Source organism: Polypterus senegalus, chromosome 11 (genome assembly GCF_016835505.1).
Source record: "Polypterus senegalus isolate Bchr_013 chromosome 11, ASM1683550v1, whole genome shotgun sequence".
Taxonomy (NCBI): Eukaryota; Metazoa; Chordata; class Cladistia; order Polypteriformes; family Polypteridae; genus Polypterus; species Polypterus senegalus.
The window spans coordinates 98,434,242-98,506,330 of NC_053164.1; the positions used below are offsets into that span (position 1 = coordinate 98,434,242).

The 72,089-nt window shown below is 41.1% G+C and overlaps 1 long non-coding RNA gene across 1 annotated transcript; it reads right to left on the minus strand.

The window, feature by feature from the left end:
• Positions 1 to 4,732: 4,732 nt before the first annotated feature.
• On the minus strand, positions 4,733 to 39,603 carry LOC120539357. The gene is made up of 3 exons (XR_005635591.1): positions 39,301 to 39,603; positions 38,976 to 39,143; positions 4,733 to 5,683 (listed from the first exon to the last, which is right to left on the minus strand). It is a non-coding gene; the product is annotated as an uncharacterized LOC120539357 (long non-coding RNA).
• Positions 39,604 to 72,089: the final 32,486 nt, after the last annotated feature.

Genomic DNA, 72,089 nt, shown 5'->3' on the forward strand with positions numbered 1-72,089 from the left:
ATATGTTACATATTACTTTGATGTGCAAGTAAGATTTTCACTCTGCTCAGTACACGTGGCAATACTACTACTAATAATACTACTAAAACAAAGATCTTTTAGAATAATCCATTGTACTACTATTACAGTGCTACTATTCAGATGACCCCACTACACTGCTTACCATGTAATGAATGAGTGAATGTGGATGTTTGAGTGGTGCTCCATTCTGGACTGCTTCTCCTTTGCTCTACCTTCTGATGAAAATGGTTTAAGCAAAAAGTATTTTATGATATTGCTTATTATCGAAGGTGCTATAAAAAATTAAAAGTGCTTTTATGAATGTAAAATATGAAATGAATGACTGTCATATCAGTTTCACATTTAACACTGCATTTATGTGCAGTGAGACTAAGTAGTCTTCATCCTTTATTGTGATTCTGACTACGGCAAAATTGTTTACAATAAAGTTCATAATTTTACAACCAAAACATGGAATTGTATAAGATAAGACATCAGTTCATCTATGTATTTCATGAACCCACTTATACTTATACAGGGCACACTTACTTAAGTCAAAGACACTAACAAACTAACTGGCATGACGTTGGGATCTGGGAGGAAAACTGGAGAAAATTTCATGCAGTCATGTAGAAATCATACAAACAGCACATGCTGTGGATTTAACCCAGTCCCTTGGAAGTATTAGGCTGCATTTAACACTTCTGTGCCACCCTTACTAAATGATTTCATACTTTTAAACAAAGTACATTGAAGTATAGAAAAATTCACTGGGACTCCACTTAGAAACAGATACTGCACTTATTATTATATATTTATTCATGTGGCTTGCAAGCTTAGCAAATATTACAATTGTTTCCATCCATTTTTTACAATTGGAAGTGGGTTAAGTGACTTGCTCAGGCAAACATTGAAATGCCAGACTTGTGGTTTAAACTGCAGAGTCGTAGTCATTATACCAGATTGACTCACTTTTTGAATTCTGGGAGGTCATCCTACAAATGTCCATTAATCAGTACAGTTATCTACCTCTATGAATTGTTATGCAAACTTCACAATAGTTCATAAAGTCTGGGGATATTCTGAAAATATGTGAATGGAGTAAAAAAATATTTAATAGCATATGCTCTAGTAGAGTTCTAACAATGACAGTTCCAAGTCTCTGTATCCTTTTCAAGGGCTATGGCCTGTCCTATACATAATGAAGAGTCGAGCTCCTCCTTGTTTGGCTGCAGGAAGGGAACTCTCTGTTCTTGTTCATGTCATTACGGAGCTGGTCCTGAATATTCCAGTATTACATAGGACATCTCCAATACCCACATTGGTGTAGCCACTCCATTATGACTTCCCGTCCATGACAGAGGAAACACTCTCTGTGCTGGGTAGTTGTTATGGTTCAAGCCAGTGTTTTATCCCTTGCTTAAGTGTTCTGTTTGTTTTATCTTTTTGTTGTCTTTCAGATATTGTTTTGAAAATACTATTGATTTTGTTTCTGTTTTCTTTTTATGTTCTATGATTTGATTAATGCTGTGCAATGGATTGGTGCTCTGTCCAGATGTTGTTTCTACCTTGTACCCGGTGATTGCTGTGATAAGTCTCAGCTGCTCCACAATAGTAATGATAATTTTGTACTTAATTTAGTTTTTTGATGCCTTGTCCTTTAAATTATGTTTCTTGTGTCTCATAAGTCAAACCAAAGGGCCACCTAATACTTCACCTGAGAAATCGCCACTGTTATTTAAGGAGAAGAACTTGATGAAATGGCTGCTTCTGGAGTGAAGATTCCTCCTGTCTTTTCATTGTAATTTTGTTCTGATTTGCATTACTTCTTTTATTTTTACTCTCGTTTCATTTGTCAAGGTAATGGTTCTGGTTTTTCATTTATTGGATTTGTTTGCTTGAGTTTTGCCAAGGGCAAACCTACTTTGTTTCCCTTTGCTCCAAAGGAATTTTGTTTAGTTTTGTTGGATCAGGTGTTCTTTTTTCATGTTTTTTCCCCCCTCTCCCTAAAATATTTTAAAAGCCTTTTCCCTAGTTTTGGATCTGTGTAGGCCTTAAGCCTGCCCTTTGGGTTTGGGGCCAGGCTGCCTGAGGTGGTGAGGCCTACTCTTTTCATCCCTGATATGTCTGGTGGGCAGATGAGATTTGGAGTAACCAGAAGAAGGATGTGAAAGCAGAAATGGGTGAAAACTGGGAGATTAAACAAAAATGTGCATCAAGGCCAAAAACAAGGTGCAAAATTCTAATTTAAAGGCAAAGTGAAAGTTTGATGTATGAGAGGATGAAGTAAAAACGTTTTTAGCAAGAGATTAAATATTTTTTTTTTTTATCTGCAGTTTAGATAAGGATGGATTGCATCATAATACCCAGATCACAACCTCCAAGCACATATCCATAACATCCATTGCGTTTTCTAACTGCAGATGCCCAACTAAGTGGCAAATTTGCACAAAACAAAATTTCGACATAAATGAACTAAAAAATAATTTGCAACCCAAAAATGTCTGGAATACATAAATCAAAATCCATAAATGTGAAGAGGGGCTGTAAAAAGCCCCAAAAACTGTACTGGATTACAACAATTGCCAATTGCCAGAAAAAAAATCAAAAAAGGGAATAATTCCCAAAAATTCCTGACTATGGTGCAGGTCTTGTGTTTGTTTTTTGTGGGCTGCTAGGATCACAACACTTGTGCTCCTCCACATATGACGGGTTTTCCCTGTGCTTCAAGCCTAGATGTCACTGGAAGGCTGAATGATTTAATGCAAAAACAACAAAAAAAAGCACAAGAACATTAAGGAGTTACCATTAAAAGCATTCCTCCATAAAAAAGCTAATTGCTGATAATACTTTTGTATTTTGCCATGTTGGCAAAGATTAGAGGACGTTAATCAGAATACATAGCATTGTGATAAATTAGTGAACCAGAAACTATAGTCAAGAGTGAGTAATCAGTATCCAGGAATTATTAACCAGCCTAATTTTTTTTTAAGTATTTTGTTTACAGTGTTTCTTTTTTTAAGTAACATACAGAACTATTTACTGCCATCCTTCTGTTTTAAATTACATGGCATTCTACATATATTATCAATTAAGGCAGCAATGTCAGAAAATAACCCCAATGCCATTAGTGCACCCTATAACCTTGTAAACCTATGGGTGATAGTAAATACACAGAATGACATCATGAGCAAAGTGGCTGTAAATAAAACTAATGTTCAAAGAAACAAAACATGGAAATATTATCTAGAAGGAACAAAATACATTTAACGCTAAGAAAAGCCTGATGTGAGGGAACATGACACCTTCACAGTGACCTGACCAGGAATTGAACTCAGGGACTAACTGCTGTGGTGCCACCATGCTGTCTCTACAAATAATCAGTGTCTCATTAACTAAATAGATTGCAAAGCCTAACTAATTGCTTCTGACAAAATAGAAAATAGAATAATAAACACATACTTAGCTCAAATATTTGATACTCTCGGAAAAAACAAAGGACTAAAAATTGCCTACAGCTCCTGTAGAATACAGTAAACAAAAATCTTCAAGTGTTTTTAACATCCTAAATAATATGCATCTGTTTGCAATAATTAATCACATCACATTAGGTTTCATAAAGTCAGCTTAGCCTACCTCATTGCTGTTTTTTTACTTTTTCTGACAGGGAAAGTATTGTAATCATCCAAAAATTTGACCTAGAGATTTTGATGAATCTCAACATTTTAGACCTCCCTGAGTCCGATTTACTTTCTTGTAGAGAAAGTATTGTAATCTTCCAAAAATTCAAGTTTTAGACCTCTCCGAGTCTGAAAATACCATTTTGGAATTATGTCTGTGTGTGTGTGTATGTGAACACGATAACTTGAGTATATACTTTAGATCAACCAAATTTGAAATACAAGTATTAGGTACAAAACTTTCTAGCAACTTTTGAGCTATTTCTGCTAACTGGAAGTGGTACTTTTTTTATTAATGCAGCTGCAGAGTCTGATTTATTCAACTTTTCTTTTATAATAGTTGCTCTATATACAATATATATATTGTGGAACCAACCCGGACACAGACAGGCGGACATGTTGTTTTTCACTACCACACGTTTTATTTACACAAACTATTTACAGATATGGTCACTCAGACCCAGTCCATTAGTGCACAAAACCCCAAACACTCTCAGTCCTGGCCACAAATGCCTTTCTTCGGGCCGCCTCCACACCTCTCCTGTGCTTCGTCCTTCCGCCTCCCAACTCCAGCCCTAAATGAATGGAGACGGCCCCTTTTATATGGTACCCGGATGAGCACCAGGTGTTCCCGGCATTCCTCCCTTGGTCACGCCCCAGCGTGGCGGAAGTGCCGGCTGTCCTCCCGGCAGCTCCCCGGGTGTCTCCCAAAGTTTTCCCCTCAGCACTTCCTGGTGTGGCGGAAGTGCTGGGGCAACAGGTCCCCAAGGCATTGGGGCGCCTCCTGGTGGTGACCACGGGCCCCTACAGGGTAGGGCTTCCATGCCCTCAACCAGTGGCCCCCAAAGCAACCAGGAAGGTGGCCCCCACATGATCCAGGGTGGGCTTTGACCCTCTTCCGGTCCCTCACAGCGTCCCGGCCGGGTCGTTGCCCCTGGCATCCCTGACAATATATATATACGTATATATATATATATATATATATTATTTGATTTGTTTTTGATGGTTCTTTAATGTACATAATATAAAAATATAATCATTGTCTTGCGGTTTACTCCTCAAATATCCATCCCCATATCGATACAAGAAAGTCTAGGGGAGACCACTTCCAATTTTTCTTGAAGTACTAGGCTCTCCTTTAGTCTCTTCCACCTACTTCATAAGCTGTAAGCTAAGCCTGGACAGAAATAAGCCTCTACAGAAAATTAGTGGTTGGTCCAAATTAAAAGATGCCATATGTTAATTTGGCCTTAAAAAATCAGTTGTGACGTTTTCAAAAGCAGCTATTATAAACTAATCTACTGTGTGTTATCCTAAATTATTAATTTATTTTATCAATTAATGATTAAACTATTAGTATTAATTATCTTTGATTTTTTCAGATGGCAGAAGGGCTGGCATGGTGCAGTGGAAAGTGCTGCTGCCTCACAGCTCCAGGGGACTAAGTTTTAGTTTGGGAAGTCCCATCCAGGCTAGGTTGCTTCCTTGAGCACATTATTGTTGCGATGGGCCCTGGCTTCCTGCAATTATGCAACAGGATTAAGCAGCTTCAGAAAATAGTTGGATGGATAGGTAGGTAGCACAATTTAGGTTTCGATTTTAATTACAAAAACAACATTCTCAGATTGTCCTAGGAATTTAATAATTCATTGTAAAAGGAAGAGAAACCTAGTCATATCAAGGATTATTATGTGATTTTTACAAGATTTTTGCCAACATTTCAAGTTCAAACATATGCGTGTGTAAGCTGTTGTAGAATAAATAGAAGTTGAACAAAATAAAGAGCTGGGGAGTCACTCCATATGTTATCACAAAGGACTGATACTGGTCTGATGCACTGCAAAACAACAAGACAATGAGGAAATGAATTAATCAGGTTTTATATTATGGTGGCAGGAAGTGTGAGGCCATCAGGGTGGGACGGACGTGAGGTCATCAAGGTGGGACGGAAGTAAGGTCATCAGGAAAGTGAGGTCATCTGGATGGGACGGTAGTGAGGTCACCTGGAAAGGGACAAAAGTGAGGAAAATTTACTTAGTCCTCTGTGGTTCGGTAGAGAGAAAGAGAGAAGGCATTAATATTCATTACTAACCCTTGTTCTGGTGTTTTCACGCCCTGAATTGGACCCTTTGGCTGTCCCCTAATTACACGTGTGAGACAGTGTCAACTTACATGGCATCACTTCTGAGCTAAGTGTTGTGAAAAACAGAGCTGTGATCCAGATTGGAAACCCAATTTAATGTCAAAGTAGAAGTCTGTAAACTGTACAAATGAAAGAATCTTAAGGACTGTCAAGTCCAATGCAAAGAAAAGGCTTCTTAGCTAGGAAAAATGAGCTTCTTGACTAGATCACCTAGAGTACTAACTTTTCTCTTAGGTTCTTTTCTCACAGTGGGAGATAGGAAGAAATGTCAAAAACAGCTTGGCACATATTACCTGTTACATCTTACCAGTTTTACTAACTGATCTGTACCTTGCATATGCATATTTAAACCTAGGGACCCCTCCAGCTGATGGTTTGTTCAACTGGAGCTGTCTTTACTTTCCACCCAGTTTACCACCAATAGTGGGTTTCACAAAGACATCCACTTGTGCCTTTAAGGGATTATAGTTAAACAAGGCATTGGCTTTCTGTGATGTTAGTAACAGTGGGACAGAGGCACTGGATTTAAGCTTTAACTTAAAGATTGTATTAATTTGCATTAAAACCATTACCACCAAGTATATAATTTTACAAAGAATCATAAAACTGTGGTGTGTTGTCTCCATGCAGTAACAAGATGCTGATGACTATCTACTTCCCATTTCTTTTGCTGTAGTTTTCGTGTTATCAAGCTAAACAAAGATATAGTGAAAAAGCTCTTTGGAAAAGTGCCAGTGACAGGGCTTGTGGAGGGCAGTCTGGGACTCCACTGAAAGTGTCTTCAGCATCAACTCCCTTCCTTTCTTACCCAAAATGAGCATATACCCCTGAACACCTGCCATACTAGTTTCAATCTCAACAGGGCATGCTGACATTTTCTTTTGCAGTTTTCTCACAGCACAGAAAATGTTATAGGAATCTACTGTATATCACCTAAACTCAAGGCTGTCTTTTTGAGATTCAAAATTAATCAAGCAAAAAAAAGAAACTTTAGGTCCCCCAGCATGCACTGTACTTCTGTTCAGTACGATAAGACTTGATATTAAAAGGCTAATTACTTTAACAGTTTAAAGTATCATTTTTCTCTTCAGCTGGTTCTTATGTGAATGCTGACTTCTGGTGCTTGGTTTCTCTCTGTTCTTCCCTCCGGCCCTTACCTGATGAGAACCTTTAGAACACTCCCTAGTTACACATGCCTGACTGGGTGTCATGTCATTTCCTAACCGGCTTAATCCAGACCAGGTGCACAGGTTGGGGGTGATCGGAGCCTATTCCAGCTAGCATATGCTGCAAGGTAGGAACAAACTCTGGACAGAGCTCCAGTCTATCACAAGGTCAACAGACCCACACACCAGATCCAATTTAGGATTGCTGATTCACCTAGCCTAGATGTCTTTGGAGAGTGGGAGAAAACTGGCGCATCACAGACACGGGGAGAAGATGCAAACTTCAAGTGAGATTGAGAATGTTATGATTTTAGTTTTGTAATTAATCTATACTAATAAAAGGCAAAGCCCTCACTCACTCACTCACTCACTCACTCACTCACTCACTCATCACTAATTCTCCAAGTTCCCGTGTAGGTAGAAGGCTGAAATTTGGCAGGCTCATTCCTTACAGCTTACTTACAAAAGTTAAGCAGGTTTCATTTCGAAATTCTACACGTAACGGTCATAATGGTCGATAACGTCCGCCATGTTGAACTTTCTTATTTATGGCCCCATCTTCATGAAATTTGGTAGGCGGCTTCCCTGCGCTAACCAAAACCGATGTACGTACTTATTTCAGTGGTATGACGCCATTGTCGGCCACCATATTGAATTTTCCAACATCACCAATTTTCAAACTTCCCGTGTAGGTAGAAGGCTGACCCCATCTTCACGAAATTTGGTAGGTGGCTTCCCGGCGCTAGCCAAAACCGATGTAATGCATACTTATTTCGGTGGTATGACGCCTTCGGCCGCCATATTGAATTTTCCACACGTCACTAATTCTCCAACTTCCCGTGTATGTAGAAGGCTGAAATTTGGCAGGCCCATTCCTTACAGTTTACTTACAAAAGTTAAGCAGGTTTCATTTCGAAATTCTAAGCGTAACGGTCATAACGGTCAACAACGTCCGCCATATTGAACTTTCTTATTCATGGCCCCATCTTCACGAAATTTGGTAGGCGGCTTCCCTGCGCTAACCAAAACCGATGTATGCATACTTATTTCGGTGGTATGACGCCATTGTCGGCCACCATATTGAATTTTACAAACGTCACTAATTCTCCAACTGCCCGTGTAGGTAGAAGGCTGAAATTTGGCAGGCCCATTCCTTACAGCTTACTTACAAAAGTTAAGCAGGTTTCATTTCGAAATTCTACACGTAATGGTCATAACGGTCAACAACGTCCGCCATGTTGAACTTTCTTATTTATGGCCCCATCTTCTCGAAATTTGGTAGGCGGCTTCCCTCCACTAACTGAAACCAATGTACGTACTTATTTTGGTAGTATGATGCCACTGTCGGCCGCCATATTGAACTTTTCAACAGTCTTTGTTACTTATGGGCCCATCTTCAAGAAATTCTATCGATCAAAGAACTGTCACTTACCGAGTGGTTTCCATGCCCGGAGATACCACCTACCTTTTCCATTCTCTTTGTTACATATTGCACGGCCATATCAGGCTCACTCTTGATATCCGGAGGAACATTCTGTCTTATGTATTGAATGACTGGGACAGGTTCAAGGTGTGGACTGATGACGGTACAGGAGATAATTATACTACACAGGAGCACTATAAGAGTGAAATGCTTAAGCCCTTCACCTATGGTTCTGCATGTGAGTTGATGGCTGCCGCTGAATTGTCCGGTTGTCGCTTTCAAGTGTACCGAAATGGCCAAATATTTTACACTTTTCGACAACCGCCAATGCCTCTTAAACATCTTAGATTCACAGGTGACGATTTCAGTATTGGACACTTTGATGTTTATGAATGTTTAAACTCTCAAATGCTGGATGTGATTTTATCGATGAAACCGGTTGTGTGCTTACAACGCTTGACAGATGCCAAATGTCACTTCAACACAACAAATCCTGCAAATACCGTCGTAATTGAAACAAACCATGAAACTCAAACCGATTATGACAGCAGCAATCCAAGCGTGAGATTTGAGACAAGATTACTGTTCACATGGCCAACTGTAAGTTACATGCTCAAGAGTAAGCTCAGCACACAGCTTGGTCATGTTACAACCGGAGGGCCGAACTGACAACATGGTATACAAAGAGATACTTAACAAATAATTATTGGCATATTGTCCCACAGTTTAAAAAGGTTTAATTTTCTTCTTAATAAAAATTTGAATGCAGTACTTCACCGCTGCGAAGCGCGGGTATTTTGCTAGTTATTAAATATGTTGCTACTTATTTTCAGTGAAATTTAAAAATTCACTGGGGAAACTGAATTCTTCAGGAACCCTGGTAGGATTTATCTTCACGATTTTAGGCTACTTTATCATCTTGTTTTCAAGTAATGATGAGGTTTGTAGTTAAACATCATCTTTGATGGTCATTTAGTGAATCTCAGGCACCATAAAGGACATATGACACCTACTCAGGAATCTCCCTTAGTGCTTACTAAAGTTGCTTATGCAGCAGGTTCTGCGTACACTAAATTTTAAATAGAAAAAAGTTTGTAAAGCTATGTCTACCCTCTGTGACCTGGAATTAGAATTAGGTCGCTATTCCTCTTGTGTGTTGTAAAAGATAAGTAAAGGAAGTTGGCATTTAGAAGGGCATCTGGCCATAAAAACTTTGTCTCAAACTTTGTCTTTGTACAATACTTGAGGGAGGCTACTGGCCAACCTGGATAAACCTGCAAAATGGCCGTTTAACGGTAATTTCCTATCGATCCTGACCATATTCTGTCGAGTTCTTTTCACCTGTGAAACTTTATCTATTTATTTATTAGATTTACTGAAGTCGTTATCCACTTCTGACTCCTGATGACCCAGTAGACAGTGTGCCAAGCATCTCTCTCTGCTATGTTGACTTTCATTTTTTGATATACAAAGCAGTATCTCTTGTAAAACATCACTTTTTTGTTTTGTTTTACCTTTGACTTTTCCAAGCCTTAAGATGTTCTATAGCAAGCCAACTACTCTCAATGAAATGGTCGAGTTTCATCTTGATTACATAGGATTTTGGTGAGTTTGCAGGTTTGATTTGATGTAAAACAGGGTGATTTATTTGCCTGTTTTACTCCATGGTACTGTACATGCAGTAGACTACACAAACACTACCACTTCATTGCTTTGATTTTCCTCAAGTCTGATTTGACTTTTGCTTTTCATCTCACACTGTTCTATTTCTATAGGTAAAAACAATTCTTGGTCCAGAGTAAATTAATCTTCACCTTGTCTGTTATGTTCTATTTTCCAGAATCAGTTGTTAGTATCTACATTCTTTATCTAACATGGACCTTTGAATTTAGAAAAATGAACTCTTAAATCAGTCACAACTGTGAACTGGGCAAACATGAACACAGATAATGGATTGATTGATGGTTCTCTTTAAGCATATTTGCTTCTTGTTTATGTATCCTGACTTTCATGATGAAGTCACTGAAAATAATTTTGATGTTTATTTTGCCAAGTATTTAAACTTTATCCTTCTGTCATCATCAAAAAATCATCCTCACTTTCATCTCTTATAGTCGAGTTATGGGTGTTTTGACAAGTCATCTCTTTCTGTCTCTTCCTCCCTCCTCTCATAGCTGTTCTGTACTCGAGTCACAAACATGGAATGTGAGGCCTTCAAAATGGGTAACAAACAAGGCCAGGATCCTAAAAAACCTTAAAAAAATGTTTTAAACCTTTCAATGTTTATAGTGACGTGATCCCAATAACAAATTTTTAACCAGTCAAAATGTAATTCAAAGGTCACAACATCTAAGAACATGTCACTGACTACGCGGGACCTGTTCTAATGAAGGGAGGACAAATAGCAGCAATCATAAATAAGCAAGATGGCAGCAAAAACAGCACAAGTAATTTAAACACAATAAAAGTAAGCTTCAAATCAGAAAACAAATATTAAATTTGAACTCTAGGACCGAGAAACCTCCCAAAAGGAATGCTAGAACTCAAGAAAAGACACGAAAAAGCACACAACTAATAAATAAATTAATCCCGTCTCAACAATTGGGATCTGACTGTTCCAGAAATATACTAAAATACCTTACAAGGGAAATGGTGACCATAAACTACTGGGCAAAGGGCAAAGCTGAATCTTTTTAAATGAAGAAATTTATTAACAAAATAAAAAAATTAACATAATGTTCCAAAAGTGAAATGGAATTTGCCAAGAAAGGCAACCGAAGGTGAACTAGTTACAGCACACGACTCTAAGGCCAAATCTGGAAAAAAAGAAATCACAAAAACAAAAATATAAAGAGGCAGCAACACTCACTAAACATCGTTAAAATTCAATAGTACATTGCAGGGTTTCTCTTTCTGACAGCAATATAAAGCCTGAGGATGAATCATCAGCTGTGATGTCAAGGAGGCCCACCTCCTGTGGCTCCACCAAGGAATGGCAACATATTTAAAATGCCAGAGCAGAAATAACAAATCCATCCATCCATTATGTAACCCTCTATATCCTAACTACAGGGTCACGGGGGTCTGCTGGAGCCAATCCCAGGCAAAACAGGGCGCAAGGCAGGAAACAAACCCTGGGCAGGGTGCCAGCCCACCGCAGAGAAATAACAAATAATTATTAAAAATAACAGAAATAACATAGAAAAATGTTTGAAATATTGAAAACATATTTTTGATTAATTCATTATGCGCTAAATTAAAACATATTTTTTCAAAAAAACACATTTTTAGTTGTCACTTAGAGTATTTTTTTAAATTGCTTTCTCACTATGATTAAATAGCAATGTTTTATTTTATTGATTATTTTCTCTAATTTAGTATTTTCTAATATAAAAGTCTATGTTTTAGCCAAACAGACATATTTTTCTATTATACGGTCAGAATATAGCAGAATTGAACATGGTGATATCAGGTATGTCTAATAGAGAAGAAAAGTTTGCATTCTATTTCAAGAAAGATGGATCCTTGGTTTACTGCACTGACATAAGTGGCCTAGTGCCAAAACCTAGCAGAGATCACAATACAGAAGAATAGAGACTGTTTGTTAGACTCATCTAAAACAGAACGAATTAATTATTTCTTCATACTGTAGCTATAATAAATAAACTTCAATTCCTGCTGCTCATTCCATGCATTTGAAAGAAACCTATGAAAATTTTGAAGATCTTCAAGAAAATGAACTACAATTAACACTGTTGGCTGTGGGGACCTGAAAGTTCTGTGTATCTTACTGGTCAGCAGTCAAGGCACTGAAAATTCCCACAATTTTCTGGAATTGGTGAGGTATATGGCCGGCAGGTTATCCAGGCCAATACCCCCAGGCCGCCAGATGGAGCCCTCCCTGCAACATGGAGGTGCCCCGAATTCCAGCAGGGCCTCATGGACCTTGGAGTTTTAATGCACAGCCCTGCTGGATACCATGGAAGCCGCCAGGGGACACTGCAGGGAGGCCCAGGGACTTCTATTTACCTTATAGATCTGGAAGTACTTCCCAGTCGAGAGGACAGAGGAAATGACATACTTCCAGGCTGAAGAAAAGGAGTTTTCCCAAACCCGGAAGTGTCATAAAGTCACATGGACTGATGGACAGAAACACTTGAGGTCAAGAAGTATAAAAGGACTGTGGGAGATCCCAGCAGTGAGCCAAGTTGGGAAGAAGGGTGACTGAGCTGCTGGGAGGTGTGGAGGATTGTATTGTGTATTTGATTATTGATTTATTATTGTTAATTAATAGAGAATAGTGAAGGTGGAGGTGCTTTGTTCACATTATTATTGTAATAAAACCATTATTTAGACTTTTATCTGGTGTCTGGCATCTGGTCTGAGGGTTCAAGGGGACGACAGTGCCCCCTATTTGTTACAGTGGACAGCAAAGCAAAGAATTGACATTTGGATTTGAAGGAATGGATAGCTAGGAAAAAGATACATCTTGGTTCCAAAAACATCATCAGACCTAGCTTGGTGGATCCAGTTAATGTGCTGCCACCATTGCTTTATATTAAGTTTGTTTTAGTGAAGCAGATTGTCAAAACATGGCAGAGTGGTGGCTCTAAGGCTAGGGATCTGCACTGGCAATCAGAAGGCTGCCGGTTCGAATCCTGTAAATGCCAAAAGGGACTCTGCTCTGTTGGGCCCTTGAGCAAGGCCCTTAACCTACAATTGCTGAGCGCTTTGAGTAGTGAGAAAAGCGCTATATAAGTGCAAAGAATTATTATTAAAACTCCATCAAAAGATGGAGTCTGTCTTATGTATCTGTGCCCAAAGTCTTTAGGCTTGTCTGAGGCTAAATTGAAAGATCACATTTTTGTTGGACCTGATATTAGAAAATTGATTTCTGATGCAGAATTTGATGTGTGTACGGTGTGAGGTGTGATTGATGACCTAGAACAAGACGCTTGGATATCATTCAAAGAACAAAGTTGTTAGGTAACAATAAAGATCCAAGTTATAAAGAAATTGCGAAAAATGTAATAGCTAAGTTTAAGGTTTCGGGTTGCGGCATTAATCTCAAAGTTCTCTTTTTGGATTTGCATTTGAAATTTTTCTCAGAAGATCTTGGAGCATTGAATGAAGAGTAAGGTGAAGTATTCCATCAGGATATCAAGGACGTACAAAGAAGTTGCCAGGAATGTTGGGATGTCAGTATAATGACTACTTTTGGATGATTCATCTGGATGCGTTTCAGCGTTTCTCAACCTTTAAGTATTTGTGACCCGAGTTTTCATAACAGTTTTAATCATGTCCCCCTAACGTTTTTTTTGAAACCCTAATAAAATTTATTCCTATATTTTTTGCTGCCGATACACCGCTACAAGTTTTATTATACCTACTTAACTCTTATTGACATTTATTCAACTCTATATTTATTTTTCTAGTATCAGAATGTAGTTTAAGTTAATTTGTTTTGGTTTCAATAGATGTATTTTTCACATTTTCGATTCTTGTTTTCTTTTTTTCACATCTTCATGCCCCCTTTTTTGTTGCAGGTTGAGAAGTGCCGGTTTACATATAATGGGCCACCAAATTAAGTTTTGGGCCAAACAAAATAAGAAGTGACAAAAGCTAGACAAGTTATATGTTAGTCAAAGAATGTGTATGTTAAACTATATTAGACTGACTAAATATTTTCATTTAAAATTGATCCAGAACAATATTGTATAAATGAATAAAATATGTCATTTGTTAAATTTTAATTAAATTTCCTTAAAATTTTGTACTTAAATGTGATATGATGAAAACATTCTAAATATATTTTTATTGTGTTTGTAAATGCAAAGAAAAATAACTATTCACAATTAAGACAATTTTTAATGAGCTTAATTTTTCTGACATCTGTAATAATTCAAAATGACCAAAAACAACAGTAAAACAAAAAATGTATACACGCCACGGAAAATTCCCTAGAAGCAGAAGCCCATCAACACTGAGCACATCTCAGTAAGACATAATGACCAGCCTCAATGTGCATGACACAACCTGCAAATCCAATCTAGGCAGTTTGTTCACTCTGTCAGTTTTTTCCAAGATGATAAAAAATATTGATCCTTCTCAGGTTGTAGGCCTTCTTGGTGAAGAACTTCAATTTAAACATACACATATGTGTCTTGAATGTATAATTTGGGTTCAAAAGGGTTTAGATATGACTAGAACCCACTTAAGTTGCAGAAAGAGATATTTATGGTCAAGAGGAGGCAAACAGAGCAATCATCGCCTTGACAGCAGAGCTTTGATCAATTAGTGGCTTTTGCAGGAGGACCTCTACTCTCAGTTGTCACAGTTTAATACAGATTAGTGAAGTAATTCTCCTAATTAGCCTTAGGAAGGGCAGGGTTATTTTTTCTATAAAGTCATTGTACTAGGGTACTTTAATTATAAATTCAATGAAAAAGTAATTAGATAAACAGTTTGGTATATTTATTGTTAGGGCTGCCATTTATTTCCATGGATGCTATTTTGACATGCCAGACTTTCTGCTGTGGCTTACGCTGCTTAGAGTACAGATTAGACAATGTTTCTTTCTCTCTCACTGTATATATACAGGTCAAATTCCATTACAATGAAGTGACAGGGACCTAAATAATATTTTTTTGTAATGAAAATTTCATAGTAATGAGATTCTGTATTTGTTGCTATAGTGCTTTCTTTAACTTGTGTCCAGGCGTTCCATGCAATCATTTCAATAGCTTCTTTCACATTAATTTTCATCTTCTCCTGTCTACAAGTTATACTGACAAGAATTTTTCTCAGCATTTCCTTGCAATAATACACTTTCAGGGTGCAAATAATGCCCAGATCCAATGGTTGAAGCACTACTGTGCAATTGGGTGGGAGGAACTTAATGTGAACATTATCTAAATGTGGAAGCATAATATGGGCAGCACAGTTATCAATCAGAAGCAGAATCTTCCTTTTCTTCTTCTTCATATTATGAGGTTTCTGAACTCTTTTGGGGACCCCCCCTTCTTCTTCATATTGTGAGGTTTCTGAACTCTTTTGGGGACCCCCCCAATGGGACAACATGCCAAAGTGTGTCCCAAAGTGCGATTGCCACATCTGTGGAAGTTTGCTTGTCCATTGCCAGGGTAATCACAGGCTCACAGTGCTGCAGCGTAGCGCTGCAGAAGCAAATCTGAGCTGATCGCAGTCGCGCTATAAGCGTCTGTTGTCCATGGGTAATGCAAGGAACATTATAAATGCAGAAAACAGTATTACTTGGCCACCTACCTGGCCATGATCCTGCCTGATTGCTGTGACTGTGTATAAGAGAGTGGTAGATCCCGCTACAATAAACAACCATGCTGTTTTTGTTTCAAGCTGAATAAATCTTGTTTTGCTAAAGTACTGAGACTCAACCTTGTGTTTTGGGGTGCAAGACAGTGACTCCCACATCACAATATCCTTGTGAAGTTGTTGCAGCCAGTTTCCCAAAATGTCTTGATTCATCCAAGCTTGCTGATTTGCTTTATACTCTCAGGGACGGAATGTAACATGCTTAAAACACTGAGGATTGGTTGACTGTCCAGTGATGAGAGGAATAACTTTATGGCTGCCAGTTGAATTGCCACAAGGTAGGGCCATCGACCTTTGTTTAGACTTTTTTCCTCCTTGGCATGGATCACTTTTCAGTGCTAAAGTGTGATGCAATAGATTTCAGTCTCATCAGCATTGTAGATGTCTTGAGGCTCATATGCTGAAATGATTTTCCTGATTTCACCTACACACCATTTGTTTGCTTTTTCAATTGGAACTGCAGATTCTTCTCCACAGATTGATTTGGCTACAATTCCAAAATGATCCCGTAAGTGAATTAGCCAACCCCAGCTGACAGTAAAATCTTCGTAGCCCAAGTAGATAGACAGTGACTTTGATTTTTCTTGAATGAGTGGCCCACTAATAGGAATGTTTCTTGAAAAAACATCACTAAACCACATAAAAACTGCTTGTTTTACGTCTTCAAAAGTATCAGTTCGCATAAATTTGCGCTGAGGCCCAAGGTTTGCAACCCGAGATTTTTCTTCTTTTCTTGCTTGGTCATTTATGAAAGTTGACAGTGTTGATGGCACATTTCCAAATTCACTGGCAACATTTTTTTTCTTTTTGCCAAAATTAAGAGTCGCAAAAATTTGAAGTTGTTTTTCTAATATGAACTGTTGTCATTTTTTTAGGCCTGCCAATTCTATAGGAAGGTGACAATGAGTTAAATTCCAATGGATGTTTTTCAAATGTTAATGAGCAATAAGCAAAAGGTATCACTGAAAACCACAAGAAACAAACACAGCAAAAAAACAGTATGAGGAAAGTTCGAAAAAAGAGAAAAATTGACACTGTTTCTGTTTAGGGATCGTTGTGCACAACTGAGCTGCAACCACAGAACTAACTGCTCTGTGGATGATTCATTTTCTTGACTGCTTGGTGGATGATTCATTCAGGCATTTCATGGTCTTTTGCGAACTTTGTTGTAAAGAAAGTATCTTGCGAATGTATTTCGTAGTAATGAGATTTTTATAGACTGTCGGGACCATAAAAATATTTAGGTGTAATGAAAATTTTATTGCAACGATATTCGTTGTAACGGGATTTGACCTGTATATTGCAGCCTCCTGGCTGGGGTGAAGCCCAGAGGGAAAGTGATTGTTGGGTCGATTGAGGAGGGCGGAGATTGGGGCAGAGGACTGACACCGGGGATATGATTCACAGTAAAGGAAAGAAAAGGGGTGGCACCCTGAACAGAGGGATGATTTGAGAAACAGCTAAGAAGGTGTAGAGGAATGGGGAGTGGGAGTTGAGCTGGGTACTGTATGTGAGGGGGGTTACAGATGCGGAACTGGAGGGGTTTTTTTTTGTTTGGTCCATTGATGGTGTCTCTCAGGGCCATAGCAATGAGAGATTCATAGATAATTGTAAATAGTTTTAAGTTCAAAGTCGTTCATTTTGGTTTTACATTTGTGTATTTATTTTTACTGTACAAGTAAACTGTTCTGCAATTCCTGCTTTGTCCCGCTGTGTTTCTTCCTTTTCGAACCTGTCATGGTGATGTCGCTACACTATATATATAATATGTACAATATATTATAGATACTATATATATATATATATATATATATAAATATATCTAGCGTGACACATGAATCACTATCATGCACCCGAAGGAAGACAATGAGTCCAAAGGCTTCAAGAAAACCATCTTTACTCCAATTAAAACTGGAACAGTCAGGGCTTTTATACAAATGGGACCTAAAACTTTAATACACATCGACACAGCAAACAAGCAGTGATGGGGCCAAGTCAGTGGCATGGTTAGACTATTCCCTGCATCAGCTATCATTAACAGAATTTTGGCACACAGCGCAGCTAGGGGTTGTTGGGGTCTCAAAAATCTCAATATATATAATTGTTATAAATAAGCTTTTAATGCAGGGCTACTTAAGGATAGTATGTAGGTTGCAATTGGAGTTCATTGTTAGTCAGACTTCTTGGCTCCCTGTTTCTACACTTAATCTGTGGATTTGAAATTATCCAGAGGTATGGAATTCAGTAAAGTGTATTTAATAACTTTCAGACTAGTTGGCCCTCAGGTTGTTTTTAATCTCTAGGGGATTAATTTTTATTTTGATACTGTATTATTGTTTCTGTAAATAGGTATGGTGGCACCGCACTGAGGTCCCACATTTTCTGGACTTAGTCACTGTCTGAATTATACTTTCGTTCACATGTCTTTGTGGACTTTTTGACTGGTTTCTACAGTGGTGTGAAAAACTATTTGCCCCCTTCCTGATTTCTTATTCTTTTGCATGTGTGTCACACAAAATGTTTCTGATCATCAAACACATTTAACCATTAGTCAAATATAACACAAGTAAACACAAAATGCAGTTTTTAAATGATGGTTTTTATTATTTAGGGAGAAAAAATCCAAACCTACATGGCCCTGTGTGAAAAAGTAATTGCCCCCTTGTTAAAAAATAACCTAACTGTGGTGTATCACACCTGAGTTCAATTTCCGTAGCCACCCCCAGGCCTGATTACTGTCACACCTGTTTCAATCAAGAAATCACTTAAATAGGAGCTGCCTGACACAGAGAAGTAGACCAAAAGCACCTCAAAAGCTAGACATCATGCCAAGATCCAAAGAAATTCAGGAACAAATGAGAACAGAAGTAATTGAGATCTATCAGTCTGGTAAAGGTTATAAAGCCATTTCTAAAGTTTTGGGACTCCAGCGAACCACAGTGAGAGCCATTATCCACAAATGGCAAAACCATGGAACAGTGGTGAACCTTCCCAGGAGTGGCCGGCCGACCAAAATTACCCCAAGAGCGCAGAGACGACTCATCCGAGAGGTCACAAAAGACCCCAGGACAACGTCTAAAGAACTGCAGGCCTCACTTGCCTCAATTAAGGTCAGTGTTCACGACTCCACCATAAGAAAGAGACTGGGCAAAACGGCCTGCATGGCAGATTTCCAAGACGCAAACCACTGTTAAGCAAAAAGAACATTAGGGCTCGTCTCAATTTTGCTAAGAAACGTCTCAATGATTGCCAAGACTTTTGGGAAAATACCCTGTGGACTGATGAGACAAAAGTTGAACTTTTTGGAAGGCAAATGTCCCGTTACATCTGGCGACACAGCATTTCAGAAAAAAAACATCATACCAACAGTACAATATGGTGGTGGTATTGTGATGGTCTGGGGTTGTTTTGCTGCTTCAGGACCTGGAAGGCTTGCTGTGATAGATGGAACTATGAATTCTACTGTCTACCAAAAAATCCTGAAGGAGAATGTCCGGCCATCTGTTCGTCAACTCAAGCTGAAGCGATCTTGGGTGCTGCAACAGGACAATGACCCAAAACACACCAGCAAATCCACCTCTGAATGGCTGAAGAAAAACAAAATGAAGACTTTGGAGTGGCCTAGTCACAGTCCTGACCTGAATCCAATTGAGATGCTATGGCATGACCTTAAAAAGGCGGTTCATGCTAGAAAACCCTCAAATAAAGCTGAATTACAACAATTCTGCAAAGATGAACGGGCCAAAATTCCTCCAGAGTGCTGGAAAAGACTCATTGCAAGTTATCGCAAACGCTTGATTGCAGTTATTGCTGCTAAGGGTGGCCCAACCAGTTATTAGGTTCAGGGGCAATTACTTTTTCACACAGGGCCATGTAGGTTTGGATTTTTTTTCTCCCTGAATAATAAAAACCATCATTTAAAAACTGCATTTTGTATTTACTTGTGTTATATTTGACTAATGGTTACATGTGTTTGATGATCAGAAACATTTTGTGTGACAAACATGCAAAAGAATAAGAAATCAGGAAGGGGGCAAATAGTTTTTCACACCACTGTATGTAGGATAGAGGGGGACTCTAAATTGGCTTAGGGTATCAAAGACAGATTAATTTATTGCAAAGTAAATTTCATGTACAAACATTTTCTGTACTTAAATATTAGACAAAACAAAACAAAGCCAGACTGTGAGTCAGCTACTCTTTCTGAAGTCAGATATCAGAAAAACATGAAATCTGATTGAGTAAGTTCAAAGCTATTCTATATTAAACTCTAATTTAAAAAGAAACCTATAAAGAAAGCCAGGCCACACATGCAGTTGTGCTGCAAACAATACGCTGAACAGCTGGGCCATAACAAAATATGCCATCATACCATGTAGTACACAGCGCAGTTCACTGCCATCTTAGGTCATCAGAGGCTTCTGAACCTGCAGCTCTCTGCAGTCAAGACCCTCTCTTTAGCTTATGGAAGGAATGCCTGCCAATTCAGAGCAGTGTGGCATTGACAGCAATCATGTCTAGTGCCAGGGAGAACATGATTTGTTGCAGCATTTTTGGCAATTAATTCAATGAGCTTGGCGACATGCTCATCAATCCGACCACATTGGGCTGCTTGCCAGCTTGTACACTGAGCGCTTCAGCCATCAGCAGGCATCCACAAAGTGCCGATGCTTCCTGCTGGTTCAGGGCATAACTGATTAGAAAACTGTGCCACGTATGGGAATGTTTCTTTACATGAAATTTTTTAAAATGAACTTTTTATTATATATGGATATAGATATTTAACAATGAAAAGGAATGATAAAATGATAAAATTTGTAAAAAAATAAGATCAACACAGTAATGAAAAAATCTGAGTGAAACATATATACTGTATGTATATATATATATATTGTGAAAGCCGGCCCGGGCACAGACGGACAGCATATTTCCCCCAACACACGTTTATTTACCCTATATACAAAGTCTTTTTCCTTGACTCACAAAACCCCAGTGCCTCCAGCACCGATTCCCCCAAGTTCAGGCCACACAGTTCCTTTGCCTTTCTCCTGGCCGTCTCCAGTCCTTCCGCTAGCTCCGTCCTCTTCCACCCGACATCCACTCTGACTGAAGGGAGGCGGCCCCTTATATAGTACTCCCGGATGAGCACCAGGTGTTTCCGGCATTCCTTCCTTGGCCACGCCCCAGCAAGGTGGAAGTGCCGGCTGTCCTCCCGGCAGCTCTCCGGGCGTCACGTAAAGTCTTCCCACCAGCACTTCCTGGTGTGGCGGAAGTGCTGGGCTCCAGGGTTCCTCAGGCACCTCCAAGCCCTGTACCTGAGGCCCCCAACATAACCAGGATGGACGCCCCCTCGCGGTCTGGAGGAGGCACAAACCCTTCTCTGGTCCTCCTGGGCGTCCCGGCCGGGGACCACAATATATATATATATATATATATATACACACAGATAGTCCCCAGGTTACTTACATCTGACCTACGACTTATGAACAGGGCCGCAGCTGCGACGCATGTACCTCAGTAGCTGCTGTTCCGTCATCTTCAGCCTGGGGACGCTGCAAGCGGTGGATGGAGGGGGGGGCAATTTCGCTGCTCGCGCAGTGTGGTGTCCCTTGGGTGGCTTCCGGCGGCAAGCGTGACCCGTGGTTCATAGTCACCGGGGCCACAGCTATCGCTCGTGTGCAGGACGGAGGCTTGATGGGGTGGATCACTGCCCGCCTACTATGCCGCCACAGCTACTGCTCCTGACTGAACGCAGGCTGGATGGAGCAGCAGAGGGGGGCGTTTCACTGCCCGCCCATTAGACACAGCTGCCAAGTTTGTTCTCAGTGGGCAGCTGGTAATGCTGCAAGCAGTGACCCGGTTGTGGCGGAATGGAGGCCATTGAGAGTGAACGGGGTGGCGGGGGATAGCATTGTAATGTGCCTCGGATGGCTGCCTGTTGAATGGGGCGGTGGTGGGCGATTCACTGCCCGCCTTTGGCCACACCCTGTTCGTTCTCAGTGGGCGGACGCTGCAGGCAGCATACTGTAGTAGAGGTGACTGCGTGGTTGGCGAGTAATGAACCCCCCTCGCCGCCCCCATTCATTCTCAATAGCAAGCCTGCTTGTACTGTTATGCACATAGCAGGAAGTTGCCTCTCGTTCAGTACACCAGAAGTGTTGACGACAACGCATAGCATTTATTAAAATAACTAGCAAAATACCCGCGCTTCGCAGCGGAGAAGTAGTGTGTTAAAGAAGTTATGAAAAAGAAAAGGAAACATTTTAAAAATAATGTAACATGATTGTCAATGTAATTGTTTTGTCACTGTTATGAGTGTTGCTGTCAAAAATATATATGCACACACACACATATAAACATATATATATAAACATATACATACATGAATACACACACACATATACTGTACATATATACATACATACCAATAAATATACATATATACACACATACCCATACATACTATATATATACACATACATACATACATACACACACACATATATATATAGCAAAATACCCGCGCTTTGCAGTGGAGAAGTAGTGTGTTAAAGAAGTAATGAAAAAGAAAAGGAAACATTTTGAAAATAACGTAACATGATTGTCAATGTAATCAATGTAATTGTTTTGTCACTGTTATCTATATCTATATAGATATATATAGACTTTGTGGTCGTGTCGTTGGACTTATATATAAAAATAACGTAACATGATTAACATGATGAATAATGTAATATGACTTGTGGCCATATGTCTTGGACACTCGAGTTAAAAGAGGGGCGGAGCTGTCAACTGATCACCACCTGGTGGTAAGTTGGCTTCGATAGTGGGGGAAGATGCCGGTCAGACCTGGTAGGCCCAAACATGTTGTGAGGGTCTGCTGGGAACGGCTGGCAGAGTACCCTGTCAGAAGTAGCTTCAACTCCCACCTTCGGCAGAACTTCGACCACGTCCCGAGGGAGGTGGGGGACATTGAGTCTGAATGGGCCATGTTCTGTGCCTCTATTGTTGAGGCGGCTGACCGGAGCTGTGGCCGTAAGGTGGTGGACACCGGCGGTGAGGGATGCCGTCAAGCTGAAGAAGGAGTCCTATAGGACCTTTTTGTCCTGTGGGTCTCTGGAGGCAGCTGATAGGTACCGACAGGCCAAGCAGAATGCGGCTTCAGTTGTTGCTGAGGCAAAAACCCAGGCATGGGAGGAGTTTGGGAGGCCATGGAGAACGACTTTGGACGGCTTCGAGGAGATTCTGGTCCACCGTCCGCGCCTCAGGAGGGGAAGCAGTGCAGTGTCAACACCGTATATGGTGGGGATGGTGCGCTGCTGACCTCGACTGGGACGTTGGGTCGGTGGGGGAGTACTTCAAGACCTCCTCAATCCCACTAACATGCCTTCCAATGAGGAAGCAGAGCCTGGGGACTCTGAGGTGGGCTCTCCCATCTCTGGGACTGAAGTCACCGAGGTGGTCAAAAAACTCCTTGGTGGCAGGGCCCCGGGGGTGGATGAGATACGCCCGGAGTTCCTTAAGGCTCTGGATGTTGTAGGACTGTCTTGGTTGACACGCCTCTGCAACATCGCATGGACATCGGGGACAGTGCCTCTGGATTGGCAGACCGGGGTGGTGGTCCCCCTCTTTAAAAAGGGGGACCGGAGGGTGTGTTCCAACTATAGAGGGATCACACTCCTCAGCCTCCCTGGAAAAGTCTATTCGGGGGTTCTGGAGAGGAGGGTCCATTGGATAGTCGAACCTCGGATTCAGGAGGAACAGTGTGGTTTTCGCCCTGGGCGGAACAGTGGACCAGCTCTACACCCTTAGCAGAGTCCTGGAGGGTGCATGGGAGTTTGCCCAACCAGTCTACATGTGTTTTGTGGACTTGGAAAAGGCGTTCGACCGTGTCCCTCGGGGAATCCTGTGGGGGGTGCTCCGGGAGTATGGGGTTGTTCGGTCCCTGTACAACCGGTGTCAGAGCTTGGTCCGCATTGCCGGCAATAAGTCGAGCCCGTTCCAGTGAGAGTTGGACTCCGCCAGGGCTGCCCTTTGTCACCGATTCTGTTCATAACTTTTATGGACAGAATTTCTAGGCGCAGCCAGGGTGTTGAAGGGGTCCGGTTTGGTGGACTCAGGATTGGGTCACTGCTTTTGCAGATGATGTTGTCCTGTTTGCTTCATCAGGCCGTGATCTTCAGCTCTCTGGAGCGGTTTCAGCTGAGTGTGAAGCGGCTGGGATGAGAATCAGCACCTCCAAATCCGAGACCATGGTCCTCAGCCGTAAAAGGGTGGAGTGCCCCTCAGGGTTGGGGAGAGATCCTGCCCCAAGTGGAGGAGTTCAAGTATCTCGGGTCTTGTTCACGAGTGAGGGAAGAATGGATCGTGAGATTGACAGGCGGATCGGTGCGGCATCCGCAGTGATGCAGGCTCTGCATCGGTCTGTCGTGGTGAAAAAAGAGCTGAGCCGTAAGGCAAAGCTCTCAATTTACCAGTCGATCTATGTTCCTACCCTCACCTATGGTCATGAGCTATGGGTAGTGAACGAAAGAATGAAATGCGAATACAAGCGGCTGAAATGAGTTTCCTCCGCAGGGTGTCTGGGCTTTCTCTTAAAGATAGGGTGAGGAGCTCAGTCATCCGGGAGGGGCTCAGAGTAGAGCCGCTGCTCCTCCACATCAAGAGGAGTCAGATGAGGTGGCTCGGGCATGTGATCAGGATGCCTCCTGGACGCCTCCCTGGTGAGGTGTTCCGGGCACATCCAACCGGGAGGAGGCCCCGGGGAAGACCCAGGACACGCTGGAGGGACTATGTCTCCCGGCTGGCCTGGGAACACCTTGGGATTCTCCCGGAAGAACTGGAAGAAGTGGCCGGAGAGAGGGAAGTCTGGGCTTCTCTGCTTAAGCTGCTACCCCGCGACCCGACCTCGGATAAGCGGAAGAGGATGGATGGATGGATAGACTTTATGTATTCCAGCACTGACTTTATATATTCAAGTTTTGACTTTATATATTCAGAGACAAGTTTTGACTTTATATATACCGACGCTGACTTTATATATTCAAGTTTTGACTTTATATATTCGGGAATAACTTTATATATAAAAGTTTTGACTTTATATAGTTAAATTTAGTTATCATTAAATCACCATAAAAATTTAAAGACTAAATTCAACTTACATTCCTAACAAAGATATTTCTGGCGACTAAATAGAACCCACTTGTATCCAGATTCGAGATATTGAGCTGTCGCCTGTCTGCCTGAATAAGTCACCCTCGCTTCGCTCTTACTTTTTTACCGTTCATTTAATCATGGCTAGTGGCGGAAAAATTATAAAATGGGAGGATTACACTGAGTATGGCTTTACCAAAACAATTATTGATGGCGAATCGATTATTCATAAAGCTTCAACTGGTGATTTGTTTTTCTGTGTTAACCTCATATTTTTTCATACTTCTTCTCAAACCAAGGGGGTGCGAGGGTAAAATGAATTGGGAAGCGCTGATCAATGTAATCGGTGTACCAGGAAATCATGCATTGACAGAAGTTCCCCTTTGTTTGTATTGCAAAGTGTGATTAAATGCGTGATTTTTTAACGCGTTATGGAGCACATGCATTGAAGCTTCTCAGCTGTGCTTATGCTAAGAAAAGGAAACATTTTAAAAATAACGTAACATGATTGTCAATGTAACCTTTTGTAAGTAGTGCCTGGAGGATTCAGTGTGGAGAAACTGTAGAGACAGCGTGTGTATTAACTTGTGGATTTTTCTGTGAGTATTTGGTGGCAGCGTCACAAACTCGCTTCCTTAACACTGCGTTAGTAGTGATGGGTCGTTCTTGAATGATTCGTTCATTTTGAATGAATCTTTAATGTGACTCGAGAACAACGAGTCGTCTCGTGGAGTGATTCGTTGAGTCACGCATGCGCATTTGCGCACCTTTCTATAGTTTCTGTATTGGAATTGATTTACCTGTTTCGAGTCTTCGGGTTTTTCGAGTCGTTCGTTCATCACGTGACAGCCCCATAAGCTTAACCAACTCAGTCTGAGCCGAAACAGAATTGATTAGTTCATCTCTCGAGTCTTCGGGTTCGAGTCGTTCGTTCATCACATGACAGCCACATAAACTTAACCTATGCAGTCTGAGCCGGAAAGAGAATTGAACGAAATGACTCAAAAAATGATTTGTTCATTTTGCTGAACGAGACTCAAAGGTCCGAGTCGGTAAAATGATCCGAACTTCCCATCATTATGTGTTAGCTGCGGAGTTCAGCTCAGAGCGAAATGAGGTGAATGGGAGGGGAGATGATGACGTGACTCCCCCACCCGCCTTAACTGTCAATCCCCCACAAACACAGTCTCTCGGAATTTGCATAAGCACCGCCCTTTACCTGCAATTTTAACTTAGTTACAAAGTGATCAAAACTCTCGTTTATATCCTGCGTCCTCTCATTAAACTTGTATCCTGCATTACCCGTGGGCAGGACAAATGCCAGCGGCAGCCTGTCTATGAACTTAATTTAAACTTTAGGTTTACACCGTGCTTTGTTTCCGAAGTAGCAGCACTCATGAATATGGTTGTATATGTCACTCGCTCGCTTATTATTGTTTCGCTGCCTTCTCAATTATATAATGCATGTTTTTTTCAGCGCTTTTTGGAGCTCTTCCTGGTTTTCTACGTACTGCGTTGACAGTCAGTTCATGTGATTACGTGGGAGGCGTGATGATGTCACACGAAACTCCGCCCCCCACGGCTTTCAAGCTCAACTGCATTACAGTATATGGAGAAATATACCTTCCAGTTACGACCATTACGCATAGAATTTCGAAATGAAACCTGCCCAACTTTTGTAAGGAAGCTGTAAGGAATGAGCCTGCCAAATTTCAGCCTTCTACCTACACGGGAATTTGGAGAATTAGTGATGAGTCAGTGAGTGAGTGAGTGAGTCAGTGAGTGAGTCAGTCAGTCAGTGAGGGCTTTGCCTTTTATTAGTATAGATATATATATATATATTGTCGCAGGTGGCTGGGTGTGGTCACCAATCAGCCACCTACTTAAGGAGCCGCCGCCCAGCAATCAAGGCTGGAGTCAGGTGAGGAGGAAGACAAGGTCGAGGCAGAGGAGGCGAGGAGAGGCCCCGTGTGTTGTGTGTGACAAGGAAGTGGCTAGTGAGAGCCTGGACTTGTGAAGGCAGTGGCTATTGAGAGCCTAGACTTTGGGGGGGTTTGGTAGTGATGCACTTGACTTTGTATATAATTGTGTAAATAAACGTGGGTGATGGAGCAAATGGTGTCTGCCTGTGTGTGTCCGGGCCGCTATCTTTCACAGTGGTGTAGCCGGCAGGATACTCCACCTGGGTCGAGGTGGGGACCTGCATTTCAGAAATATTCTGTGAAAGGCCCGGCGCAACAGGGGAGCCCACCCACGTGCCGCAAAGGCGGCGTGCACCCAACCCCGCAGCAGCGAAGTGCTGTATGGATCATTGGGGGTCTATTGAAGGACTTTGTCATTAAAGGTCGGCTCACTGACGCGGAGCCCAGCAAGGGGACTGCCGAGAAGGTGAGACTGGAGCTGTGGAAGCCACAGCAGCCACGATGCTGCCCGCAGAGACGCTCTCCAAGGAGAGAGGAGAGCGTGAAGACCAACCAAAAGTCCCTCAATGCAGGCACGGGATTGGACAGCGTGTCCTGTTCTCTCGCCAGCGATTGGGCAAAGGCGAGAGCAGGGAATGTCTGTCCCGTGCAACCAGGAAACCCAAGTTGGCCGCAGGGAAAGGCCCATAGAGAGCAGTCCGTCAGTGGAACCACACACAAGGTAAGCCCACCGCCGGCTGCTTCTCTCCTTGGCGGCTGTGTTACAGGAGCTGCAAGAAGAACTGCGCCTTGTGCTGTTGCCGCCGGCTGAGCAATGTGCCCTCCGGGTGGAGAAGCTGGACTCAGGAAGGATGGCAGTGGCGTCGAGTCGAGCGCCGCAGGCGGGAAAGTATCGGAGCACTGCAGGAGTTCCTGGACGGAGAGGTACAGCGGGGAAGGTAGGTGAGACCGACCCCGTAAAGCTCCGGACGCCAGCGGGGCCGGGTCTGCGCTCTTACAATGAGCAGATCCAAGCCACCGCGGCGTCCCACAGTAGGTGGAGGAAGCGGCTTGGGGAAGCCAGTTCCTCCGACAAGGGAGGACGTGTCGCTGGGTGCGTGCATCCCGCGAAGGGCCGGCCTCTGCGGAGGCAGAGGAAAACCCCACAGCATGGGATGTGGACTTACCTCATGGGGAAGCTGAAAGAGGGAGCAACAGAGGGCCGATCGGAGCGGAGAACATTGGCCCAGCTGAGAGGATGAGCCGAGGGGCTGCGTCAGGGCAACGCCCCCGCCCCTTGTTTTTCTTTTTTATTTACAGGCTCGGGCCCTACCCTGCAATGTGTTGGCTTGGCGCCGAGGCATCTTCGTCCTCGCGGAATGGTCCGCTGGTACCGGGAAGTCCCAGCTAGCGGGGGAGTACTGTCGCAGGTGGCTGGGTGTGGTCACCAATCAGCCACCTACTTAAGGAGCCGCCGCCCTGCCATCAAGGCTGGAGTCGGGTGAGGAGGAAGACAAGGTCGAGGCAGAGGAGGCGAGGAGAGGCCCTGTGTGTTGTGTGTGACAAGGAAGTGGCTAGTGAGAGCCTGGACTTGTGAAGGCAGTAGCTATTGAGAGCCTAGACTTTTGGGGGGTTTGGTGGCGATGCACTTGACTTTGTATATAATTGTGTAAATAAACGCGGGTGATGGAGCAAATGGTGTCCGCCTGTGTGTGTCCGGGCCGCTATCTTTCACAATATATATATATATATATATATATATATATAGATATAGATATAGATATAACTGACTGTTGTTTGTGTGTATACATAAAGTCAAAACTTGAATATATAAAGTCATTCCCAAATATATAAAGTCAAAACCTGAGTATATAAAGAATATTTCTAAATGTATAAAGTAAGTGCTGGAATATATAAAGTCAAAACTTAAATATATAAAGTCAGCGGAATATATAAAGTCAGCGCTGGAATATATAAAGTCAAATCTTGAATATATAAAGTCAGCGTGGAATATATAAAGTAAGCGCTGCAATATATAAAGTCAGCGTCGGAATATACAAAGTCAGCGCTAGAATATCCATCCATTTCCCAACCCGTTGAATCCGACCACAGGGTCACGGGGGTCTGCTGGAGCCAATCCCAGCCAACACTGGGCGCAAGGCAGGAACTAATACTGGGCAGGGTACATGCATCATTTTCAAAACATTAACCGAACAGTGTTTTTTTAATTTATTTTTCAGAATACGTTTTCTGTTAACTTAGTTCAGTTCAGAGTCGTTTCAATCAATAGATTTTGACTTTCACTTTATATATTCAGGAGTGAGTTTATATACTCCGATGTTGACTTTATATAATCAGGAATGACTTTATAAATTCTGACGCTGACTTTATATATTCAGGTTTTGACTTTATATATTCCAGCGCTGACTTTATATATTCTGACGCTGACTTTATATATTCAAGTTTTGACTTTATATATTCAGAAAAAAGTTTTGACTTTATGTATACCGACGCTGACTTTATATATTCAAGTTTTGACTTTATATATTCCGACAGTGACTTTATATATTCAAGTTTTGACTTTATATATTCTGACGCCGACTTTATATACTCATAAAATCAATGTATTTGCCTGTTTGGCACCCCATAGTATATATGTGTGTGTATATATGTACACATGTATGTATATATATATATATATATATATATATATATATATACAGTGGGACCTTGGTATATGTCTGCTTTGGAATAAGTCCAACTTGGCATACGTCCTGTTTGGACACGAAAAATTTTGCTTGGTATACGACCTTTGTTTGGAAGGTACGACTCGCGTGCTAACCTTGTTTACCTCTCTCGAGACAAATCCACGACTGCCCATGAGTGTTAGTGCGCCAGTTGCTAGCATTCAGTGAACAACCCGCGCTATAAGTCTCTGTGAACTTTCACATGTGTGATATAGCGGGTCCACAGCTCCTGTGAAAGTCCAGCCTTAAAATAAATAAATACCGCGCTCGCAGCTTGGTGAGGGGGCGTGGTGGTTATGTGGCTGAAGGTTGTCAGGGCGATTAGCGATGTGGGCGTTTCTCACCAAAGTGCACTTGTGAGGGAACCGTCCGCATTCATGATTGTTCCTGGGGCTGCTTATCTTGATAAACAGAAGCGCGAGTTGGCTTGAAGGGGAGTAAAAAGAAAGAACAGACGGGAGGTTGAGTGAGTGAGTGAGAGAGAGAGAGAGAGAGAGCGAGCGAGTGAAGTAGGCAGAGTTAACGTCAGCTGCAAGTAGGGCGACTCCCCTTTTGCGAAGCAGGGGGGCCGCCAGGTAAAAAGGCACCGGGCTTCTTCTTGTTTTTTTTTTTTTATTTTTAAAGAATGCTCCCCTCCTTGAACCGTCACCTTATCGTGGTGGAGGGGTTTGCGTGTCCCAATGATCCTAGGAGCTATGTTGTCCGGGGCTTTATGCCCCTGGTAGGGCCACCCAAGGCAAACTGGTCCTAGGTGAGGGATGAGACGAAGAACGGTTCAACAAACCTCTGATGAAGAATAAAAACCTTGGACGACGTTTTCCCTTGCCTGGACGCGGGTCACCGGGGCCCCCCTCTGGAGTCAGGCCTGGAGGTGGGGCTCGATGGCGAGCGCCTGGTGGCCGGGCCTGCACCCATGGGGCTCAGCCGGGCACAGCCCGAAGAGGTAACGTGGGTCCTCCTCCCCATGGGCTCACCACCTATGGGAGGGGCCAAGGAGGTTGGGTACAGTGTGAGTTGGGTGGTGGCCGAAGGCGGGGACCTTGGCGGTCTGATCCTCGGCAAAAGAAACTGGCTCTTGGGACGTGGAATGTCACCTCTCTGAAGGGGAAGGAGCCTGAGCTAGTGCGCGAGGTCGAGAGGTTCCGGCTAGATATAGTCGGACTCACCTCGACGCACAGCTTGGACTCTGGAACCAATCTCCTTGAGAGGCTGGACTCTCTACCACTCTGGAGTTGCCCCCGGTGAGAGGCGCCGAGCAGATGTGGGCATACTTATTGCCCCCACTGAGCCTGTGCATTGGGGTTTACCCGATGGACGAGGGTGGCCTCCTCCGCCGGGTTGGGGAAGGGTCCTGACTGTTGTTTGTGCGTATGCACCGAACAGCAGTTTGGAGTATCCACCCTTTTTGGAGTCTCTGGAGGGGGTGCTAGAGGGCATAACGAACACCATGTTCAAGCATAAGGGTGTTCATATGTGCACTTGGCACCAGGACACCCTAGGCCTCAGGTCAATGATCAACTTTGTGGTCATGTCGTCGGACTTGCGGCCATATGTCTTGGACAGTCGGGTGAAGAGAGGGGCGGAGCTGTCAACTGATCACCACCTGGTGGTGAGTTGGCTTCGATGGTGGGGGAAGGTCTTGAAATCTGGTCTGTGTCTGGCAAATAATATTGTCCAGAATCCTGCCATGGAGTTGGAAGTTGGATCTTTCGCTCAGAGCATTTGCGGTGCATTCAATGGCCTCGTAGAGTTCCTCATATCGGCTTCTATCCAATCAATGGGTTAGAATACGGTGACGTTGCCGTACGCCTGCTAGAGGGCCCTACTGACACCAACTCAAAATCTGATTGGTTGAAGCAACAGGTTAATCGACATTTATTCTGTGTTAGAGTGCCTCCACAACAGATTGTGAAAGCCTCTTTTGCCTGGCAACAAATGATGGCTGAAATATGATTGGTTAAATGCTTTAATACGAAACTCCGCCTCCTACGGCTATCGAGCTGCAGTCTATTCTCTCTGCCTGGCAACAAATTACGGCTGAAATGTGATTGGTTAAATATTTTAATACGAAACTCCGCCTCCCATGGCTATCAAGCTGCATTCTATTACAGTATATGGACGACAATACGTTCCAGTTATGTCCATTACGCGTAGAATTTTGAAATGAAACCTACCCAACTTTTGTAAGTAAGCTGTAAGGAATTAGCCTGCCAAATTTCAGCCTTCTACCTACACGGGAAGTTGGAGAATTAGTGATGAATGAGTGAGTGAGTGAGTCATTGAGGGCTTTGCCTTTTATTAGTATAGATGTACCCGTTTCAACTTACATACAAATTCAGCTTAAGTATGAACCTACAGTGCCTATCTCGTATCTTACCCGGGACTGCCTGTATTGTCACACACGAGCGAACGGGGAACAGTTTAAGGACCCGACACTCACCAGTATATGTAACCATAGGTAAGAATGGCAAAAATAATATAAACAACAGAAAAAGGGTGTATAAAACAGGTATGGTTTACATGCTTAACTATTTTTTATTATTGTTACTATATGTTATTTTTCTGCCTTTTACCTATATGTATTAACTAGCAAAATACCCACGCTTCGCAGCGGAGAAGTAGTGTGTTAAAGAAGTAATGAAAAAGAAAAGGAAACATTTTGAAAATAACGTAACATGATTGTCAATGTAATTGTTTTGTCACTGTTATGAGTGATGAGTGTTGCTGTCATATATATATATATATATATATATATATATATATATACAGTACAAGTTTGGACACACCTCCTCATTTAATGTATTTTCTTTATTTTCATGACCATTTACATTGGTAGATTCTCACTGAAGGCATCAAAACTATGAATGAACACATGTGGAGTTATGCACTTAACAAAAAAAGGTGAAATAACTAAAAACATGTTTTATATTCTAGGTTCTTCAAAATAGCCACCCTTTGCTCTGATTACTGCTTTGCACACTCTTGGCATTCTCTCAATGAGCTTCAACAGGTAGTCACCTGAAATGGTTTTCACTTCACAGGTGTGCCTTATCAGGGTTATTTAGTGGAATTTCTTGCTTTATCAATGGGGTTGGGACCAGCAGTTGTGTTGTGCAGAAGTCAGGTTAGTTGGACGATCATTTATTTTTCAACAGGACAATGACCCCAAACACACCTCCAGACTGTGTAAGGGCTATTTGACCAAGAAGGAGAGTGACGGAGTGCTGTAAATGGTCATGAAAATAAAGAAAACACATTGAATGAGGAGGTGTGTCCAAACTTTTGGCCTGTACTGTATATATTTTAAATAGAAGGAATTTTTATTTAGTCGACAGAAATATCTGGTAGGAATGCAAGTTAAATGTAGGCATCATTGCATAAATTTTTCTTTACCATAGAAATGTAAAGAGTAAATTCGCCTTACATTCCAACCAAAGATATTTGTGTCGACTAGATAGAACTTGAAAAGATATATTTTTTCGAATGTGATCGCGCAATTCAGATCGAGTTGATGCGCACTACATCAAGCCCGCGTGCTATTGTGGTTTCGCCTGCGTGCCTCAATAAGTCACACTCCCCTCGCTCTTACTTTTTTACCGTTCATCTAATGATTACACTGAGTATGGCTTTACCAAAACAATCATTGATGGCGAATAAAGTATCCATTATTCATAAAGCTTCAATTGGTGATCTGTCTTTCTGCGTTAACCGCATATTTTTTCATACGTCTCAAACCAAGGGGATGCGAGGCTAAAATGAATCGGGAAGCGCTGATATATATGTATATACCTGTATATATTGAAATAGTTTTACTGTGAAATAATGCAAAGAGTACACGACACGTGTTTCGCCCTAATTTTGGGGTCATCAGGCGTACATACTCAGTGCACCCCCTCTCGGGAATCGAACTTTGGACATCGGTGCTAGAGGCGAAGCCTCTTCCATTGTGTCACGACATGTGGTTTGTCTATTTGAGAGTATGTAGATCGGGGTATATATATATATATATATATACCCGCGCTTCGCAGCGGAGAAGTAGTGTATTGAAGAAGTGATGAAAAAGAAAAGGGAACATTTTAAAAATAACGTAACATGATTGTCAATATACAGTAATTTTTTTGTGAGTGTTATGAGTGTTGCTGCCATCAAGGATTTGATTATCATTATTTCTTTCAATCAGGTTCGTATTTGTAGGATGTGTTGTGTTCAAGTTACATTCAGTGTTTGTCAATCGTTGTAAAGATAACAGGTTTCATTCATCGATTCGTTTCTTACTGCATCAATAAACAGCTCGTCTTCCTCTTTATCTGAGACGTGACACACTGCATGCACGGGTTTTTTTTAACACTGTCTTCCTTTAGCGTTACATTGACTTTTTCCATCTTGTGCTTTGTTTCCGCAGTAGTTGCACTTATGAATATGCTTGTATTTGTCACACGCTTCATATTTTTTTGCTGCCTTCTCAATTGTGTTATTCGGTTTTTGTTCAGCACTGTTTGGAACTGTTGCTTTTTGTCTGTGCACTGCGTCAGTTCATGTGAGCCACTCGGTGTACATGCATCGAAGGTTCCCAGCTGTGCTGGTGCCATCTCGTGTGATGTCCATGGCTGTATTTAATGTTAGCTAAGACCCGGCACTTAAAAGTTTCTCTCGCAGTTTCGCTGAGTTTGTGCCAAACACCACCCTGACTATCTCATCTTCGTCTGCATAAGCACAGTCCTTCACCCGTGAATATTTAGCGGCAGTGTTTCTATTGGATTGTCGCTGACGGATGGCCTTATATGGGCAGGCACTAAATTACGTGGGAGGCATAACTCCGCCTCCCACGGCCATCGAGCTGCAGTCTATTCTCTCTGCCTGGCAGAAGTCTATTATAGTATATTGACGAAAAAATAGGTTCCAGTTATGACCATTACGCGTACAATTTTGAAATGAAACCTGCCCAACTTTTGTAAGTAAGCTGTAAGGAATGAGCCTGCCAAATTTCTGCCTTCTACCTCCACAGGAAGTTGGAGAATTAGTGATGAGTGAGTGAGTCAGTCAGTCAGTGAGTAACTGAGTGAGTCAGTGAGGGCTTTGCCTTTTATTAGTATAGATTTTATTTTTAATACTATTTTGTTCAATTCATATTTTGTTATACATATTATTTCAGCTTGCATTAGTTATTTTTGATGGTTTTGATTCTCATTTTGATATACAGTATACTGTATGTATTATTTTCGCTTACAATATTAATTCCAGCTTACAGCCTGTTTCATACTGATATATTGTTATTATAAGTGGGCAATAGCTGTAGTAGCAGTTGTTTTTCTACATATAATAATTATTACTAATTATTTCTGTTACTCAACAACATATACGAGTTATGCATGTGGATCACATGTAAGCACAGCACATACCACTTGTAGTTTGGTTCTGTTCTCAGCTAGTGTGCTTTCATTGCAGGTTATCCCTGTTTTCAAGTGGCTTTCTCTGAAGACCCCCATTTTCCTGCCACAGCCCAAAGATGTGCCTCCAGATTTATTGATGACTCAGTCTGGGTTTGTGTCCTCTTTCTCTATACTTCATGCACATGACAACTTGATAGACTGGGTGCCCATGTGTTCACTCGTTGTTGCTGGATCAGACCCCCTACAACGTTTGTCAGATCCTTGAATTAGATACATCTTGGCAAACACAGCAGAGGGCTGCTTTGCTCAACTAGTGGAAAAAGTAATTTTTGAGAGAGATAGGATAATTTCTTAGTTATTTCCCTGACTTTTACCTAACCAATCCATACCAAAAAAGGAGATCCATCTTTTCATTCAATCTTTGTGTTTTTATATGTTATCAAGAAGCCCAGAGACTATGTAGACTTCATGACATTTTTATAGTAGCTAGTGCTGCTTCTTAACTGCCATGGAGTTCTCAGTTCACATTCCAGTTTAGTTACAGTCTCTGTGAAGTCTACATATCTCCCCAGTCCATGTACTTTTTCTCCTAGTATGCCGGGTTTCTTCCACATTTCAAGAGGTGTGTGTGTGTTAGACTGATTTGTGTGGTATCATTATTAGCATTACTTATTGTCTGGCTGACATCTTTACACAAGATAACTTACAACGTTTAAAAGATACACTTCTTTTGTTTTTCCATAAAGAGAACAGGCAGGTGAAGTGATTTGCTCATGGTCAAACAGGATCAATAGTAGAATTTTAGCCTACAACCTCAGGGTCTGAAGTCCAAGGCCTAAACAACTATAGCGCACTACCTTCCTGCTATGAGTGAGTATGGGTGTTTAAAGGAGTTTGCTGTCTTAACAGCTTCAGAGGCAAAGAAGTGCACTGGAGCACCAGTTTTGATAGCAAAACAGAAAGATACATAGGCATCAGAAACATCGTGGGCCCCTATGCAGCTGGGTCCTTCGGCCAGTGCCTGTTGTTGCTTATACGTTAAGATGGCCCTGTCTTGTGGTAGACTGTTGCCATGTCCAGGGTGGTACAGATGGTACTGAATCTAATTTCATGAAATCCTGAATTAAATTAAGAAATGGACAAACAAATAAATGAGTTTTCACATCATTACAACAGTACTAGATGCATTTTATACCAACATTTTTTGTTGAAGATGCTCATGTTTCACATTTATAGTATACTGGCTGAGTTCAAGGAAGTTTAATTAATTTCTCAAAGTCCCAGTAACAAGTTAGAGGTGGAATTTGTTATTATAACCTTGAGATTTACAGTCTAAGGATTTAAAATACCTGACTTTTACCACTTTCCCTCCTAGGACCGTGGTGTCTTATTTTTAGTAGGTTCACCATTTGCCTTACTAGCATCACGGACTTGCTTGAGCTACCACAGGTTAAAACTGTACAGAGTGTCCAAAGTTCGCACTATAGCCCATGTATGTTTACACTTGAAAGCCTGTCACAAAGATGCAGCTGCAATATGCACCTCCACTTATTGACACTATCAATGTTGACTGCTACTGTGGATAAATACTTCTTGCTTTCTTTTATATTGTAGTGTTTGCACCGAGCACTGCAATGGATGGATTCTCTGCTGTTTACATGGCTCTTGAGGTGGCTCACTTTCCTTGCAAGGACTTCTCACCTTTTGCCACACTAGTTGGAAATGCATGCAACTTTGCAGGCTTTCCATTTATATAGCTGCCCCAGCCACTGGTTGTGTAAAGTCAGCTCATACTTGGGTTACACATTGCTGGCTGATGTAATTTGTAAGCACCATTACAGTATGACCCCAGGTGAGAACATAAAACACCAAAACTAGCAGGAGAGAAGTTTTACAAATGTATTCATGTGTTATAATTTTTTTCTCTAACTAAATGGTGTGTTGATATGCCTAAAACAGAAGCAAGGTAAAGTGAATATGATGCATTATACCAAAAACAACCTGGATGGATAGCAGCCAAATGGCTTTTTGTAGTAAGATGACTGGTCTGCTATACCATGCATGGTCTCTGGATGGAATTTGAGGAACAAGAGATACTGAGCTTTTTTTGTAGCTTTAAATTTATGTGCCTCCCTCCCCATTGATGGGCCAATGCAACATCATTGTTTAGGGGTTGACTCCCTGTCATATTCAGACCATGTGCCCTTTGACCAGTCCTGGCTAGGGCTTAATGTCCTTGAGCCTTCAACCAAATTCAATGTTTTATTCACATCTCTGGGCTGAATCAAACTTGTTTTTGTCCTTCCAGGATTGAAAGAAGGAGCCTAGTTAATAGATTATACTGGTTCTGACCTGGTATTTTCTGGGTTGAACCATGCACACCAAGATCTTATCTATTCTCTGAGTAAATCAGTTTACAAACAAAGTTTTCTTTCTGACTAAACTAGTGAGGTCTTCTAAATACATACTTTATCACTTCAAAAGACACATGTCTTAAAATGAAAGAAAACGTATCATAGACATACCCTATAAAAATGTGCTTGTTCTTCCCATGTGGTTTCTCATATGATATTTCATTTTTGGAGAGGATGCTGATGACATATTGTGTCTATGTGGGGTTTTCTGTAGGGAATCTGTTTTTTCTCCTATGTTCCAATCGCATGTTGGATCGGTTAATTGTCAACTAAATTGCTATTGCAATAAGTGTGTTTGTGTGTGTGTGTATGTGAATGTGTCCTGCAATGGACTGGCACCCCCTCCACGGTAGGCTGTAGGAGACTAGGTTTGATTCCTAGCCAGGTGTCTGTGTGGATTTTGCATGTTCTTCAAATGTCTGTCATAGCATGTCACTTTGCTGTTATTGCTTCGGTTACTGCCATCCAACGCCTTCGGTCTCCACCAACACTTAGCAGACTAGCCCCCGACATGCCGGGTTGACACCATGTTATTTTCATGGCAGCATATTCTTGGTCTTCCATGCCCTCTGACCCCATCCATAAGACCTGTCATCACACTGCCTTCAATGGTATTATGTAGTTGTCTCATCACATGCTCAAAATACTTTAGCTTGCGGGTTTTAATGTGACTCTGTAGTTTGCTTTCTGTTCTAACCAGCTTGTAGACTCGCTCAGTTGTCATCAGCTTTGTCCATGAGATTCTCAGCAACTTTCTGATGCATTTTTTGTCAAAAGCCTGAATGCACCTCATATCCATATGTCACTACCAGTCAGACCAAGGCTTTCATCAAGTGCAGATTTGTGTTGGTGCTGACCAACTTGTTTTTCCATATCCTTTTCAACTTATCCATCACTGCCATGCCCATGGCCAGCCACAATTTCACCTCACTTGCACAGTCAGCATGATTTCCTACTTTACTCCCCAAATACAGTGCCATCGATAACGTCTGGGACAAAGGTACATTTTTCTTTGATTTACCCTTCTGATCCACGGTTTAAAATTCCACATCAAAGAATTGTTACTTGTCCTACACCACTTGTTGAACAAACAGGCCTTAGCCTAATATTAGTTTATTATTTTTACCTCTTTTGTAAGTCACTTTGGCTGAAAGCATCTGTCAAGAAAATAATGTTAACGTAAATTCAGACGTGATTAAAATGCACAACTCAGACTTTAATTTAAGGGTGTTTGCATACACTTCAATACTTTTTCCACATGGTCCCCCTATTTTAGTGCACCATAATATTTGGAACATAGCAGTGGTTGGTATATTAAAGCAGTCACATTTAGTATTTTGTTGCATATCCCTTACATGCATGGTTCACAGACATCATCAAGTGCTGAATATCTTTTCTGGTGATGCTCTGCCAAGCCTCTAATGCAGCCATCTTCAGCTCGTGCTTGTCAGCAATCATTTTATTGTGAGTGCTTTGGTCCTTCTTAGAATCCTAAGGATGTGCTTTATGGTTTATTGACAATTCTTGTCCCAGTATGAGTAACTATGTGGGTGTGTGTGTCATTGTGCTTTGTACTGGACAAGTACCCTTTGCAGCATTATTTCCTACCTTTTGTCAGGTTCTGCTGGGATACGATGTCGTCCCCTTGACCGTGATATGCAATAAGCAGGCTTGAAACTATATTGATGGATGGATGATGATGACAGCCTGTCAGTGCTTTGTCTCATCCTTGTTGCTCTTGCTTATTTGTCTTTGTGACACTTATAAACCAGCTACCTGTGAAGACAGACCCAAGTGTTTATTTTTTGGCATTATGTAATCAGACACACTTTGAAGTACAATTACACAAACAAAAAACCCAAGCCATCACTTCTAGTTCTGCCGATGTTTTCGTAGAAGGCTAAAATGCAAACGGTAATGAAAACATATTTACCTTTTAAAGCTTAATCTGTGTTGTTTAATTGCACACCTGTGCCTCATGGCAAGGCTATGCGGCAGCAAGCTTCATTATTCAGAATTTATTGCACCTGATGTGAAATTCTTGTAAGGGATGTTGGGTTGCTATGGTGACGACCCTTGCACATTTCAGCTCTGACATCAGAAAAAAGAAATCGCATGTCTGACATTAATCTCCCCTTGCCAGTAAAGAGAACAAAGCAATATTGCGTGGCCTTCCTGGTCCTTATAATTATATTAGAGACCTCATAATTTGACAGAGAATGAGTTGTGTGTGGGCTTCCAGCTGCAGCAGTTCTGCTCTCCTGTCTCTGCACTTTTTCTTTCTCTCTCTGTCTTGATTTTTTTTTTACCCCCACCTCTCCAAATCTTTCATTTCCTCCCTGTCCCTTTGATTGCTTTTTTCTTTTCTCAAAGCTAAATTCTTTACATGCACATGAGACAGATTGGAAGATAAAACATTAATACTTTCAATTACTTCAAAACAGTGGCATTTTGAAGAAATGCAATACTCTTTAAATTATAAACTCTCCAAATGCTCACATAATGACTAATATGAGGGTGCTCAAGCGATAAACCCAAACCTAGAGGGAGTTAAACAGGCCCTGGTAAATAAAATAATGATCAATTAGGAAATAATTAAGACACTGGGGTGGTAATACAAATGGAGTGGCATGTACAATAAAATAGCAAATTCTAATGCCATTTTAAGCCTACCTGTCTGCTTTTGTTGTTATTCTGGAATTTTTGTTGATGTAGTTCTCATTATTGATTTTAATATTATGGCAACAATGTCACTTTGATGATATTTTTTTATTTTTTGGTTGGCACAACCATTTTGTGACCATTTTTCATGGCAGTATTTCTTATTGTGTGACCATCAGATGGCGCTTCAGTGCCCCAATGTTAGACGCAACTCAACCACAAACAGTTCCAAGTTCAAATTAATAGTAACTTATTAACAGTAGTGCCTACAGGCTTTAATCCACCAACAATAATGAAATGGCACACAAATAGTTTCCTTCTCCTTCCTGTCTTCCTCCTCAAGCATTGTCTAACTCCTTCCCAGCTCTGGCTCCCTGATGCAGTGAGATAGCTCCTTTGTATCTTGAACCTGGGAGTGCTTCTGGGGTCAGGAGATTAACCTGAGGAAGCACTTCTGTGTCACATGGAAGCCGCAAGCTCATTTACCATAGCTCCCTCTGGTGTCAGCCCTGCAGGTGTCTGACTTTAAAGTCAGTCAGAGTAACACTTCAGCCTCTTGTTCTGGGCGATATTTATAAAAAGCCTGACCTTCCATAACGCATCCATGTTACCAATTGGGACACTGCTTGGCCAGCTATGTCTCCACTCCAGTGGTCCTTTCATTATATCGACATGGGTAGGTAAGGAATCTTCCTCAGGCCCCATCTGGATGCCAGACCATCTTCCCTGGTACTTACAACTCTTACTATGCAAGTGAGTCACCTTGTCCCTCCTATAAAAGATGGCAGCACATAATGTAGCTTCTGGTATCTTAGTGTTGGATCTTTCTCAGAAGCAAACCTCTGTCAAGATGCTTTCCCTGACTTGTGTTTTTTCTCCTTGTGTTTAAATTTTATTCATTTGCTTATTTATATTATTTATTTTTAAATAATTCATTCCTATTTGTGTTTACTTTCGGTCATTGCCATTTTTTTCATGCTGGTCATTTTGTGTCAGTGGTTACCATGTCCTGGAGGTTATGTGAATTATGTCATTGATGCCACAATATGACTGGTGCAAAGGAACCATAATTAGCCAAATTTCACATATTCTAATTAAAAGTTTTATGTGTTTTCTTTCATTATTTTCTTCCAAGAAGACTTCTTGGTTACTAACTTCTGCCTTTCCCTTTTTGATTGTGGTATTTGAGTTATGTTTTATGTTTGACAATCTCTCCACTAGTCTTATAGTTAGTATCCCTTGCTTGTTAAATGGCTGTTCTCCTATTAACTTTGATTGCATTTTGGTGTCAACCTTAACAAACATCAAGTTGTAGTGTTAGTGAAGGAATCATCACTGAGTTAGTGCTACTTAGTGCGACTTGCACAATATTTCATTGAGTTCATCATTGTTTGTGATTTGGTTTTGGTGAATGATACAAACAAATCATTTTAACTGATTTGACTCAAAGTTCTCTCTTGACTACAATTCTGTTTGCTCCCTTTTAGTCTGTTCATTTGTTGATTATTTTCTCAGGATTCTAACATTACACAGAACACCTACCTTTTCCAAGGTGGTCTTTCCACTACCTATAATTGATAAAGGTACCTTACTATCTGTGGGGTGCCTCCTGTTCTTTTTTAACACAAAATCTGCACAGTTATCATGCCTTCCTACCTCCATCTTCTTATATATACACTAACCTTCTCCACTTCCTCTCATTAGGCGAGCCTTTGCCAATACTTTGCTGCCAACTCAATACTCTCCATGCTGGTGGACAGAGGGGTGTTTAAGCCTTGGCACACATGCACTTCTTGGGGCTAGTCTGTCAACTACCTTGGATCTTAGAGCGCATCATACAACTCTGGGGAGTATGGCTAATGCTCTACCTACTGGCATCAAGTGTTCCCACAGTTTCCCTGTGCCAAAGAAGCATTCTGGAGAAGGATGGATCAGTTATTCTCCCTGGTATGATGACACATCACACAACTTGTGAAAGAGTCATATAACACAGTTTGGTGGCTTCTGGGAGTTCCAGGGTTTTGTATAACCCCTTTTGGCATCTGTTGCACTGTCTTCTGATTACAAATGGTGATGCTACCTGGCATTCTTACACACAGCCTATAGCAGTGGTTCTCAATTATTTTCTGTCATGCCCCCCCTAGGAAGAAGAAAACATCTCGGGCCCCCCGCGCGACTATAAATAGTATAATTTGTCTATAAAATTGTTATAAGTACACCTCTGCATAACACTGTATCCTTATTAACGTATAAGAGAATAAAAAAGAAAGAAATATGGACCAATTTACAACAAAGAATAGCTTTATTAAATGTAACAGAAAAAATTTAAAGTGCATTCTAAATTAAAAAAAAAATTAAAAGAAAAATAAAAAAGCATGTTCCCCAAGGTCAAACACGCCCCCCCTTGGTGCCCCACTATTTGAGAAACACTGGCCTATAGTAACTGATAGTATTCTTGCCATTTTTGTGAAACTGCTGCCATCCACATATTGGGACAAGAATTTAAAAATGGTTGTAACCATAAGGGGCACAAGAGAGCCCCCAAACCACAGACATTGTAAAGCACCACACGTTGATAAGGTAAAAATAAAGGATTTTTATTCCTTTTTCGGGTACATGTTCACAATCCTCCCAATAACAAGTCACAATTATACAATAAATGAACACAAATCTGTCAATTCTTTCACATTCTCTCCTCCGCTGAATGTTGCCAACTGCATCCCGCCTCTGACTCCTCCAGGTGTGGAGGTGGGCTTCCATTTATGCTGGACCCTGGAATGCTTCCGGTAGCATGCCATGTCTTCCGGGAAGCACCTCTGGGCCATAATGAAAGTATAGAGGTCCTCCCCTGGCCTCTGTCGATCCCAAGGGACCTCTACAGGGCTGCATTTCCGGTCACCATTTCCCTAGTATCCCTGCAGTGTCACAACTGGATTCTCACATGAGAACCACTGTCACCTAGCACATGGGGGGGGTGGAACCATTCCCAAGTTCTGACTTCCATTTATCCATCCATTATTTTATACCAGCTGAGCACAGAGTTACCTTTCCACCCAGCTGGCCAGTCCGTCCATTGTTCCTCTCGGGCCATCACTCCTCCTTGGCCATGGTATACGCACATTGTGCACGTCCTGTTTATCTCAGTATTCTTAATGTATTTTGTGTCAGGACAATTCCCCTATTTCATTCTTTTCCTCTTCCTTTTCCATACTTTGCCTTTAGCAAAATGTATCTTTAGCTGACAAGAATCCTAATCAGGATCCAGCACACTATATGAGCTAAAGGGAGATATTTGGGTTTCCCAATGGTCATTCAGCTCTCACCTTAGTTTATAGGCTTTGAGTCCCAGTGGTACTTCTTACTGCCTGGAGCTGTAACTCGCATGAACCAAATTTCAGTGCCACTGCTGTTTAATTACTGTGCAGCCATTAATTTTGTTGAATTTTGTCTGGCTCATGTGGCTTTGGTAGAGAGCCGTGGTGAAAGCTGCTACTCATAGTCATGACTACTGAACTGTGAGCAGATTCTGTGTCCCTGCTCACTTCTGCTAATACGTATAAAGGAGTTTATACCAGAATGGAAGGTGAGCACCATGTGTTCATCAAGAAAACTGCATGCTTTAGTGTCTGATAATCTGAAAGCATGTCCTAGGATATGAAGGGAATTTAAAGCACAAATAGTGTTGTATATTAAAAACATAGAATTAAACAAAGGATTTCTTCACTTTACTCCGTACTAGATTTCATCTGATATATGCTACTGAAATATTCATTTATCTGTTGAATTCATCTGTTCAACCTCTAATTTATATTTCAAGCTAGCAGAACTGACAGTAGTCAAGGAAGAGTCCTTAATACAGTGCCAGTCTATCACATCGCACCTATAAATCTATTCATTTTCTATCCCACTTATCCAGTTCAGGGTCACATGGAGCCATTGCCCATCTGAGCATCATTAGGGATAAGGTAGGAATCAGTGCATGGTCCATCAGTCCATTACAGAACACACTCACTTGCCCACATACCCTAACTCCAATTAAAGTGACCAATACACTTGATAAGGAAAACTATCTGAACACAGGGAGAACATGCAAATGCCACATCTCAGACTGGAGCTCACCACATTATGTTTTTATATAGTAAATCATGCATGAAGAAAACCTCAGGTAACAAAGGAATTGAGATAACCAGCCTTTAGGTAGAACTATTGGCATGTCTCTCTCTTTGGCAGCAATGGAATCTCGGTAGTAACTAATATTATTGATCAACAGTATATTAGAGCTGCATTATAATTGGAATAAACCATCTTTTCTGTTGGGCCTTTTCATATTACATTCCTGCCTGGCACCTTTCTCTAAATACTTGGACAACTACTGTATGGGGGTCATTTTCCTCTGTTTTGGGATGCCTCCCTTAATAAATTTTACTTTTGGTTACTCTTCATTTCCAATTTTAAGCACTCACTGAGCAATTCCTGGCTGCATGTAATTTTCAAATTTAATGAAATTACATGCTAGTTGAAGCTAGTAAATTGAAAATATGATGAGGCTGAAGTTTAGTATCTGACATTATCTGCACATCCAAAGGAAAGACAAAGCAAATATTTCACATGAAATTGCTTTAGGTGTGGTTACTGTATGACTTACTGTATGTTGCAGCCTCCATGAGGGAGTTAACTGTAGTGATTTCCTTTTTTCTCTTTTACTGCAGTGGTGCACCCCCAGCACTCCCCTCAGTCACTAATACTTTCCCAGTAATGCCTTGTAATAATTAGCACTTTTTTTATTTCTTGTCTTAACACTTCTATTTATTCTGATCCCTTGACTTTCTCTTCAATAATACTGCTTTGCATCTGGAAAGGTAACTTTTTATAGCTTTAATAAATCTCTCCAAAATTTGAGTACAGCTACAAACATACACTGCTCACAAAAATTAAAGGAACACTTTAAAGAAACACATTAGATACATTAGATCTCAATATGAAGTTGGATATCTATACAAATAACGACAGGGCAATGTCTTAGGAACAAAATGATGCAAAGTCTTTTAATGGAAATAAAAGTTTTCTGCCTACAGAGGGCTCAATTGTGTAGACACCCTAAAATCAGAGTGAAATGAAGATGTGGCAGGCTAGTCCATTTTTTCAAAAACTTAATTTCTGCTACTCAAAATGCTTTTCAGTATCTTGTGTGGCCCCCACGAGCTTGTATGCATGCTTGACAACGTCGGGGCATGCTCCTAATGAGACAACGGATGGTGTCTTGTGGCATTTCCTCCCAGATCTGTATGAGGGCATCCCTGAGCTGTTGTACAGTCTGAGGAGCAACCTGGCGGCGCCTAATGGATCGAAACATAATGTCCCACAGATGTTCTATTGGGTTTAAGTCAGGGGATCGTGAAGGCCATTCAATTGTTTCAATTTCTTCATCCTCCAGGTACTGCCTGCATACTCTTGCCACATGAGGCCGGGCATTGTCGTGCATTAGGAGGAAACCAGGACCTACTGCACCAACGTAGGGTCTGACAATGGGTTCAAGGATTTCATCTCGATACCTTATGGCAGTCAGAGCACCATTTCCTACGCAGTAGATGTCTGTGCGTCCCTCCATGGATATGCCTCCCCAGACCATAACTGACCCACCACCAAACCTGTTATGTTGAACGACGTTGCAGGCAGCATATCGTTCTCCTTGTCTTCTCCAGACTCTTTCACGTCTATCACAGCTGCTCAGGGTGAACCTGCTCGCCTGTAAAAGTACAGGCGCCAGTGGCGGACTTGCCAATTCTGGTGTTCTTGAGCAAATGCCAGTCGAGCTCCACGGTGCTGGGCAGTGAGCACAGGGCCCACTACAGGACGTTGGGCCCTCAGGCCATCTTCATGAAGTCTGTTCCTGATTGTTTGGGTGGAGAAATTCACACCAGTGGCCCTCTGGAGGTCATTCTGTAGGGCACGAGCAGTGCTCAGCCTGTTCCGCCTTGCACAAAGGAGCAGGTATCGGTCCTGCTGATGGGTTGAGGACCTTCTATGGCCCTGTCCAGCTCTCCGAGAATAACAGCCAGTCTCCTGAAATCTCCTCCAAGTTCTGGAGATTGTGCTGGGAGACACATTAAACCTTCTTGCTGCAGCACGTGTGGATGTGCCATCCTGGAGAAGTTGGACAACCTGTGCAACTTCTGTAGGGTTAAGGAATCAATCAATCAATCAATCAACATTTATTTATATAGCACATATTCATACAAAAAAAATGTAGCTCAAAGTGCTTTACAAAATGAATAGAAAAATAGAAGACACAATAAAAAATAAACATAAGTCAACATTAATTAACATAGAATAAGAGTAAGGTCCGATGGCCAGGGTGGACAGAAAAAACAAAAAAAACCTCCAAACGCTGGAGAAAAAAATAAAATCTGTAGGGGTTCCAGACCAAGAGACCGCCCAGTCCCCTCTGGGCAATCTACCTAACATAAGTCAAACAGTCCTCTTTGTATTTAGGGTTTTCATGGAAGGACCTGATGATGATGGTCACGTAGACTCATACTGCCAGTAGAGATGATTACTCAAGCCTAAACTAGCATGAGTGGAAAACCAGCCAAAAAAGATCAAGAGGGAGAAACTTGAAATGACCTCCACATGTAAAACCAGTCCTGTTTTGAGGGTTTTCTAATTGTTGTCACTTTAGTGCACTTGTCGTTAAGTCCATGAACACCAATACAGCTGAAAGTGATTAACAATGACCTCAGCTGCTTAACCAACCAGAAAATTATCAGACAGGTTTAATTGATTTCATGCCAGGCCCAATAAAAAAAGTGTTCCTTTAATTTTTGTGAGCAGTATAGTTACTGTCAAAAAACAAATGTTGAAATTGACCCAGAGCCACCAAACCCCCTCTGCATCCCTTATCTTATCTTTCAGATTAGCACCAGATTTGTACCACTCACTCCTGGAATGTCCACAGGATTGCAAGAGGACTTTTCTCTTTTTCTTCTTCATTGAAAAACATCCCATACGCTATTGGTTTAAATCACAGCAATATTAATAATCACCTGCGTTAGTATTACATTAAATGTGACCTCTTAAGGACATCTCTGGGATTATGTTTTCAGTCTAACATCAATAAATGCAATACTGTTTATTTTTGTATAGCCCAAAATCACACAAGGAGTGCCACAATGAGCTTTAACATGGCCTGTCTTTTGACAGCCCTCCAGCCTTGACTCTCTAAGAAGACAAGAAAAACCCCCAAAGAAACAAAGAAAACCCTTGTAGGGAAAACATGGCAGAAACCTTGGGAAAGGCAGTTCAAAAAGAGACCCCTTTCCAAGTAGGTTGGGTGTGCAGTGGGTATCAAAAATGGTGGTAAATACAATACAATACACAGAACAGAACACAAGTAATCCTCAATACAATAGTGCAATAGAAATATTACAAGTACAGAGCACAATTCAACAGTAGATGATATTACATAATAGGATTTGGATTTGTTCAGAGTCTTAGAGACCTTGGCCATCAAGCCCCCTCCCCATATTGACCATTCCACAGCTGAGTCAGCGCTGGTCCAGCCAATCTGATCAAATGACCCCGCTACCCGACAATTTCTTGTTCTTGTATGACTACCCCAGGTTCGGTCACAATGTCATGCAAAATTAGTGAGGTTCATCCTGGTTTCTAACTCACTACCTCTGGAAAAGACAGGATAACTGTTTCAAGCTCCTGTCACATTGGCAGTCAGATTGATTCCAAAGTTAATGTCTGATTTGTGAGTAAAGAGGGAACGGGGCTGGCTGGAGGAGGGGTCAGGCCCCCTGTCCTTCATGGCTTCAGCAGGTTCACGTGATATACCCATTCAGTAGGTTGAAGATTTGGTTGCTTCACCAAATAGTTGACGAGTCCCTCCCTCTCCTTAGCTTAGTAGGGGCCCTGCCAATGGCCAATAGTTTAGAGTGAGAGGTGGGAATGAGGACCATGATACAATCTCTGGGGTGGAACTCCCATAGAGATGTGCCACAATCATAATGGCCGACCTGTGCTGCTTGAGCCTTTTCCGTGTGTGTTTTTAAGATATGCCTAATTTTCTCAAATCTGTCGTGTAACTGTGCGATATACTCTAGAATATTTGTTGAAGGGAGTGCCTCTTCTTCCCAACCTTCTTTTAAAATATCCAAGATCTCCCGGCCCTGTGGAGACTTGTGGACTTCCTGGTAGGCAAAAAGAAACTGATCCCAGTTCCTCCCATCCTCATTGACCACCTTGCAGAGCCTCTGCCTGAGGGTCTAATTGAACCGCTCTACTAGATCATCGGTTTGAGGATGAGTATCCCTGTGAATAAAGGTCAGATTGGTCTTAACTGAAACGGCAAGCAACAATGGATATGTTACTGCTGGTATCCATTAGGGCTGTTACTTTATATCCGTTTATTATTACCACTCCTGTGTACGGGTTTGACAAGAGATTAGCCAGAGCACACCACCCCTGTCTTTCTCCATTAGCGTCGACCCCCTCAGTGGCTTCGGCACTTGCTCCAATTAGTGATGACGGGGCTTAAGGTTAGGGATGCACACTGGTTGGGTTTCATACCGAGTTGCTCAGTTCTTCCAGAGTGTCAAGCTGCCCGATTCTTTTCAATGGCCTCTATGAGGTCGATCATGTTTTTAAATGATCGTCCCCAGGCCAGCTGGGCGAGATATTCAGGTAGTTTGTTAAGTATGAAAAAACAGGTCAGTTGTTCAACCACCTGATGGGCGTTGTTTTCATCTGGCCTTAGCCAGCACCCGAGTTTCCCCCATAGGCTGAACGCCTGAGGGTTGGTTGGCCTCTCTGGGTCAAACTTCCACTGTACTAGTTTCCTCGCCTGCTGACCTGGGGTTCCCCCACCTTCTCCAAAGGTCTTTGTGGGGCTTGGAGGGGAAAACTCCTCCTCCGAGATCCTGTAACAAACCTCCTGTACTTCCCCAATCCAGCATGGCTCTATTTTGTTGGCCCCCTTCACACTTTCCCTGTGAACTGTATTATATACTGACCCCTGGAATGGAGCTTGCACCTGGTCCTCCTGACCCACTACCCACACACCATACCTGGCCACTTGGTTACGGAACTCTACCACCTGGACCCCAAAGGGCTGGAGTTCAGTGGTTAGGTCCTGCTCCTGATTCTTTATGGAGTCAATCATCCTGCCGAGTACACCACTGTGAAAAAACTAAAAAGGATACAGAAAAAGGTTTGGGGGCAGCCACCTGTATACTTGAAATAGGCTGCCATAAATGAAGGATTGTGGTTCAATATAGACTTTAGCCCAAAACAAGAACAAACAGACAGGCAAACGTGGCGGTTTTAAAGTCAGGCAGGAGAAGTGATGTCATCAGACCCAGAACTGAAAGTGACATCATCAGACTCAGAACTGGAAGTGACACCATCGAATGGAGGCAAAATTTCCCGTGGCCGGTCTGCTGATGAAAAAGAAAAAGGACCAGTGCACCCTGCCATCCCTGGTCTGGTGTGGAATTATCTTCATTTCAGCTCTTTAGGTGCCTCCCATGCGCACATGTGTAGCAACAGACAAACAGATACACTGACACAGAAACTTGTCCTTTTATTAATGCAGATAAATGCAGGTGTTCTTTGCCTGCACTTGGTGAGGAGAGCTCAGGAAGAACAAAGTATTTTGTACGATTGCATTGTGTTTCTGAGGTGGCAATTATAGATTGGCCTTCTAGCTCTGTGAAGAGGATTACTTGTGTTCTGCTTTGTATATTGTATTTATAATTTATTGACATAGAAAAATTCATTCACACGTTTGTTTTCAGTTGACTAGATTACTGTAATGCACTCTTAACAGGACTACCTAAGAAAGACATCAATCAATTGCAATTAGTGCAGAATGCAGCAGCCAGAATCTTAAATAGAAAAAGTAAATCTTAGCACATCTTTCCTGTTTTAGCGTCGTTACAGTGGTTACCTATGTCATAATGTGAATTTCCATCCATCCTCTAACCCGCTGAATCCGAACACAGGGTCACGGGGGTCTGCTGGAGCCAATCCCAGCCAACACAGGGCACAAGGCAGGAAACAATTCCAGGCAGGGTGCCAACCCACCGCAGGACACACACAAACACACCCACGCCAATTTAGAATCGCCAATCCACCTAACCTGCATGTCTTTGGACTGTGGGAGGAAACCGGAGCGCCCGGAGGAAACCCACGCAGACACGGGGAGAACATGCAAACTCCATGCAGGGAGGTCCCGGGAAGCGAACCTGGGTCTCCTAACTGCGAGGCAGCAGCGCTACCACTGCGCCACTCAATATGAATTTCCCCTTGGGATTAATAAAGTATCTATCTATCTATCTATCTATTCAGAATTGACTTTAAAGTACTATTAATGGTTTAAAAAGCTTTAAATAATTTTGCTCAATTTTATATTCTGGAATGCCTGTCCTCCTATACCCAAAGTTGTAACCTTAAATCTTTGACTTGAGGTTTGGTTTTAATTCTAAGAGCCACGTTTAAAAGAAGTGATGAGGTAACTTTTTGCTCTTATGCAGCTACAATCTGGAATACTTTACCAATAGAAATTTTCCAGGCTAATACTGTGGAACATTTTTAAAAAAGTGCTAAAACCCATTATTTTAATTTGCCTTTTTTTGTAGCTAAATTTTAGTTTTATCCCTATTACATTATATGGGCATGTAATTATCATTTTCCTCTGGGTTCTGCAACTCTCTACTAATCTGTACTATTCTCTGCTGTCTTTTCTCGTTCTTCTGTGGTGGTGATCTGTTTTTCATTCCAACAGAAGGTGTATCACAAACTATTCTGACCAGAGGGCAAGAGAAAATGAGAATGACTGGAAGAGAAAAAAAAAAAATAAACAAGGGTCTGAAGCAGGGGAACAAAATCACCAAGTACTAGACAAGAACAATAACAAAAAGAGCTACAAAGTTCAAAAATCAATAAAGATTGAACACAAATTCACAAAATAAAGCACAAAGAAGGGTTTTTGAACCTGAGTCGTTGGATAAGGAAGTAAACCTAGAATGGTCTTTTTATCCTGTTGTGCAGTGACTGGTAGGCTGACACCCACTGAGGCCAAGACCCTTGCTGGGCAAATTAACAGAGCAGGATGAAAAACAAAATAGCAATAGAAAATGTCCCAAATTGAAAATGATCTTTGGAACAAAGCATTTGTGACCAGGGACCTCATGTATAAATGATGCATACACACAAAAATGTTGTACACTCTTGTTTCCACACTCAAATCGCGATGTATAAAACCTAAACTTGGCGTAAAGCCACACACATTTTCATGCTATCTCAAATCCTGATGTACGCAAGTTCTCAGCAAGGTTTTGCAAGGTGGCGGCACTCAGCGTCAAAGCAGTGCTTTTGTTCCAGTGTGGTTTCCCTTTCTTTTTTAGATCCACATCCCTGATGCGGCTTTATCATATACACTGAAATTACCCACATATTGTTTATTAGTTTAAGGCATCTGATTGTAAATATCACGTATCAATATAATGGTACACGGAATGGCCAAACTATTCCAAATACCATAGCTGCTTTAGCGTTGTTACTCTCACTGCACCTTCGTCTTTTTCTTCTTTCAGCTAATCCACTTAGTGGTTGCCACAGCGGATCATCTTTTTCCAAATTACAGTCACTGCACCACTTGGAGTATTTATATCACTGTATCTGAATGTAGAATCACAGCTCTACAGAAGAGAATTATCGGTATACAGCATCAAGCACATGCTGCCTATTTGAACTGCTCCCATATGGCAAATGCTTCAGAGCCTTTTCTGTACTGACCACGTGGTTCAGAAACAGTTTGATCCCAAGAACTATAAACGCAATCAATCAGTCTATCAAGTGCTCCTTGTAGAACTGTTTGTACTTATAAGTACAATTACTTCACTGTAAACTTGCGATACAGTTATAATATTGCACAACCTGAGCCACTTTATAAAGGGTGTATTTACAAATGATGACGATATCATTTTAAGATGAAATGCAGCAAAATATATTTATTACATTATACAAATAAAATGTTAACATCATTTAAATAATCTATATTGTTAATAATTAAACATGTGAGGACACGGTGTCGCAGCGCTAGTGACAAGCTGGCGCCTATTCAGGGATTGTTCCTGCCTTGTGCTGTACTCTTACTGGGGCTGGCGTGACACTGGAAGGATAGATGGATCGAATAATTTAACATGTACTACGAAGATATTTCAATTTTCCTTAAAAGTTTTGAAGAATCGCCGTTCTAAGCTTACAGATGGCTTAACATCTATTACAGAGCTGATTGTGTGGAGATTGGTTACTTGGAGAACGAAAAGGAAGGACAGGAATTGGAGGTTAGTACGTTTGAAAGAGTCAGTACTACTGCAATAAATTATTTCATCAAAGTTCGCGTACGGCACAGCAAGCATCTTGCGGGAGGCAGGAAAAATCTCTGGATGGGGCGCCAGTTCGTCACTATCACTTTGCCACCGTGTTCCCATGTTTAACAACATGCTTTAACTCCTATCATCATGAAAATGATATCAAGTATACATCTTAGTATTTTAATTTTTCAGAGAGCTGTAATATCACTAAAATAATGGATTATGTGTCCTGTCGGAGGAAGAGAAAGCCTGTTTATGAAGCACATAGTGATTCACACACCTAGAGTACATAGAAGTACATATACAAAAGAAAGCATTTAACATGCTACTTTAGTTGAGAAACTAGTAAATTAAACAATTTAAAGATGAAGTTTATGATGTTTGATGATGACAAAATAAACTATGTGATTAAAGTGGAAATTACGAGATTAAAGTTGACAATTTGAGCTTTTTTCTCACTGTGTCCCTGTTTTGTTTTTCTTTTCTCTGTACCCTAATACACTTCCATATGACACTCAGATGGTGGGCTGCGACTCGCCTTTTCACGGCAACTTTAATATTTGACTTCTTTTTTAGTTCAGGCACCGTGCGACTTTGTGAACTTTAGTTGTCGCTCAGCTTAAGGGCTATTTATATTGACTTCCATATTCAAAGAGGCATACTTTTGGGAGGAGTTTGGGGAGTGGCAGCAGGCACGTGCACGTGCATTACTTTTCACGCTGACCGGGATTTATGGAGAGGAAGAATGTGGAAGTTGGCAAACACACAGATTTATGCATCTGGATTTTTTTGTACATACGCACATTTCCACTTTTGTCCTTACGGCATGTTTTAGTGTGAATTCTACGCACGGCGTTATGCATGAGGCCCTAGGAGCAGTAATGCAGGTCGGACAACACAGGAATATTTAGAACCCCAGCCAGGTCTTCCCATTTAGTAAAACCAAAAAACAAACAAAAATGTCTAAAATCAGTAAATAAAAATAAATCACTGCTCTGGTGGTATTTAATGAGCTCCATCTCACAGTAGCCTCGGGTTCAATTGCCGACTTGTCTCTGGCCTGCCGGCTTCTTATGTCAATGAGTTCCTGGAGGGTCAGGGTTAGGTGCCCTCATTGTGCAGATTCTCAGAGCTGCGGTGAGAGAAGGATAAGAGGAAGTGAACAACAGAGCTCCCTCCCAGCATGGTGGGCTAACAAGTACCTCAGTCCAAAAATTAGTACTGCTGCTACAAGTCACATACCAAACAGCATATAACAGAGACATAGCAACCACATGGATACACAGACACACACAGAACGTTTATTAAGGTTGATGTGTATACAGTGGGTATATGCACACATATGGCAGCATCCCAGGACCTCAGTAACCATGTGAACACCTGCAGGACATGAGTTGTAGTGCTGTGATTCAGCCCTGTCAAGTCCCATGGGAGCCTCCCCCAGTTTCCCTTTGTTTTGTCTTCCTGTCCAGGTAAGGGCCCCATATGCATCACAAATGGATCCATCGCCATCCTTCCATTCCAGCTTCCCTTCTCGACAAGGATCCCTTTTTTCCTGGGGTCCTGTATATATAGACAGGGGCAGATCTATCATCAGCGTGATCTGAATGTGTTCCCAGGTGCCTGTGATGGCAAGGAGTTTTTTCACTAATTCATTCCCCTTCTCTGCTCCATGAAACGATTGAGTCTCTGTGTGAAATACCACAATGCATTAAACAACTGGGTGTCCATGTGCTGCACTGTTAAAAATATGATGTCTGTTAAGGAACCACCCCAGGGTCTGTAGGGGTCTTAATCCAGGCTTATATATAGACATTTTAACTATGAGAGCAGAGTAGTGTTAATAGGAAGATTTAATCAAGGAAAGTGTTTAAATTTGAATGCATCAATAGCTAGTATTCATATCATACTTTAGTATAGTAGGTGAGCACAAACTTAGGGCTATAGGGTCCCAGAAGGAGTCCACTGGCACTGTAAGTAGTTCTAAAACAATACCTCTGGATTGTCCCGTTATCCCTTTTGAAATATAACGACAAATGCCTGGTTTGTTTCCTTCCTGGTTCAGATTAAAACAACATTTTGAAGTAAATTGTTCACTGCATTTCTTGTGTAAAAAGTCCAGTGAAGCAGCCAAAGTGCAAAGTGAGTTGAGTTGCACTAATAAAGTGTTTGTAATGTACAACACATAAATACAGTATAACGAAATGGTGCAACACCGTATGATAATAAAGGGAAATTGTAACCACTGGCTAACACCTTTTTCTTTGATTAGCTAGTGGGCTCTGGCTGTCAAGGAAACCTTTCCAGGGCAATTTTAAATTAGACTAGAAAGAGCAGTTGCAGCTCTGCATGCATCCATTACATAAGAATGAATAACTGCCGGGTTTTTTAATGTATTATGCAATAAGATTGGATTTCAAACAGCTGTGGTGAGATTTGATTCCCCCAGCCACTTGTGAGGGCCCTAAATTAGTCATTGACAAGAGCAAGTAACCTATTGCTTTGGTGCACCCAGTGTTGAAGCAGGGTCTTTTTCTGTTTCCTGGAATAACACTTTAATGGTACAGTATAAATTAGGTGAGCCATAAGTCTCTGGATTCTGTTTCAACTGCTGCTAGACATAAGCAGAAACACTTTTTCTGCAACAAATTATTTTAGTTTATTAGAACCCCTACCTGCGATGGGCTGGAGCTCTGCCCGGGGTTTGTTTCCTGCCCTGTGTTGGCTGAGATAGGCTCCAGCAGACCACTGTGACCCTGTAGTTAGGATATAGCGGGTTGGATAATGGATGGATGAATGGATAGAACCCCTACATATGACAATAATAATAATAATAATAATAACAACAATAGAACAGTTGTAATATAAAGGAGTACATCCTCAATTGTCAAGCACATTTTACCATTTTGGAATATTGTCTTCCATCTTATTTTAAATTATTATCCCTGTGTCCATCCACTGGGGCCAGAACCAAGATGAGCAAGACTGAGTATAGTAGAGAAACTTGGCACCAGTGAGTCATAGGCCCCTCCAGGTAACTTCACAGTTATCAATGTATTGTGTGAAAAATGCAATATAAGTAGTTGATGTAACCAAATCTTGTGGGGAGCCTTCAAGTTACACTTCCTTCCATCTTTCTCTGAACTTTTTGCACAATATCATCTCCCTTGGCCATCATAGGCCACACGTTAAATTTAGACATGTGAAGTGCATGACAAGGAGTTTTGCGTGAGATCCTGATGTACACCTGATTTTTTGTGCTAGGTAGCATTTTGGTAAGTAGGGGAATCTTCTTTCATTATATCCCACTGCTTTGCAGTATGACAGTTGCAAATGTAATGGATTGCTGCCTCCATTTGCTCTTCTTTTACAGCCTTTAACCTTTCAAGAAAAATAAGCACGTTCGGTAGATTTCCTAGCCAAGCCAGCAGTTGAAAGACCCTTGCCTGCCTAATGAATGGCAGGATCCCACTCTCTAGTCTTGTCTTACCTTTTGCAGGCTGATTAAAAATGGCTTCAATCCAAATTATTATATGTGTATTCAAGTTATTTTATTATTAATGTCTTAAAGCTCTGTCATCTTAGTGAAATACTAAAATTGCAGGGGTGCAGTCCTATTCTTTGACAGTAATGAAAGTCACTTTGAAGGTAACTATGTGTTTGGCAGTTTTTGGATTTAGGAAAAGAAAGGGGATTAATTATTGTCTGTATAAAAAAAATGATAAATTCTTTTATTATGTTCCATTAGGAGAGAGCATTTTGTTCAAAGATATTTCTTTTTTGCTTTCTCGATAAGAACAGCAAGTCCTGACACATGTGGTGTGGAGCACCCTGTTACACCACAGCCACAGAACATAACCATGTGCGCTTTGTGTCTGTGTGTGGGCTTTATCTATGAGGGACAGACAGATTCGCCCACACACACACACATTTCTGAAAAAGATTTATAAGATTTCACCAAATTGTAAGGTAGTGGGAGAGGTGCAGAATAACAGCCTCAGTGTGTTGTTGCTTTCTAAACCTGCTGCTCAGCTTAGGAGAGCAATCTGACTTCTGTTCCTCTAGCGGTGTCACCATTTGTGTTGATGTATTTTAAGACTTTGATGATCCTCATACTTGGTAATGGATTACTCACAGCTTGAAGAAAACATCCATCCATCCATCCATTATCCAACCCACTATATCCTAACTACAGGGTCACGGGGGTCTACTGGAGCCAGTTCCAGCCATCAAAGGACGCAAGGCAGGAAACAAACCCCAGGCAGGGAGCCAGCCCACCGCAGTTGAAGAAAACAGTACTGGGAAATTGGGTGAAAATCAAAGTGCATTAGTAAAATAGCTATAAGAACAGGTCAGTAAGACTGTAGCTGCCATCATATGTTTTATTCTACTACTAACAAATGCATTTGAAATTTATATTTCTGTTAGCCACAGGGAAAAAACAAATATAAATATGATTTGTCTGGATATAAAATAAAACATATTTATATAAAATAGTATTATTTATATAAAATAAAAATTCTTTTAATTTCCATTTGTGGATTAAACCACAGGATCCCTAAGTGAGATAAATTAAGATATGATTGTAAACTCCCAGCTTTACAGTTCAGCCTTCAGCCTTGAGGTCCGCCTGCCAGCTTATGTTCTGATGTACTAACTAAAGAAGCCCATGTGGTCTTCGTTCCCCACTCTGGCACTTCATGGAGTTGCTCAGAGCCACATTTCCTCTCGAGCCCAATGATGCCACCTGGGGCACCTCCAAACCCCCTTTGAACAAGCAGTTGTAATGTCATTTTCTCCTGCTTACTGTCCACATTTTCCCAAGTATTTTTTATTTCTTAAGCCAATGTATTAAAAACTCTGAATGTAGAAAGTATATTACTTACAATTTCAGAGATGCATGGCACTGAGCCACTTCAATTAACAGATTTGACCCTGAAAACTATCTGTTTTGTGAAACGCATTTTTTTTTTTATAATCCACATCCACTTTCCCTGTTCTTATCTGTTTTAGGCAGATGTGTACACACACACCTACAGTATATAAAATCACACATAGTAATGAACGGTCTCTCACTGGCTTCTCCAATTTAGATAAATGATAGCCAGACACAGTGCCAGTGTTTTTTTTCAAAATAACAAACCCAGTCAGGATTCCATTTACCACTCTATTCTATTCCACAGTTCCATTTATTAAAATCAATAAACTCTACTGGACCAACTGCGCCCACCTATAGTGTGCATTTTGCCTTCATTTTTGGATGGGATATCTCTCTTATTTACCAACTACTAAAAGAAATACCAAAACAATCTTTTTTCACATCCACTATCTTTGGTTCTTTTGTGTTTTGCCCCAATTCATCCTCAAACTTTAGACTAAGTAAGCAATGTCAGAAACTCAATTTTAATACACAGCCCTGAAGCCTACTTTAGAGTCAGTCCTGGAATAAATTCTCTGGTGAGTGAATGTCCTGCAGTAGAAGGGGCATCATTTCACAGTGCAGACATTTGGCTCTTGGTTGTACTGCCTTGTCCCAAACCCTCTGTTTTATTTATATTGCCAGGTTATCTAACACTTGGTGTAAACAGCCAGACTCTATCTATTCCATGTTGGATTCATCTGATGCCATTGGTTTGGGAAAAAAGCTAACCAGCTTACTTGATACACTACTTAGAATGATACCCTGAGGATGAAATTCCAGGTCTGTCTTTTCAGTAAAAGAGCTTATGTCACTTTTTTGTACTCCTTTTTGGTAAGATGGACTTCTAAAGGCTTAGTGGCTTAGAAATTCAGTAATTAATTTTACAAACCAATCTATTCCAATGGAAATTTGTAGGCAGCCTATCCTATCAAATTATGCATAAGTCAGGAACTAACCAGTCTAACAAGGGGTACACACACTAAAGCAGGCAAAATTTTTAATTGTCAGTTAATGTAGTCTACACATGTGTGAATGTGGGAAAGAAAAAGCGTAGTCAAAAACCCAAAGAGAGATAGGGAGAACATACAAATTTTACACAACAGTGAACAGGCTGGGATCTGAATTTGGATTGTTTAAAACAGCAGCACTATATATACCACCCTGCCACTTAGATTAGATGATAATGGAAATAAATACATATTCAAATACATGGTATGTGCAATACATATTTATGTATTTTTCATACATACAAACTTGGGGAGTGTCTCATTGGTACTGGTTCAAGTTATCACAGGGGGACCAGAGAAAGTGAAGTGCTGTCCCTAACGTAGCTTCAGTTTCCTCTAGAGTGGAGGAGATGGTTCCAGAAGACAAATGACCTCATTTCCAGTATATCCGTAACCCTAACCCTAAGCCTAACCCTAACCTACCTATTCTGTTCACCGGAATTTATTAATTACTTCTCTGTAATGGACCTGTTTTAGAAGAGGATGCTGCAGCTCCAATTCTAAAAGTAGTAATATTTTATCCATTTGCTCAGAGGAGCAGCATAAACAATGACAGTCTTAATTCACTTATTTTTCTTTGGTTTTCAGTTTGGGATATTATATCTTATTATATATATATACTGTATATAGTATACAGTATACCATTATGAAGCCTGTTTCTGATTGTTTGGTCAGAGACATTTACACCAGTGGCCTGATAGAGGACATTTTGTAGGGCTATGTCAGTCCTCACCATGTTCCTCCTTGCCCAAAGGAGCAGATACCGGTCCTGCTGATGGGTTAAGGACCTTCTATGGCCCTGTCCAGCTCTCCAAGAGTAACTGCCTGTATCCTGGAATCTCCTTCATGGACTGAGACTGTGCTGGGAGACACAGCAAACTTTCTGGCAATGGCACATATTGATGTGCCATCCTGGAGATGTTGGACTACCTGTGTAACCTCTGTAGGGTCAAGGTATCCCCCCATAGTACCAGTAGTGAAACTGACTGTAGCCAAATGCAAAACTACTGAAGAAACAGTCAGAAAAGACGAGGAGGGAAAAATGGTCATACATGAGGAGGGGTCGTCTCATTGTTACCCTTCTAGTGGACCTGTTATGAATTTCATAAATTCCATAGCAGCTGAAACTGATTAACAACCCCTCTGCTACTTAACTGACCAGATCAATATCCCAGAAGTTTCATTGACTTGATGCTACACTTTGAGTAAAAAGTGTTCCTTTAATTTTTTGATGCAGTATACAGTACAGGCCAAAAGTTTGGACACACCTCCTCATTCAATGTGTTTTCTTTATTTTCATGACCATTTACATTGGTAGATTCTCACTGAAGGCATCAAAACTATGAATGAACACATGTGGAGTTATGTACTTAACAAAAAAAGGTGAAATAACTGAAAACATGTTTTATATTCTAGTTTCAGGTGACTGACTACCTGTTGAAGCTCATCGAGAGAATGCCAAGAGTGTGCAAAGCAATAATCAGAGCAAAGGGTGGCTATTTTGAAGAAACTAGAATATAAAACATGTTTTGTTATTTCACCTTTTTTTGTTAAGTACATAACTCCACATGTGTTCATTCATTGTTTTGATGCCTTCAGTGAGAATCTACCAATGTAAATGGTCATGAAAATAAAGAAAACACATTGAATGAGGAGGTGTGTCCAAACTTTTGGCCTGTACTGTATATAAATATAGCTCAACCCGGCCAGGGTGCCCCTGAGATGAAAAGATGGGTGAAGGCAGCTTTTACAGGACACTGCCTCCCCCAAAACGCTAGATGGCAGATCCCCTGGAGTGTAGGGAGGTGTGGAGTAGAATAGAGAGAGAGAAGTGTTATTGTTATTACTGATTTATTTGTGTTAATGGTGACTGTGGTGCTTGGAAGCACTGTGTAAGAAGAAAAAGAATTAAAATACTTCTTCATGCTTTTACTCTGTGTCCTGAGTGTCTGTCTGTTGGGTCTTACATTGGTGAAGTCTACAGGATTCTGGCCATCAGTTTTGGTCAGAAACCTTTTTAAATTAATGTGGATGCAAACCCAACAGGCAGCGCTACAACACGAGGAGCTGCAAGTGAAACTTAGCCTTATTTTCTGGACGTCACGGGAAAAAGGAAGATGAAGCAGATAGGCGGCCTCATTCTTGAAAGTATTGCCGTCGTTGGAGAGACGAAGAGAGGCAACCATCTTTGGGTAAGAAGCCTGCAGGATAATAACGTCCAGAATGAGGTACATGCTGGGGGAAAACTCGTGAAATGGTTTGAGTTATTAAACTATGTCCTGTGCATGTACCCCTCAGATGAAGAAGTTCCGGAGGACTGGTGAGAGGCCGAAAATGATCCCAAAACAAAGAAAGCCGTCTGAACTGACTTGCGGGTGATGACAAGGGTTCTAACCCATTCGCTGAAGTGGGACACGTGACCTGCGGTATGGAATTCTGGGGACAAGAAGGTCAACATCATCCCGCCTGTGAGGTTTTCGATACCCAGACCAACTAGGACTTCCATAAGGAGAACGGGGAGGCGAGCGAAGCATTGCCCATGACATATGAAGAAAAAACGAGGTCAGGGGCATGACTGAAGAGTTCGCTGTCAAATTAAAACAGATAAGTCTCATTTGGCTTGTGGCCACACCCTGGAACTCAATTTCCCAGAAGTCTACGCGAGACCCGACGGTGCATATGCCTGAGATAGGCATGTTTGCCGGCTCACGGCTGGGAGGTGGGGCTGATATTTGCCCGAGCCCATCTCCAGCCAATCAATCTAATGTTATTGATGTGCGGGAGCTGGAATGGTTGATCCAGCCTGTACATGACTTTATACAGGTGGTATCTTCCATGAAGAAGATAATGGACGAGCTGTAAACAACGGCCGAGGCACCAATAAGATGGGTGGAGGAGTACCTGTGACGACTTGGTCGAGAGCTTCCCCAAATAATGAATTTTGTAGTACAGGTGAGTCTAACTGGTACCATACAGAATAAAGGGACACAGAGTGAAGAGATGGTGAGATTAATTGATATTGCCTGCCAAAGTAACCTTGCATCCTACAATTGATATGGGAATGATGACTGATCGTCTGGCAGAAGGAGCGGGGGAGTTGGAAAAGTGATGTAGATCTGATTTCCGAAAGGATCTGGTCCGTGAGACATCGGCATCGATCATTCATAAGTCGAGAGGGGTGCAGACAGTAAGGGGTCTTTCTCCTACTCATAGAGAGATATAGACTGTATTTAAACCCCAAATTAAAAAGGAGGTCCCAAAAGAAAAATGGGGATCTCCTGACATTGCAGAGCATAGAGCTGTGAGCCCACGTGCATCTGACGAACGTTCTCCGTGTGGGCGGGGAGACGGTCCACCCTCAGCTGATAGAGTGATGCAGATCAGGTGTTCCCAGTCTGCTTTCAGTCTTGCAGGGCAAGAATATATGGAGGTAGGTGGCTGTGTTATGAATGCCACTGTGTGGAGAAAATGTCCGTCGAGAACCAGGGATGATGTTAAATTGCAAAATTGGTGCAGTATCTCCCCACAGTTCTCTCACTCTTATTTTATAGGACAGAGCCACGGTCTGATCATTGCAAACAGCCCCTCCTGGAGATAAACCGCTTGTGGGACTGGATGCTTAGCTCCACAGTGCTCAGTGGGGGGAGGGCAGATGGCTGACAGCTCAACCCTGCCGGGACGGCCCTGAGATGGAAGGATGGGGAAAGCAGCTTTTTCAGGACACTGCTTCCCCCAAAACGCTAGATGGCAGCTCTCCTGGAGTGTAGCAGTGCCTCGGATTCCCGAAGGGCATCCTGGGACTTGGAGTCTGGTTTCTCAGCCCTGTTGGTTGCCGTGGTTGCCGCTAGGGGGAGCTGTGAAAGGACCTGGGGAGCCATCCTTCCCTTCAGCCCAGAAGTAGTAGGAAGTCATGAGGACGGAAGCCCCAAAGTACTTCTCGGCTGATTAAAGAATTGGGATTCTCCATCTGACCTGGAAGTGCTGGTAAGTTATGTGGGAGGAAGAACAGAAGCACTCCCGGGTCAAGAACTATTTAAAGGACTGTGAAACACCCAGCAAGGGAGCCAGAGTCAGGTGGATGGTGGACAAAACTTGCTGGGAGGTGTGGAGGAGAATAGAGGGAGAGAATTGTTATTATTATTACTGTTTTACTTGTGTTTATGGTGGCTGTGGAGCTTGGAAGCACTGTGGAAGAAGAAAAAGAATTAAAATACTTCTTTGTGCTTTTACACTGTGTCCTGAGTGTCTGTCTGTTGGCTTTGAAGGGGCAACAGTGACCCCTAGCATCTTACAATATATACAGTACAGGCCAAACGTTTGGACACACCTCCTCATTCAATGTGTTTTCTTTATTTTCATGACCATTTGCATTGGTAGATTCTCACTGAAGGCATCAAAACAATGAATGAACACATGTGGAGTTATGCACTTAACAAAAAAAGGTGAAATAACTGAAAACATGTTTTATATTCTAGTTTCTTCAAAATAGCCACCCTTTGCTCTGATTATTGCTTTGCACACTCTTGGCATTCTCTCGATGAGCTTCAACAGGTAGTCACCTGAAATGGTTTTATTTTTATTTCACCTTTTTTTGTTAAGTACATAACTCCACATGTGTTCATTCATAGTTTTGATGCCTTCATTGAGAATCTACCAATGTAAATGGTCATGAAAATAAAGAAAACACATTGAATGAGGAGGTGTGTCCAAACTTTTGGCCTGTACTGTATATATATATATATATATATATATATACTGTATATATATATATATATATATATATATATATATATATATACCTGTATATTGGGGACAAATGGAAGTCTTGGGGTGTCAGCCAGGTTGCCGCACTTAACGGCACAAAACAGATCATAAATTGCTTTTCTGGATCTTAAAAAGAAACTCTTGTGAGCATGCAGGGATCTTAGAGCTCCACCCTAAAGATCATCCAGGTCCAACTGAGATGACAACATTCAGACTTTTATATCTGTCCGGGTGTAAGGGGTAGGGTTAGTTACCTTCAAGGGGTGACTTCTTATTGCTGAGGAAGAGAAAAAATATGACTATTCTCGGTAGTACCCTCTCTTACCCAGGCAGGGTATTGCATACCTTGGATATGTTCTGAAAGTGCCCCTTAGACATGCATGTGTGACATAATATACTATATACTGCTCAAAAAAATTAAAGGAACACATAATTATCAGTCTTACACCAAGTCAATTAACCTTCATTGATATCAGTCTGTCCAGTTAGGAAGCATAAGCAATTATGAATCAACTTCACCTGCTTTGGTGCAAATGAAAGTGACAACAGGCACACTGGAGAGGCAACAACAAGACAACCTCCAGAAACAAAATGGCTTTGCAGGAGGTGGGCACAGACAATTGCTTTCTCTTTATTCTTCCTGACTGATTCTTCCCTAGTTTTGTGTTTTGCTATTGCCCTTGTCACTACTGGTAGCATGAGGCGGTGCCTGTAGCTAATTCATGTTGCACAGGTAGTTTAGCCCTTCAAGGATGGCACATCCTTATGTGCCATCACAAGAAGATCTCAGGAGCATGGAGGAGATACCAGGAGACACATAGTTTAGTATGCCTTCCACCAAATACATTTCTAGATCACAAGATCCATCACCCTATTCGTCCATTTTGAAGTCTGTTTAGTGCAACTTAGGATGACCAAGGGTCAGTACCCAATGCAACAGAAACAAATTCTGGATTAGATGTCAGTTCATAGCAGAGCATATTCACACAAACACACCTATGCACCGGTATTGAGATAATTTAGTGTTGCCAATCAAAGTAACATGTCTATCTTTTGCATGTGTGAGCAAAACCAAAAGAAACTTTCAAAGTAGATATTAATCAATGTAAAAGAACATTCTAACTGTTATATCAATGACCAGGTGGTACAAGTGGTGGAGAATGTTTCATTTTTGAGAAACACCATTGCAATGTTGTAACACTGCAGGTGAGGTCACTAAGTGAGGCTGCCATAGGTTACTCTTCTAGGGACATTTAAAGAGGTCCGCGGTATTACAAGAAGCAATGACCATTTTTCTAGAAGATGTACTTTCATATTGAGGTCTGTCTAGAGAAGCAGCTAGAGAGATTTATGTAAACTGTTTTTAAAATCAAAAGATGGCATCATTCACATATGGATTCACTCTCCTCTTTTAGCCTTAAACATGGTGCCTTAAAGATCTTATCTGTTCACTCTACTTCAATTAAGTAAATGGTATAAATCCATCAAGTACAAGTTTTTTTTATTACCCACTTATATCTTTACTGATTTGAAATGTATTCATATTGTTAAGCTTGTATCACAGAGTTGCACACTAGACTGGAAAAGGGATCAGATTTCCAAGGTACAAAATCTTTATTGATGAACTGGCAGATACAAATACAAGACCTTATCAAGAAGGGGTATGTCAACAGAAGGAAGACTGTAATAAGAATATAATAATAAGTTTAATGTCACTGTGTTCTGTACAATAATTATTTTATAAATCCACTCACATGTACAGGCCAGGCCAAAGTTAGCACACATGGACTCTCAGCATTTAAAACTGCTAGGCAAGCATTTGAAGAGAGAAGGTACAACTACGAAAATGGGCATTGTATTATTTCTTTATGTTAGAGACTTGGACAGCAGCCAAACACTTTGAAGCTGATGGACGGATGGATGATATTGTCATCCGTCCTGAAAAGCCTTCCAGCGCAGTGACGAAAAATGACAGACTGTATAGATCAAGATCCCACCTTGGCATTGTCTTGCTATGGCTTCCCGTATGTAATGCAGCGTAAATCATCAGTAAAGAAAGCTAAGTTATTTTCTTTTATGTGATTTTTACTGCCGTATCACTATGGGAGGGATATTGCCTTTTAATATCATATCTATATAGTTTTCGGTTACTTAAAATGCCACAATTACAAAAGAACTTATTCCAACTAGGGAGCTATCACCCCCTAAAAGGAACAAAGACACTCAGGTTGCAGCTGTCAAATGTGGTGGTTGCCTGTCCAGGTAAAAACAACATTAAGTTTTCCTCATCAAGCGGGTTCAGTGGCTCGGAAGCAGCGACTAGAGCAGACGCAGTCTAAGGGAGAGAAGACAGGAAAGTGAGCCGTTAGGTTGGCCAGGGCTGTCTTTTAAATGTTCTAAACCTTGTGCAGGAAGCATGTTGCATGGTAATCCTACAAGCCTGCAGCTGATCCCACAAACAGACCGTGTAACAGTGTGTTTGTTACTCATTGAAATACTGTTTAAGACTGAGTTTCTGAAGGGCAGCTGTTTTTCTTTACTATAGGTTTACTGTTTAACAGAGAGACAGCTGTTAGTTAAAAGTCTAAGAGAGTGCAGCTGGTGGCGCTATATGGAAGGAAAAACGGAGCAGGGGAACTACTGAACTGCACATGAGCAACAGTTGTCACTGTTATGGGAAGCTAACTGGTGGAGATAACAGTCACAATATCAAATGATATCCTGTCGATCAGAATTATCCCCAAATACCTCTGCTTGACTGTCTCCATAGTGTGGACAGCTGGAGACCAAGAGAGATCCATACTTACAGTAGTTTTAGGATTATTCATGTGTAGACAGGTGCAGTCACACAAATTATTAAAATCAGGATCAATAGGTTATGTCTGTTTCCTTATAATATAGAAGATTAATAGTGATAGAGTGACAAAGAATAGCTGTATATTTGTGTGGAAATCTGATAATCATTTCTACATAAAATAAATAGAAGAGAAGACAGGCAGCAGATTTCAAGTGGCTTATTTGATAAAAAGTGAGAAGCACAACAGCAGCAATTCACAGTACCCCTTTATGATGGGGCTGGAATCCAACATTTCAGTCAGGTTCTTGATCTAATTTTGAGTCTGGATCTGATAAAAATCAAATAATAAATAGCAATCTGGGGTTAGTTGTGCAATTTCCTCCCTGCTTATACAGTAAATGCTGTGAAATGTGGCTGTGCAGTCTTCAAACTGCCATCTACACTCAGCAAGCACATTGCAAGTAAGCCTGAATTTTATTTACCAGCTCTTTCTAAATTAGCTTCACAAAGGGTTTCATGGTAAGAGAATCTAAAGAGACACGTCTGAGGTCATTCAAGGCTTCCGAATATGGAGTTTTGGCATCTGGAGTGACAGTGACCTGATTCCTTCTGCTCTAAATCTAACAACCGCGTGAAGAGTCGGCAGAATATGCTGCACAGGAATGAAACAAGCACCCACTGTTTATTACGGTTCTTCTTATGTTGTGTGTCTATATTGATGTCCGCCAAATCAAATTCTATGCAGCTGCCATTGTTTTGGCAATAAAGTTAAATAAGAAAGTATGTCAGTCAGTTGGCCTTTTTCATCTAAGTTGCAGGACAATTTTGAAACAAAATACCACTCTCAGAATTTATAACTTTATGGTGTTCTCTTTTTAAAATGACATTTAGACCTTAATATCCCAGAATTTAATAAAGCATTATTCAAAAGTTCAATCTAGACTAGCAAATTTGTGGCATCAGACTAATCTTTGTGTGGCTTTTAAGATTACTATATGTGCAAGATCCTTTCAGAATGAATCTCAAGAATCAGTTGTTCAGTATGAGTTCAAGAACCTGCAGAAGGCAGATGTGGAGCCAACCATTTGTGAATACAAACAATATAATTATAAAGTGGGACACAATGAGTCAGGTTGTACTGAATTCTGACTTGGATGTTACCTATTTTGATGTTATTTTTAAAATAATCTACATCATAAGATTTGGGCAGCCAAAGAGCTGCAGTGTGATGCACTCAGTCAAGCATGCACTTCATTATACTATGTACACCAAATGTTACAATAAACCTGACATAAACTGATTACACTATATGTAACACTGTTGTCCACTTACTGTAAATGACGTCACTAGGTTCTTAATTCCAATCCATAATAAGTGTCAAACACTTTTTGAAGTTAAAAAAGCAAAATACAAATAAAAAAAAGAAAAGAAAAAAAACCACAGGAAATTAACAGATTTAACCAAACCATCATTGAACAGAATGAAGCAGAGGCAGCATTAGGGGTGTGAGGGGCCTAGGGATGACCAACCCCAGGCCGGGCCAGTTACATCAAACACTGTTACTGGTATGTGTGGACTATATAAACTTGCGCCGAATTTAATAAAAATAATGTTAACTTACACCGGATTTTCTCATTACAGTATTCAACTAAATTTTTGCAAGATAACATGCAGACTTCATCAAAAAATGCCATTCTTGGAATGAAGCACAATTTTTTTCTGTAGTTAACGGAGAAGCTGTTTTTCAGAATGTGATCAGAAGAGAACAGGACAGTACTTTTGAGTAAGCAAAAGTAATTATTAGCTTTTGTTTTTTTGATCGTAGACATTTATTCAAATCCACTGTATACTGAGGCAGTACTCATTTTGGGCTTTGATGCTAATGGAGAGTTGAGATTTTTAGCAGTTTTTAGCCTTGAATGAATCAACTTTAAATCACCTTTATAACATTACCAAAAACTGCTTTAATACAGAGTTCTACTATTTCACACTAACACCACCAAGGACTGCATGTGGCATGTTCAACAGTAAGCACCTCAAGTGAACTAAAAATTTTAGCCCCTGGTAAAAAAAAAAACAACAAATATTGTATATGAAAAACACTTAAGTTAGTTACATAGTACTTATGATACATCCGATTTACCAAAGGCACTATAAGGCACTTTCCTTTATAATTTCAACTCATGTCAGCTTGGAAATTAAATGGAGTTACCCACTGGCACGCCAGATCTTTTTCTCTTGTTTCCTCTCCTTTTTTCTATCTCTGTGTATCTATCTATCTATCTATCTATCTATCTATCTATCTATCTATCTATCTATCTATCTATCTATCTATCTATCTATCTATCTATCTATCTATCTATCTATCTATCTAAAGAACATAACGGACATCCACAAGGCTTTGATATGGTGAGACTGCAGACCCAAATGCTGGAGAGATTGCATTTTTCGCTACTTTCTACTTTATCACCCGTAGACCAGATGTCACTTCTGGTTTACCTCCAGGGTCGTGTCTCTTCAGCCCTCAGATTTATTTAAGAGGCAATGGGACCTGAAATCATTTTTCATTCAGGAACCCTCTTCCAAAGAGAACTCAGAGAAAACACAGCTCACAGGAGAAACTCTCCCTTAGAACCTGTTCTACTGGACTACAGAGGATGCAAGACATCTATGACTAAATTTAGGACTTTTTTATTTCTTTATTTTCTTATATTAAATGAGGTGCCCAGGTGGTCCAAACCCTTTATGATTTCTCTCTTTCCATTATTTTACTATATACTAGTGACTGGGAGCCCAATTGAATCGGGCTACAAATTCAATGTTTGTGAAATCCATACTTTCTTTGCAAAGAATTATTTGTTTTATTAAGTCCTTGAAATGATTTTATTATAATGGCACTGATTTGTAGGTAAAATAGATCTTTTCGGCCGCTGCAAGGCATGGGCTGCTCAATTTCTTTCAGCCCGTGCTGCATTTGCGGCTTCTCGAGCTTCTTCAGTCGCTTGTGCATGGCTGGCATGATGTCTGTCAGCGTTAGTAGCATTCTGTAGCGCATGTTCTTCATCTGTCGTTTATGTCCGATCTGCACGATTTCTTTCAGCGTAAGTAGCATTTATAGCCATATGCTCCTCATCCATTTGTTGTGATAGTTGTGTATGTGTGGTCACATTAGGAAGTCTACGTTCTACGTCAGTCATGTGACTTCGTTTCCTACGCATCCTTCCCGCGGCCGCTGCTCTTGTGGCTGCTCGAGGTATTGCTGCGAACACCATACATGCGGATAGTATCAAATTATATATGAGGATATGCAATATATTTCTGCAAATATTTATTTTTTGCAGTATGCAGTATACATGTTCAGCAACCTTATGACTTGTGTATCATTACTGTCCCTGAATCTACTGGTGTTAGCCCCAGTGGTTTTGCATATGCTAAAAGGAAGGAATGGCTGTGCAAGATGGCTGTGATCTTTATTTACTCTTTTTGATTTTGAAAGACAATGAGTGCTGTAATATTCTATGCCACCTTTACCAGACTCTGCAGTATTTTATGATGCTGAGGTTGAGGTAAACATGTGCCATACCAGGATGTGAACATTTTCTGATGTTGCAGAATGAAGAAAATGTCTATATACTGTAAATGCTTTGTTCTATTAACTACATGAATGGATTTTTAATTAAGAAACTGGTTTGGAGTGTCACCCTCCAAGAGCAAGGCTGGCCATTCCTCACCCGTGACTTCACAAGCTCTCAATGCAGGGCCATCTCCTTTGTTTAAAGAAGGTGAAGAAATACCAGTAGTTTGGAACTCTCTAATTTAACCCTTTGGACCTCCTGAAAGCCTTAACATCAAAATAGCAGGGATCTTTGAAAGTAAATTTTAGGAACTTGTTAGGTGTTATAAATCACTTAATGTCTATTACTACATTTGCAAGAAAGTATTGTAACCACCTGTGTTCTGTCAAATTTGTCTGCCCACCATATAATCCAGTGCTTAGGTGGGGCAGCAGCTATCTGCAAGTGTTTAATCTGCTGTTTGGTGTGAGGCACTTCATTGGCAACAGGGAAAGAGAAGTGGATCCTTTGACAAGCCTTGAGAGGATTCAAGGAAGAGGACAGGGACCATCAGAGAAAAAAGTATACTATAAATAAGAGCCCTGTGCAGATGTTAGGACTTGCCTTTGTCTCAGTAATACTGAGGAGTGTGACGGTGGGTAGTTTAAAGCAATGATATTGTTGATATTGTGAAATCGACACTGTTCATGTTGCTGGGGATCACAGTCTTACCATTGAAATGTTCATGCTTCTGCCGTCCCTGAGCTTAGCTAACTAGAGCTGAGTGCTGGTCAGGAGCAGGGTGGCAAACTGGTTGACCTCATTTTGCACAATGAAATAGCCATTTTGCAGTGCACACACAGCATCTAAGTGCATTTGTCTCATGGAAAAGGCCAGTTCTGGATGATGCCAGCCAAAATACTTGGTGTAACTATAATATGCAGAATGTTTATTCATAAATGATTTGATTTTGTCTACTTAAGATATTCTTATCTTAAGACATAGCATTCTATATACTGTAGCTATTTGTGTATCCCATATTACTAGTGCAAAATTTCAATGTTTATTCAAAAATTGAGCTCTAATGGAGTATTTCACATACTTTTTATATTGGTATTAAGTGGAACAGTCTCACGTTAAGGTCATATTATAGTTTTCTCTACATTTGGATCTCTTCCCTTTCTTTTAATCAAAACTTGTGCTGCATCTTCTTGCAATCTCTCATGAGTGTGATCATAAAATGGAATGCAGTGTCAATGCCAAACAGTTTATTTCAATAAACCACTGTTGTCAATTCACATGGATTTACATTTCACACTGATACGCTTAACACTATAAATGTTGAATATGACAGCAGTGTACAGCATCTTATTAATTTAACTCGTTTGGCTCAAAGACTGTTGTTGCATATTCTTTTGATTTTCGATGAACAATTAGTTTCTTAACCACAAAAACTTAATAAACAAAATTATATTAAACAAACATACTACACAAATTTAAAAATTAGGTACTAAAAAAATCAATTCATTTTTTCTTAATATTAATTGTGAAATACATGCTGAGAATGACCCATGTTCTGGTCACAAGGGAGTGTTATCAGATGAACATAGGATCACCCAAGTCTCTGAAGTAGCGAAGAGCCACCATTTGTAAACTGTGAGTCCCCAAGTACCATTAGAGTGCAGTGAGGAACTCCATTGCTGTGTGTTTTGGCTGCTCTGTGGTATAGGGTGGAGAGCCAGTTTGGTCTTCATCTGTCCCTGTATTTGTTGGCTGTGGCATTTGACTCACTTTGCTTTGGCACAGTCTTTTGCTGAAGAGGCAACTAACAGACCCTCTTTTCTGATGCTTAACTTCAGGTAAAAAGTCAGTTCTCCTCAAAGGGTACCTCTTTAGAAGGTAGTTTCTGGGTCTTATCTGTTAAGACTAACCAATCACAGGCCAATCTCACCCAGAGATGTCTTATTTTTGCACTGATTACCACTTGACCAGTAAACAAAGGGCCAGAGCACAACAATTGATCTCCCTGTTGAACAAAACCTTGCATCACTGTTCATCCAAAAGGTTGGCCTTATGTGCACCCAAGACACCAACAGCAAAAGTCCACTCCTTCCTATAGCTTCCATTAGCTCTGTGCTCTCAGTGCTCTCTGCCTGAGTCTTATTGCTTATGCTGTGGCCATAAGAAATGCTGGATACATTTCTTTACTCGGAAGGGTAAGCTAGTGCTAGACCTTAAGAGTGGAAGGCGTTGGAAGCTGATACTTCCATTAGTCCATCCGTGCTAAAGGTCAGCATGGTGCACAAGCAAGAGAGACCATATGTATGGCAACATGTTCATTAAACCGAAGAAAAAAGTCAACTGATCACTGAATGCTCAGAACGTAAGTTCTATGTTAGCCAAAGAGAACTACAGTGATCCCCCGCTATATCGCGGTTCAGCTATCATGCCCCTGCTATATCTCGGATTTTTCTGTGGAACATATCTAACATTTAACCAATACAATAAATCATTAAATAAACGTACATTGTACACTATGGTAGACAAAGAGTTTCACGTTACAGTGCCCAGATGATTTCTTACAAGACCCATTATTGGCTGAAAGAGGAGACTCAATAAATCAGAATGGGATTTT